This window comes from Lolium perenne, chromosome 7 (genome assembly GCF_019359855.2).
Source record: "Lolium perenne isolate Kyuss_39 chromosome 7, Kyuss_2.0, whole genome shotgun sequence".
NCBI classification, from domain to species: Eukaryota; Viridiplantae; Streptophyta; class Magnoliopsida; order Poales; family Poaceae; genus Lolium; species Lolium perenne.
The window spans coordinates 68,195,036-68,245,845 of NC_067250.2; the positions used below are offsets into that span (position 1 = coordinate 68,195,036).

General features: G+C 45.7%; 1 protein-coding gene, 1 long non-coding RNA gene and 1 pseudogene across 2 annotated transcripts; 1 reads left to right on the forward strand and 2 right to left on the reverse strand.

Annotated features, from left to right (window-relative positions):
* Positions 1 to 12,464: 12,464 nt before the first annotated feature.
* On the reverse strand, positions 12,465 to 15,016 carry LOC127315947 (uncharacterized; annotated as a pseudogene).
* Positions 15,017 to 15,411: 395 nt separating this feature from the next.
* On the forward strand, positions 15,412 to 32,366 carry LOC139834127 (uncharacterized). The gene is made up of 3 exons (XR_011749503.1): positions 15,412 to 15,522; positions 18,660 to 18,733; positions 32,007 to 32,366. It is a non-coding gene; the product is annotated as an uncharacterized lncRNA (long non-coding RNA).
* Positions 24,322 to 28,310, reverse strand: LOC127315946 (uncharacterized). Its single transcript, XM_051346378.1, has 4 exons — positions 28,105 to 28,310; positions 27,252 to 27,408; positions 25,962 to 27,145; positions 24,322 to 25,861 (listed from the first exon to the last, which is right to left on the reverse strand). The coding sequence occupies exons 1-4, from the start codon at positions 28,308 to 28,310 to the stop codon at positions 24,322 to 24,324; spliced, it is 3,087 nt and encodes a 1,028-aa protein (XP_051202338.1).
* Positions 32,367 to 50,810: the final 18,444 nt, after the last annotated feature.

The following is a 50,810-nucleotide window of genomic DNA, read 5'->3' on the forward strand; positions in this document are numbered from 1 at the left end:
ATAGGCTCGCACGAGCTGCCAGGGAATTGGAAAAACAGACAACTGAGTTGAACAGGAGAAAGGAGGCAGCTTCTGCATCCAGCAGGAGAAGGGCAGATTTAAGTCGACAATCTAGAACTACGGGTGATAGCCATCGGGAGGCGCGGAACAGAGCAAGATCAAGGCTGCAACACATACCCGAAGCAGAAAGAGAGCACTTGGTCCAGAACCTCGACATGTCCTTCATGTCGATAGATACAAGAGGAAACATCATCCCTAAGCCACCCGCGGCTGGGTATATGGCGACACATGCTTTTATCCTTGCGTCTAAACCACCTCCAGGTGATCCAAGGGAAACATTGTACAATATGGCGGTAGCAGGAGTTGGAGCTATGGGGACAGCGTTTGTATCAACGCCTCCCGAAGGAGCGGCAAGGCAAAATAGTCCACGACCTGCAGCAACAGCGGCGGCAAGACCCGAAGGGCCAAGTGGAGCAAGAGACACAAGAAGACAAGCAAGAGTCGACAGAGCGCGGCAAAGCAGAAGAGATCATCGGCAATCTCCGGAATTGACCGACGAAGATATGTGTGGCTTGCCGTGCTTTACGAGGAGAGTCCGGAAAACTCGAGTCCCCTCAGGATTCAAGTTACCCGATAATTTCAAGAAGTTCGACGGCCTTCAAGATCCAGAGGATTGGCTAGTCGACTATCTGGAGACGGTGAAGCTCACAGGAGGAACTAGGGCAACAGCCATGCAAAGCATCCAGGTGCATTTGAGTGGAGCCGCACGATCTTGGATAAAGAAACTCACTCCAGGATCCATCGACAGCTGGGAAAGTTTCGAGGATGTGTTCGTCAAGAACTTTAGATCCACGTGCAAAAAACCCGCGTCGTTAGAGGAGTTGAGAGCGTGTCGACAAAAGCCAGATGAGCCAATGAGGAAGTACATCCAGAGGTGGAATATCATTAAAAACTCGGCAGAAAATATATCTGACGAGAGAGCAATAGATGCGTTTGTCGCAGAGTCGCGTGGAGATTTCGTCGAAGACTTGGGAAGGACCAATCCAAAGACAAGATCCGCGTTAATGGAGATAGCAAATAAATGGGCAGATGGAGAAGACGCTGTCCACAACAAACGACACAGGTCGCCAGAGGAGGACCGCGGTCGAAACTATCAACCGAGGCGAAGATTTCCTCGGACGTACCAGAACTACGACGCTCCAGGACAAATTTCGGCAGGTTTTCGGACAAACACAGGGGGAAGCAACAGAGATGATTACCAGAGAAGCAATGAACAGCGAGGTGATAACAGGGATGATTCACGCAACAGGCAAAATAGCGGGCCTAGGTTCCCAAGACCTTTCGTGTCCCCTGAAGAGATGATGAACGGACCATGCCAGATGCATTTTTTCCTCGACAAAGAACGGAAAAAGACAGTCAGTGGCACTTGCAGAAGGATTGTCGAAATTTTCAAGCAATGTTGCGGTATGCAGAGAACGCTAATGCGCGGGCAGCACAGAGAAATCCTCGAGAACCCAGAAGCGAGATTCACTTGCCGCCTCCTCCCGCGATTACAGACGACAATCGGCATCAGCTCAGAATAGCGGCAGCACCCGCACCGCCACCTTATGTTGATCCTAATTCCAATGGAGCAGTGTCGATGATTCAGAAGGGAAGGCCGTCCAATAGAGCTCAGAAAGTAATCTCACGACAGGTGTTTATGGCAGAGAAAATGCCTCCACCAACAGTTGAATACCTTAATTGGTCAGGACAAGATATCGGCTTCACAATAGCAGATCATCCGCAGCAAGTTCCTCGACCAGGGCAGTCAGCACTTATTACGCCGAAGCTATCGCGGGATTTGATGTCTCTCGAGTGTTCATAGACGGCGGCAGCAGCTTAAACCTTATGTATGCAGATACATTGAGGAAGATGAACATATCCTTAGCAAACTTGAAACCAACAGACACAAGGTTCCACGGCATCACACCGGAGAAACCAAGTTATCCATTGGGAAAAATCAATCTCGACGTTCAGTTTGGGACCCGAGAAAATTATAGAATCGAGAGGCTCGAGTTTGAAGTCGTGGATTTTCCGTCGCAATATCACGCTCTGTTGGGACGACCAGCATATGCTAGATTTATGGCAGTGCCACCCACACTATACATACTTATTGTGGAGGTTGCCTGGACCAAAGGGACCAATCACAGTTAAAGGAAGCTTTGCCTTAGCCGATAAGTGCGACAAGGATTTCCACCGGTTGTCAGAAACCTTCGGGATGCAAGCTGAGTACTTGGCGTCAAAAAGCATGACTGATTACGACGTACTGCCAGACGTTGGAAGGCCAAACAAAGAATCAACTTTCAGTACCGAGAAAAATTCAAAAGAGGTGCAAATTCACCCGACAGACCCAAAAAAGACGACATCTATCGCAAACGACATGGATATCGCATAGGAAAGCGCGCTCGTCGAGTTCCTCCGTGAGCACGGGTACATCTTCGCTTGGTGTCCCGCTGACATGCCAGGAGTACCCAGGGAACTTGCCGAGCACCACCTAAACTTGGATCCACTAGCGAGACCAATCAAACAACCTTTGCGGCGTTTTTCGGAACCAAACCGCAAAGCCATGCTGTCAGAAATTAATCGACTACAAGAAGCTGGTTTTATCAAAGAGATATTCACAGAAGCCACATGGGTAGCAAATCCTGTGCTGGTGCCGAAGAAAAACACTAAGGTCCTTCGCATGTGCGTCGACTTTACGTGTGTCAATAAACATTGTCCAAAGGATCACTTTCCCCTCCCGAGGATCGATCAAATTATCGACTCCACGGCTGGATGTGAACGTCTTTCCTTCCTGGATGCATATTCTGGTTATAACCAGATCAGATTGAAAGAAGAAGATGAAGTAAAGACCGCGTTTATTACACCTTACGGCGTGTTTTGCTACAGAACAATGCCCTTTGGTCTAAAAAATGCGGGAGCAACATATCAAAGGATGATGCAGAAGTGTTTGGCGACACAGATTGGGAAGAACGTGCAAGTATACATTGATGATGTCGTCATAACATCAAAAAAGGGGGCAACGCTGATCGAGGATCTCAAGGAAACCTTCGACAACCTTGATAAGTTCTGCCTCAAACTGAACCCGACGAAGTGTTCCTTTGGCGTCCCAGCAGGAGAACTTTTGGGGTTTCTAGTCTCAGCAAGAGGGATTGAAGCAAATCCCGACAAAATACAGGCTATCGTAACAATGAGGAAGCCAACAAAGTTGAAGGAGATACAACAGCTAACGGGGCGAGTCGCAGCTCTGAGCAGATTCGTCGCTAGGCTGGGAGAAAAAGCACTGCCGTTCTACGCTTTGATAAAACAAGGAGATAAATTCCAGTGGAACGAAGAAGCCGACAGAGCTTTCGAGGATTTGAAGCGCACAATTTCGACACCGCCAATTCTGGTGGCACCAAAAGAAAGGGAACCCCTCCTGCTATATATCGCAGCCACACCCCAAGTGGTGAGCACGGTGCTAGTTGTCGAAAGGGAAGAAGAAGGAAAACTCCACGGCGTGCAGAGGCCAGTATACGTGGTCAGCGAAGTGTTAGCGCCATCACAACTAAGGTATCCGCAGTCCCAAAAGTTAGCATGTGGTGTATTCAGGACGGCACGAACATTGCGCCACTCTTGTTCGGCCCATCCGATCATAGTGGTCAATGAAGCTCCCTTGTCAAATATACTGAACAACCCAGAAGCTACGGGTCGTGTCTCCCTTTGGGGAATAGAACTTTCCCCTCGGGACATCACGTATGAAAAAAGAAAAGCAATAAAATCGCAAATACTGCCGGACTTCATCGCAGAGTGGATGGAGTTGCAAAATACAGGACCTCCAGATTTGTCGAGAACTTGGACCATGAACTTCGACGGGTCCAAAAGACTAGAAGGAGCTGGCGCAGGAGTAGTACTCATATCACCTGAAGGCGACAAGTTGAAGTACATCCTTCGGATGACGTTCCCCAACGCATCTAACAATGAAGCAGAATATGAGGCCCTCATACACGGGATGAAGATGGCGAAAGCCTGTGGTGCAACCCGACTGAAAATCTTTGGCGACTCACAGTTGGTGGCTCAACAAGTTATGAACCAATGTGACGCAGTCAATGATAGCATGATGGCATACAAGGAGGTGTACAACGAGCTCGAGAAGTTGTTCGATGGATGCGAAGTAAATCATATTAGTAGATTGAGCAACGACGAAGCCGACGTTCTTGCAAATATCGGGTCTCAATGCCTTGCAGTCCCGCTAGGGGTATTCTGGGAAGAGATAACAGAAAGATCCACTAAGTCGACAAAATCAAAAAAGAAGGAAAAGAAACCCTCGGGGGCTACCAAGGAAGAGCAAGAGGAATAAGAAGAAGATCAGGACCTGGTCATGGTGATACAGGTACCATGGATGCAGCCGTACATATCATACATCCTCAGGAAAGAAATACCCGACGATCCAGTCGAGGCAAGGCGAGTAATTCGACGCTCCAAAGCTTTCACGGTGGTCAAGGGAGAATTGTATAAGCGAAGTATTTCAGGCGTCTTGCAAAGGTGCGTCACACCAGAAGAAGGAAGAATAATTCTGAAGGATGTACACGAGGGAATATGTGGCCACCACGCAAGTAGTCGAGCTATCGCAGCCAAAGTTTTTCGGGCAGGATTCTACTGGTTGACAGCAATCGAGGACGCCAAGGACATAGTAAGAACTTGCGACGCGTGTCAAAGGTTTGCCGCAAAACCTCACTCTCCAGCAGCAGAGCTAGCACCAATACCATTGTCATGGCCCTTTGCTCAATGGGGACTTGATATGGTGGGCAAGTTGCACAAATCCTGGCCAGGAGGAAAGGAGTATATGCTGGTAGCTGTCGATAAGTTTACAAAGTGGATAGAAGCGAAGCCGATAAATTCACCAGACGGAGCATCCGCAGTAAAATTCGTAAAAGGCCTCGTCTTCAGATTTGGAGTGCCCCACAAAGATCGTCACGTACAACGGCAGTAACTTCACATCCCATGAATTCAAAGATTATTGCGAAGAGGTAGGTATTAAGCTGAACTTTGCGTCGCCGCACATCCTCAAACCAATGGGCCAGCCGAGAAAGCCACTGGCATCAGCGGCAAGGGCAGCAAGACACCTTTGTAAGGACCACTGAAAAGCTCGACATACCTGGCCGAAGAACTACCAAGCGTGTTGTGGAGCATCCGAACAACACCAAACACAAAGAACGCAGAAACTCCGTTTTTTCTGGTTCATGGAGCAGAAGCAGTACTACCAATCGAGATAGAGCACAACTCTCCACGTGTCGCTGAATACGATGAAGAAACATCGAGAAGAGCGCTAGAGGACGACGTCGACGCACTTGATGAAGCTCGAGATGAAGTATTATCTCGGGTAACCAAATATCAACAGGACTTGAAGAATTACCACAGTCGACGTTTGCGGCCAAGATCTTTTCAGGTGGGCGACTTAGTTCTTCGGCTCACGCAAAAAAGTCATGAAAAACTCGAGTCACCGTGGCTTGGCCCTTACATCATCACGGAAGTAATCGGAGGAGGAGCATACAGGATAAAGGACAAGAAGACAGGGGTGGAGGAGCCAAACCCCTGGAACGTGGCGCAACTTAGGCGGTTCTACGCCTAGAGTCGAAATATAGTCCTTGTAAAACTTCAATGTACTGAAACGCCCGCGAGTTTTCAGACGCACTCTTTTCCTTTTTCGGGGCACCGAGTGGGGCCGGAGAAGGTTTTTAATGAGGCGGGCTCGCGGTGCTGCAATATAATAAAGATAGTGACAATATAACTTTTCTTCTTTATCGACATGACCAAAGTCTTTGCTCCGACGAATTTCAATATAGTTCATCGACAAAAGAAAAACCTTGCCTTGGTATTCAAATACCTCGTGAGTCAATAAAAATACAAAATAGTACTCAATAAAAAGCTCGGGGGCTCATATTCGCCTTAAATATATAAATGCCTTGGTTCAAAAACCTCGCAAATATACAAATATAGTAAAGAGTCACCGAAACACTCGGGGGCTAGACAAACAGAGAAATATAATGATCGCTTTACAATATAGTCATGGATTACAAAGAAGAAATATCTACAAGAAGAAAATAACTAGTCTTGATTCAGTATGTCATCAAGAGTAATTTTGTTTTCCTCAGGAGCAGCACCAAGAAAATCGGCATAATGGCCATCGGCAAAAAAGTCGGCATCCATCCGAAGCAGGTCCTCAATCATTTCTTCGGCTATGGGCGTAACCTTCGTGTTAATCCTGTCAACACCAACTCTCCGACGTTTTACCTTTTGGTGAACCTTCTCGACAACCTGGGTAAGGTCAAGCTTCGAGTGGCAGATCTGGAGCATGATAAGAGCAAATCTGGCGCCAGCTACTAGTTGAGCTTTGACAAAATCATGGATACTGCGAGCATCCTTGAACCTTTCCATCAATTCAGGAAGAGTTTTTGGTTGGACGTTCCGAGGAAACATGGAGTTGTAAACCATGGACAAGGTCTTGGTACAGAAGTCAAGGAAATCGCGAGTTTGAGAGGTGCGATCTTGAAATCTGACAATTTGGCGGGTCCTCTCCGGGGTAGCCCAAAACAAAGAACCATGGTCCAGGGAAAGATTAACAAGGAGGTTTGTCCTAGCACTTACCCTCTCTTCCTCGGCAGCAGCATCAGTAAAGGCACCTATCAAAACAAAGAAGTGGAAACCTTTAAGAGACAATAGCATGAAGATGAAAGATATCAGAGGATGAAACAGGCATACCCGACATATCTGCACTGGCTTCATTCATTAATTCGAGCATGAAATTTTCTCGAGTAGTCGCCTTTTCAGCCTCGGAAGCAGCAATTTCCTTAGCAGCCACGGCCTCGCGAGCTTGCTGGAGAGCAACTTTTTCGGCTTCAGATGACTTGCGAGATTGTTCCATCATCACAAGTGTTTGCTTCTTCGCATACTGAAGCTGCTGTCGAAGTTCGTCCAGTTCTTGCGACAAGGTATCGTCGACAGGTGCAGTATCAGCAAAAGCTCTCCTCGCGCGAGAAGAAGAAGGCGACACATTGGAAGGAGCGGAAGTTGGAGTATAGTTATCAAATATCAACTGAAATATAAACAGGATAAAATCAAACGACAAGCAAAGATAGAGTTTTTCATTAATCTCTTGGAATAATTACAAGGGCATTACAGTGGAGCTAAGAAAATACGTGTCGCCAAACGACTACTTTGGCGACAAAAGCAAAAGAAACAAAGAAAAACAGAGACATGCAACTAGACCTCCGGCCTTGACGAGCTAGGAGTCGACGCTGGCTTAATCCCGAGATAGGCCAAGATCTTCTTCGTGTTGGGCTTGGCTGCCTTGATCAGCGACTTCCACCTTGATTGTTCTATTTGCTCGGTGTCGCCAACTTTCATCCAGTCGATAGTCTGTCGACTGTCAGCAATCAAGGCAACAGTGTTTTCAACGGCAACCTTCATATTCTCTTGGCGCATCTTCAGTCCAAGGTCTTCCGGTGTATTGAACATCTTGGCAAGGTTGAGGAAAGTCGCAGGCTCCTCCTTCTTCGGGAAGAAGTAGGGGAACAATGCCGACAATACTGCGTTAGCGTTCGATACACCTTCACGAATCTCGGACCCATGAAGCTCCAGATAGGAAAGTGCGTCAAGGACCGGATCATCGACAGGATTCGTCAGATCAAAATCCTGGTTTGTTTGGACTGTCAAGGAAACAAAGTATTAGTGAAAAGACAAGAAACAAAGATTCTCATAAAAATAGAAGGGAGCAGTAAAATTACCGAAAGTGCGGCGACTCTGAGTCTTCAGGCGCTTGAGGATTCCTTCTTCACGAGAAGCTTGCGCAGCTTTGTGCTCATCTAAAGCAGCTGTAGCATCCTTAAGCTTTTTCTGCAGTTCCTCGACACCAGCAGCTTTCGCCTTGGCTTCATCAGCTTCGGCCTTGGCTTTGCTAGCAGCGAGGTCCGCTTTCTTGCGAGCCGCCTCACTTTGCTCAAGTTTTCGAGAAAGTGCGTCGGCGCGTTCGTTAGCCTCTGCAAGTTTCTCTATCGAGATATGAAAAAAAAGAGAAGAAAGATCAAAAATCGCGACAAGCAACAGGAGTAAAAAATCAAGGAAAAACAGCAAGTACAAAAGTCGTTACCTTCGGCTCTATTAGCATATTCACGGTACCCAATAAATTGGGAACCGATGCGGAGAAGATCCTTGATCATAGGCTGTTCAACGTGAACACAGAAAGAAAAACATCGGCATGAAAAAGAGAAAAGGTGTGAAAAAACAAAATAAGGAAAATATAGATGTCGACAAGCTTACATCATCTAGGAGCAGAGTCGACGAACTGCCCAACTGAGGGGCAGGTTCAATAATCTTTTCAACCCTTGCCCTTTTTGGTGAAGGAGCAAGGGGGCTTGATGGCGGAGTAGTGGTGACGACGTTTTGTTGAGGAGGCGAGGTTTCTTCTCCTTCAACTAGCGTGTCTGAGGCAAGTACAGTACGTGACGTGCTTGTCCGAGGAGCCACGTCAGTAGTTGGAACTTCTTCCTCGTCATCGCTATTAATCAAAAAATCGGCAGCATAAAAAGCAAGACAAGATAAATATTTCGAGTACAAAAATAGAGAGAAATAAAGACGACTTACGAGCTGATGAGGGATTCAACATAAGGATCGTAAGCTGCCTTCGGATGAGAAGGAACAACTTCTTCAGCCTTAGAGGTGCCATAATCTTCAACATCAGTCCTTTTCCTTTTGTTCTTTGGAGAAACAGCAGGAGGAAGGGATTGCGTCGATTCACTGGCTTCAGACTCAACTTCTTTTTCATGAGAAGCCGCAGATTTGTGAGAACCCGCGACTTCACTTTCACGAATAGAGGAACCTTGAGTATCTTCGGCAACGATGGCCTGTTCTTCGACTTCTCCACCCTCCGGAAGAGGAGGAAGGGAAGTCATAGTAGGATGGTTCTGTAAAAAATAGTGACCAGAAGGAAAATTAAAAGAGATGACAATATAATGAGATGCAGAGAAAGTGCAAAACAAGGTAAAAACTCGGCAAGACAAAATACCTCGGGGAGTGGATTGGCGGCGCTGTACGGTTCCACGCGACAAGAGGAAGGAATTGGGTCTTTACCCAGGCGAGAAAGTCTTCGAATCAACTTCTCCAAGTCCTTGGTGGAAAGATCACCGGAGATTCTGTTGGCGTCATTTTTACCAGAATACGTCCAAAGGGGATTTTTGCGAGCCTGAAGAGGCTGCACTCTAATCCTAAGGAAATAGGCAGTGATTTGAACACCAGACAGCTCTTTGCCTCGAGTGTTTTGAAGCTGACGAATACGAGACATGAGCGCCTCTGTCGCCTTTTTCTCTTCCTCGGAAGCTTCGGCATCCCAGGAGCGGCGGCGCTGAATTTTGGCACTTCCGTCGAAAGGAACTATGTTGTGCTCAACGGAGTTGGCGCTTTCTTCGTGAATGTAGAGCCACTTTTGCGCCATCCTTGGACAGAATCAGGAAATTTGACGTCGAAATAGTCGACATCGTACGAACACAGATAACAACGCCACCTATGTTATAAGTGACGTTGTGGGAGCCATTGCGGCGGAGGCAGAAAATGCGTTTCCACAGAGCCCAATTGGGAGGGATTCCGAGGAAGCATTCGCAAAGTGTGATGAAAATAGAAATGTGAAGGATGGAATTGGGGGTCAATTGGTGCAATTGAATCCCATAAACAAAAAGAAGACCGCGGAGGAAATCGTGGATTGGGGTCGAGAGGCCGCGGATGAGATGATCAACAAAACTAACCCGATACTCCATTGGAGGCTTGGGGTAGCTTTCTTCGCTAGGAAAGCGGATGGCGTCCTCCTTCTTCATGAGGCCAAGCCTCTTCAGCATGTTGGTGTCTTGGTTGGAGATTTTGGATCTCTCCCACTCAAGATCCTCGGCGGCCATCTTGGATTCCGGAGTGCTGTGGCGAGTCAGACGCACGCGCGGTGGCATCAACGGCAATGACAGAGCAATGTGTGTGAGTGCGGAAGATCAGAGAAAGATTGGGCGCAGGAGAAGTTTTGCGAAGAGGAACAGGTGAGCGGCGCAAGCGAGGGGATGAACGGAGGTTGAAGAAAGGTTTATATAAGAATCGGGTGAAGCCGTGTGCCGTTGGATGAAGAAATCGTGTGGTGAGAATAGATCTTCTAGATACAAGGGTAAAAAGGTATTTTTACTGAGATAGGCGTTACTGTACGTGCGCCAGAAAAAGCGGAGGACGTGTGTCCCCCACTTGCACGACGTGTCAACGTGGTAGAAGCAATGGACCCACAGGGCAGAAAAATCACGACTATTCGAGAAGGATGAAGTAAATTTGATTAAGGGAAGAATGTCGACAAGAAAAATAAAAGAAGAGTGGCGACAGAAAGAATTATTCAATACTTCGGGAGCCTTTGATCAAATACAAGTTTTTGCCCAAATGCTCGGGGGCTACTTCGGAAAAAAGTAAATTTTCGAGTATGACAAATATAGAAATTGCGGGAGCCTACAACCAAGCACAAGTCCTTGGTTGTAGCCTCGGGGTTACTCCCATCGGGAGCGCTGTTCGCGCACCCGAGAGATAAAAAAGAGAGAAGAAGAAAAAGATCATATTGGGAAATAATGACAATATAGCGACAAGGTGGACTAAAATGTTGAGCCTCCAACCAAGCACAAGTTCTTGGTTGTAGCCTCGGGGGCTACTCCCATCGGGAACGCTGTTCGCGTGCCCGATGAAATTAACAAAGGAAAAATAGAAAAGCAAGAGAGTATATTTCGAGTTATAATTAACTCTACATATACTCCCATCGGGAGAGCAATATAAGTCATATTTGACTCGATAAAATGTGCCATTCCAACAGCCGGAAAAGCACTCGACAATATATTCTCAGAACGCCGAAGTTGCGATCAATTTCTGAATGCCGCAAATTTGCGAAGGTAAGACCCCAGATCCGTTCTGCTGGGCGTGGCATCGCCAAAGACTGCGCTCTGCTACTTTTATCCGTATCAACAGATACGAAGAAAAATCCTAACGGACGCGTTTGGTAGCCGTTAAATTCGGCGGGACTCGACAGAATGGTAAGACCTTAAGCGGCACCTGTCGAAGTTTACACCAGTATCCCGAGATCATGTCCAGGGACGTGATTTTGAAGTAGGTTTTTGCGGATTGCCACTAGAGCAGTTAACTAGTACCTGATCCGTCAGATGAACTAGCCCCAACTACCATTATCCCTGTACAATATAGAATTTTATGTGAAGAAGTATAAAAAAGTTAAAGCTTCCGAATAAAAATAAACAGTGGAGATTTTCCCTGATTCTACGATTCAAGCAAAATCTCGGGGGCTACTGACATAGGCATCCCAAATGGGCCTGCCGAAGATGGTACCCGGGGTTTACTGGAGGCCCAATACCCGAAGAATAAGAAGATTCGGGAGCCCAAGATTTACTAAGGAAAGATAGAGTTGTAATAGGAAGTGTTGTTTGTAATCTGGCGGGATGAGTTAGAAACCGTCCCGGACTCTGTAAACTTGTATAGCACGAATCCCTCGGCTCCACCTCCTATATAAAGGGGGAGTCGAGGGACGAAGAATCAATCGAATCATTGTCTGCATACCCTAGTTTTCATATTCGTCGAGTACTTTTCGGCTGAAACCTTCGAGATCTACTTACCCTCTACTTCCAACTAAACCCTAGCCTACAATCCATAGGCATTGACAAGTTGATACCTTGTCACCAAGACCAAAGCTAAAGAACTTGAGCTCAAAGAGAGAGAACTTGAGCTCATAGCAATGGCAAGGGCCAAAGAGGTGGAGCTGAAGGCGAAGGAAGTTGAGCTCAAACGCCAAGCCGAGGACAACCTCATCATGAACGCCGACTTGACCAACATGAGCGAGGCAAAGAGAGCTTGGTTCGAGAAGAGACAGAAGGAGATCCTCGAGCGCCCAAATTGAGTTAGACAATCTCAATTGTAATTTTTATATTTTTCTCAAACTATGGCACATTTTATTTGATTTATCATGCTACATTTGATAATATTTTATGCTATTTGATAATATTTTATGTTTATTATATATTCTTCTATGTTTACGAGATATTATTCTATATTTGTTAGACATTGTTTATAAGGATCTGTGGCCAGAGGACCTATTTTCCAAAGAAATAGGCCAAATGGCCAAATGGGTGGCCGCTGCGTTGGCGCAGCCTGCGACCCAAACGGACGCGCGGACGCGGGGCTCCGTCCGCGCGTCCGCTCGGGTACGCAAACGGCCCAAAACGGACGGCCCAGCGCGTCCGTTTGGGTCGCCCGGTTGGAGATGCCCTAAACGCCGCTTTAGACCGGAACGCCAAGTTTAGGGTGTTGATTTTCTGGATTTGGAGTTCAGGGTTTGATCCCAACACTACCTACGAGTTCTAGGTTTTTTTCAGACTTTACTCTTTCTTTTTCTTCTGATAGAATGAGTAGGCTGCATAGGCTGTAATATAGACCAGCACAGGGATGGCTAGATAGATGACAGTCTTGGACGTCTCCCAATCCCTTGTGCTGCCTGCTGCATGGCCGAGCATGTTTAGCAAAATTGCCGTGTGCATTGGCCAGAGTTGCAACTTGTGGTTGTGCAGCGTCTTTGGAAGGAGCAACATGACAACTACAATAGAAGCTATGAACGAAGTGGAGTTGCTATAGAAGAAAGCATGGTACCGGCTTCTGTTGATGTCGTGGAGGATTGAGTTGCCGGCAGTGTGTCCGTTGCTGTTGTCTTGCCAGAGGCCGCCTGGTGGTTTTAGACCGGTCTGATATGTCACACTTGCGGCCAAGACTCCTAGCAGCATCAGGTACTCCCGCAGGCCCTTCTCTTTTTTTTTTTCTTTAGAAAAATTTACCTCTTCATCTTGGGGAGAGGACCCATTTTCCGGATCAGAGGGCACATTGCTGCTGCTGGCTACTTGTTCAGGGGTCTTGTTTTTAATCCAGAAGATGACTACTTGCAATATTACATAGGCGAACACTGCAGCAACCAATGTTAATACATAGATGGAAGTTCGCACTGAGTAGGAGCTTCCAGCAGCATATGCACCCATGAGCCCGAACATGCCTGCCACCATGCAAACATTAGAGTGCATAGCACCGTATGCCTGGCTTGTATAGATTCGGGTTCACAAGGAGGACAATTAGAGCTACGGATGCCATGAAGCTCATCCCGTTGCAGTAAAAGAATATCCTTAACGCGGAGGGTAGTTATCTAGGAGGACCGGGAATCCTGCATGGTGTCCCAAGTTGTCATCTGCTGACCAGAAGCCACCAGGTGGGGTCAACCCAGCTTGATAAGTGAGTGCAGCAACCAAGATTGCTAAGAGCAGCAACACCTCATGCCTATTATCCAACTTGGCATCTTCTTGGTTGTTGTTGTGGTCTAATGTGAAGAAAACAATATGAATCACCACATAGATAAAGACACCTCCAACCAAGGCAAGGACGTATATGGACTATGGAGGTGCTTACATCCCTGCAACTCCCAGCAGCATATGCACCTATGAGACCGAATAAATCCAATAACATGGCTGCCTCCAGTGTATGGCACTTAAGTAGGGAACTACTCCGAACCATTGTGATGACAATTAATGACGCCACAAAAGCTGCTGATCGAGTTGCTATAGAAAAACACCTTGTACCGTGTAGGGTGCGTTGTGAGCAGTATTGGATCTCCACCCCTTATGCCCATCCTGGTCATCTGGCCAGAGGCCGCCTGGTGGATCTAGCCCAGCTTGGTATGTGATGCTCACAATGAGAGTATCAAGCAATATAACAAGATTGCGTGCTTTTACCAGTGCTTCGCTTGCCGGAGCCTCGTCGGCCCTGTTTAATGCTTTGCCAGTCTTGGCTTTTCCCGGTGCTTCGTTGGCTTCTGCTTTTCCCTGTGTGCTTCTTTGTCCCTGGTAATTTCACAGTACAGAGTTAAACATAGTCAAGTTGCAGGAAACAAAGGGGTAAGAACTAGTGCTTACATAGATGGTGGTGGATATGCTTCTCGCCTGTTATCCAACTTGGCATCTTCTTTGTCTGTGCCACTCCCAGCAGCATGTGCACCTATGGGGCCTTCTGGCTCAACAGATAGTTTCCTTATCTTTTGCAGCCATTTTGGATCTTTTGTTGTAATGGCGTTGGTAATAGCCACTTGAAGGAAGATGTATGCAACAACTGCGCCGATTAGAGAAACAACATAGATGGTGGTGTCAAGCTCCCTGCAGCTCCGAGCAGCAGTAGGCACCAACAAGGCCACAGTGCAATGGTAATGAACCCATATAATGCAATGAACCTTACAGATGGGCCTGACGGGTCAGACAGGTCAGACGGGCAAGACTAGTAAGATGGGCCAGACAGGCCAGATGGACTGTTTCGATGTACAGACGACATGCTTCACACTTGTGGTCGTGAGAATCCTCGCCTTGCTTCTCAGGGTTCTCATCTTGTTTGACAAGACCCTTCTCCTTGTTCTCAGTGTCCTCTTTCTTGTGTTTGTCCCTGTCTTTCTTCTCGGAGTAGACATAGGTGAAGAGAGCAATCACGATCTAGGCGAAGACGACAGACATTATCACTGAGGAGTAGATGGTTGTGAATGCATCACGGCAGCTCCCAGAAGCATAGGCCCCCATGAGGGCAAGTAAATTGAGAACCATGACCACCCGCAGCGCAGCAGCCCAGGGTTTACTCGTGCTGTTCTGGACGAGGGGGAGGAGCATACCACAAGTGACGCGACGAATGCCGTCACATTGCAGTAGTAGAACACGATGTAACGGTTGTAGTGGGTATCATGAAGGATCAGGCCGCCGGCAAGGTGTCCATCCTGTGTGTCCTGCCAGATTCCCCCTGGCAGGTTGAGCCCCACCGCATATGTCACCGTCGCTACCAGAGTGGCTAGCAGAAGAAGGTAGTTCCTCAGCTGGTACTCCGTTGAACCTGAAGTTTTTTTGCTGTCCGGCCCCATTCGATTGTGGGCTGCTAGTTTGTTGCTGCGAGGTACTCCGTATTTGGGTAATTGGTGGTGGAGTGGAACAGGAACAAGGCGCCTTGAGGCGGTATGAAGATGTGCTGAGTTGATCTCTTGACTTTATGGGAGCGCAGGAGCACATAGCATCTCCACACCTTTGCTTGGCATCATGTTACCTGGCATCTGCCTGTCTGGCGTGTACTACTCATGGCATGACTCCATCAATTCGTCTTGTATACATTTTTTATCCATTTGTTTTTCTCGATCTTGTATTGCAACTGAACAAACACTTCTCATTGAGGACTTGAAGTTGTCAGTGTTTACACGCTAAGTTTTAGTTGACCATGGTGCATCACATATCGGTAACTTCTTTGTCCTGAACATACTTTTCAGTCTCGATACTTGGTCCGTGTTCTATGAACTGACTGCACAGGTGCGTCGCGGTGAAATGCCTCTTGCAGGCTATGTTTCATGGAGTTTTGTGCAAGATCAATCATTCTGAGGTAGATCATAACCCCCCATGGCTTGCTGGATCTTACACATCCGTGTTTCAGTATAATACCTACCTCGGGTACATGCTACAACTCCTTGCACTTGTCTGACTTTGCAATTATCTCGTATCATTCCGTGCATCGTTGTTCACGATGCTGCTTCAACATGTTTATTTTGTTTTATGACATTGGAGTTCTCAAATACTTGCCAAGAAAGTTCCACCAAACTAAACTAGTTGAACGTCCCACTATAGGAAAAGGCCTACAGCTGCCGGCGCACCAAGTTTTGACCGCGCCGGTGATGGCCCAATACTGCCGGCGCAGCAAAAATTTAGTGCGCCGGGGATAAAGTTTGAACATGTCTGGGCCAGATCAAAAATTCAAGCTCCCCTTACCCCCGGCGCGCCTCTATGGTGGTGCGCTGGTGGTAAATAATGTACCACCGGCGCACCACCATAGAGGCGCGCCGGGGGTAATGGGAGCACAAATTTTCACTCCCCACCCCCCCCCCCCCCCAACGCCTTTTTCAGTTTTGAAAAGAATAAAGAAAATGATAGAAAGTTTAAAAAAATTAAATCCTTCGAGATGCCCATGTGTTATGCCATCTCGTTTTAATGAAAATTTGAAAACATGAATTTCGATATATTATGCAAAATGGCGTCATGTTTCGGTAAAACGGGATTTCTGGTTGCATACGATCTCCGATGAAAAAAATATTTCTATCAAAATCTATCTACGCGAAATTTCCTATCCGAATTCAACCACCTATGGTTGTTTGGATAAAAATTGGATTCGTCAAATTCAAAACAGAAATAGGACTTTTTTGAGGTTTTAGATTTTGGAGAAAAAAAATAAAAAATTACCCCCGGCGCACCACCATACTAGGTGCGCCGGCGGTAACCTTAGGTATATAAGTTGAAACCGGGGTCCTCCTCTTCCCCTTCCTCATTTCCCCCCTCTTCTCCTCTCCTCCTCTTCCTCTCTTCATGCTTCTCCTCTTCCTCTTCCTACTCTTTTCTCCTCCTCCTCTCCTCTTCCTCTAACGCCGCCTCCTCCTCCTAGGACTCGAGCTACACCGACCAAGAGCCGCCGCCGCATCCCCCTCGGCCTCAAGCTCCGACGGCCACGCCGCCTCGAGGTCCTCCTCGGCCTCGAGCTCCGATGACCACGCCGTCTGGAGCTCCTCCTCAGCCTCCGACGAGGCTGCCAACATGCCGACAACCACACTGCCGACATGCCGCCTCGAGATCCTCCTCGGCCTCAAGATCTAGATCTGTGCAAAAACAACTAGGACTCGATTGCTTGTAAAAGTGCCCCGTAAGACTTATTTTTGTTTCCTGTGCAAAAACAACTAGGACTCGATTGCTTGTAAAAGTGCCCCGTAAGACTTATTTTTGTTTCCTGGAAAACTTACTGCCGGTGCACTAGGCAGGTGCGCCGGGGATAACTCGATTTACCGCCGGCGCACTGGCAGGTGTAGCCTGTTATCACCGGCCCGTTCCCACCGGCGGGCATTAGTGCGCCGGCAGTAACCAAATTTGGTGCGCCGGCAATAGGCGTTTTCCTAGTAGTGTCCTCATCATTTGTCATGGCAAGGGACAAAACTGGAGCTCAACATAATGCAAGTTGCATGTGGTGGAGGTTTTTGATTAGAGTAATGAAGGATGAGCCGGTCTTTGTCCAATTAGTACCTCCAGTTCTGTTGTTTAATGATGCAACTTGGGTTCAGCAGAATATATATATTAACTATTCATTTACATATTTCGTGCGACTTAAATAAGATCTGAAACCTGGTCTATCTTGCTTCCAAAAACAGGTGGATTATAAGGATCTATTTTCCGTAGAGAAGTAAAATTGTGGCAAATTTTAATGTGCTGACCCAGCTTATGTAGAGAAACAAAATTGTGGCGATACTGGCTTTAATCTTTAATTGTCAAGTTCTTGGAAACTTGTTGGTTCGTAAGAAAGTACAGTTTCAAAGTGCTGATGTTCTAGTTTGATGGGACTTAAGACCTTATATAGTAACTAGTGGCAAACGATTCTCCATATTTACGAGGTTGCATGTGATGGCACCAGGACAACCTGGGATGATCATTTGCGGAAAGTGTCTTTGGTACATGATCACCAGTGCTCCCGTTTTTTTTAAAAAAAATCAAAAACATATTTCTGGGACTCAAGGAAATCTGAAATTAAATACACACGTATGTATACCCATTTCTAAGGTTAGGTAGAAATTTCAAGGAAAAATATGTTGTATTTTGTGCTATACGAAAAAGACAAATTTCTGATGAAAATGTGAGTTTTCAAACCAATACAGGCACAAATTTGTTATTTTTCTGTAGCTCAAATTACAACACAATTTCTACCAAACTTTTGCACGAGTATTGGGACATTTATATGTATTCATGTAATAAATGTTTTTTTTTCAAAACACATAAATACAATTTTCAAATATTTTAAAAAGTAGGAGCACTGGTGCTCAGGTGCACCAAATCTGCTGTCGATCATTTGTTGCATAAAGATAAGAATGAACAAAGAGATATTATGAAAACCTAGGTCAACTAGAAACATGCCTGATTTTACATGCCAGCTGTAAGATTGAAAATTGAAGTACTAGATAAAGTTCAAATGTTGAGTTTATAAAGACAACTTTGCAAACTCAAAGAGAAGAACTTCATCAAGTCGTTACAGTTTATTGCCTCGAGGTAGAAATTACGAAAATAAATGTTGGTGGGGACAAAATGGTAATCTTGGAAAGCACTATGAAAGCTGCATTCTGAATTTCTAATACAGCAGCAGGTCAATTGAGTACGGATAGGTGAGATGTTTATATCCTTCTTTGCCAAATAGCATTAGTATATTTATGCAAGCTATCCTTTAATGTGATAACAATGACAAAGAGGGCTCCTAATCTTTGAATTTATCAATCATGTAGCTGTATAACAATGTGTTGCCATATGAACCTATCGAATCCACTGGATTAAGGTTTGCACCTGAGTTGAAATATGCACTACGCTAGAAAATTGTCTTTTTTCCAAATATGCTCCAGTATACTAGAATTAGCGACTTAGAGTAATCCGTCTTGTATACATTTTTTATCCATTTGTCTTTCTCAAGCTTTGTATTGCAACTAAAAAAACATTTTTCAGCTGAGGACTTGAAATGTCAGTGTTCACACGCCAGGTTTCAGTTGATGAATATGCTGCAGTTTATTCACATCTAGGTAACTTCTTTTTCCTGCACATACTTTTCAGTTTCAATACTTGTTTTGCTATGAGAGATTTTATTTGAAAATTTGTAAAAATGCCTTAAAATATTATTTTATATTACCATTAGTCTAATCCCCAGTGCTGATGGGGAATACTCAACACTCATTAGCCTTGTCATGCCAAATGGATGTGGACATGACAATGCTTAGTTTATGTGACCAGACAAGACTTGCCTATTCTGTCCCTTCTCTAATACGAAGCTTCGTTTGAGCTCTAGCCTCTGGGAGTTGTTAATACCATGTAACTTTCTTGCATTAGCTGTATGTCAATACATTCACGTCAACTACACCCAAGTTGGAGTTAGAAATGCAGGCACCTTCATTGTCTTCTCTCTGACTAACGAGCTTCAGTGATTCATATCAACTACCATTTCTTATTCCATAATCACATAAGGAGACTAAGCTAATTCTTTGTATACTGATTTAGCTGCATTGCCAGAGGACAGTGGAACATGTCACGATGCTGACAGATGAATTATATTGTATAGGAGGGAGGCTGTTGGCGTAAGGGTTGTCTTTTTTTTTTTTGAAACGGAACCAAAAGCTTTGCCTCATCCATTAATTAAGAAAAGAGTGTCGGATTTTTAGGAAAAAACCGCCATTAATTAATAAAAGAGTGCCAAATATTTAGGACAAAACCAGGCGAAAACCTACAACAACAGGGCCAAACCTAGACACAAAACACACCCACATCCAATCCTAACAGAGATCTGAAAACCGGACCACACCCACTCAAACAGGACCGCATCCAATCAAGCCAACACAAGATACCACAAAGCGACAAGAACAGACACTCCAAACACCATACTTCAACACCGTGTCGACAAAGACAGCTCGTGAAATTGGGGCCACCCATCAATCAACTGCAGATCCAGGGTAAGCAACAACCAAGGTGACAAGAAAAATGCAAACCTCTCTAGCGACAACAGCACCAAGCACCGTTGCCAACAATCCTGACTTGGCAACCCCATCATCAATAGGAACCATATGCCCACCGAACTCAGGCGAAAGAGACACTTCAGCGTCCACAACGACACTCTTTTCAAAGCCAATTGCCTGACTCGGGGAGAAGCCACAACCCATATCTCGTGTGATTCGGACCTTAGTTCCTCTACGAAAGGAGGCATAACCACACCACCACACAATTCCAAGGCATGATCTGCATGACCGGAGCCTTGACCACCGAGCTTGTCCTAGCACGAGGAGAGAAACAACCATAAAGGCCTTCTCCGCTCAATGTCAACATTAGGCAGAACCACAACCACAAGATCGGCAGGCGTCCGGGAGAGCCTAACCAATGCGGCTTCTGCCCGCTCAAGAAATCCCCCAATCGCTAGCAGCCAGTTGTGCAAGGAGTCAACAACCTCTTGAAGAGGACGAACCTCTTCCTGACGAAACTCAACTTGCTTCTCCAAAGCGGATTGCATATTCGCTCAGGCCAAAGAGCCCACGTGAGCAGAAACAGCTGACGCCCAAGACCGACGACGCGGCACATTGGACGAGAGAGAGACCTCAACCTAGGTTTGGTGAGGAGCATGCGCTTGGCAGGGCGACAACGCGACAGGGCTGCTGACCAGCTGAGGGGACGCCAAGCGTTACAACAATCATGTGCCCGATGACCGTTCTCAAGGGATGGGAACACTGCAAAGAGCAACGCGTTGACTAGGAGCTAGGCACCTCCAACATCTCCCCTTGAGCCAGATGCGAGCAGCTGGCGGGACTGTCAGGGGTGGCGTGGGCCACGCTGCGGCATCACCTCATGCCACTCACCATGCTCGCCCACCACACACTCTACCTGCTTGCCATCAACTTTGACCACAACATCAACAACAACGTTGAAGGTCCTAGTGTTCGGCGGCGTCTGGGGACCAGTTCCTCTTTGTTGTCCTCCTCATCGTTGTCTGCAGCGGACGCCCAAGATGCAGGCCACAGCGCGGCAGCGAGGGCCACATGAGCATCCTCCATAGGCGTACCGCCATCCTGGGCAGGCCTGGCGCCGGCTCTTAGATGGCAGGGCCCGCCACACACTCCACCTGCTTGCCATCAACTTTGATCACAACATCAGCAACAACGTTGAAGGTCCTAGTATCCGGCGGCGTTTGGGGACCAGTTCCTCTTCGCCGTCCTCGTCGTCGTTACCTGCAGCGGCGCCTAAGATGCAGGCCACAGCGTGGCAGCGAGGGCCGCATGAGCATCCTCCACATGCGTGCCGCCATCCTGGGCGGGACTAGGCGCTCAGATGGCAGGGTCGGTATGTCAGGGTGGCGGGCCACCCGTCATGGCCATGGACTCGGAGCAGAGACCATTCCTCCAGCCAAGCTCCGTGGCAAGGCGGGCCTGGCCAGACCGGTGGGTGGAGGCGGCGGACAGAGTCGGCGACAGGGACCGGCGGAGGCGGCACGACCCTCGGGCTGAAGCTTAAGGAGCAGCATCGGGATGGTCAGAGCACGGCCACCGCGGCCCCGTGCAGCAGCACATGACTTTAGAGGGGAAAGAGAGGAGACGTGGAGGAGAAGCCGGATCCGGTTTCGGTGGCGGGAGAGGAGGCCGGAGCGAGGAAATCAGGTTGGCGGCGGCGCCAGACTACCCCTCGCCATGGTCGCCAGAGCACGCGTCTTACCTTTCAATGATAGTGCTGAAGATGATTATCTGGCGTAAAGCTTGTCATAAGCTGGCATTTGAGATGGTTTTGAGATGGAACGTGTCTTGGGAAGTGAATTGGTCTATGTTCGATGAACAACCCTCATTAGTAGAAAAAAGGGGCTTCCGTCCAGACCTTTAGTATCGGTTTGCTTACGAACCGGTACTAAAGGGTGCATTAGTACTGGTTGCACTGTCCAGACCTTTAGTACCAGTTCAAAAAGGACCTTTAGTCCTGCTCCCCACGCACCCCCCCGTGGATCGCCTTTTTCAACATTGTAAAATAGAAAAGAAAATGATATAAAATTCAAAAAATAAAATGTTTTTAGATTCTTGTATGTTATGCAACCTACTATTAGGGAAAATTAACAAATTCGAATTTTAACTTTTTTTGCAAAAAGGTTTGAAAAATGGTAAAACCGCATTAACTTTTGCATACGTCGTCGGAAAAATACGTGTAATATATCAAAATCATCGTGGGAAAAAGTTACATCCGGGGTTTACCCGGTTAGCCAATTTTTAGATTCTCAAAATTCCAAATGAAAATATGAAAGCAGGAAGATTTTAGTTTTTTTCCAGAAATTTAGAATTTTATATATTTTAAATTTTTTTATAATTAATAATTATAAGATTTTTTGAATCCCAGAATATTACTATTACTTTTAGCAAATTATAATATTTTCAAATTTTCAGGTTTTAGCTTTGGCAAAAAAAATATTAATAATTTAAAAAATAATTAAAAATAATACAAATTTAAAAAAGTTAATTTTATTTATTTATTCAACATTATTATTACATCATTACTTTTGTTTATTAAAAAATTATTTGGAATTTAAACAATAAAAAAGTGTGACATCAACCAACATGTTAATATGATTGATATGATACTACTATCAACAACATGCGCGTGAAGCACTTGGAAGTGGAACGGAAAGGAACTCGGAAGTTAAACGTGCTAGTGCTGGAGTAGTGTGAGGATGGGTGACCGACCGGGAAGTTTGACCACCGGTAAGTAATTTGACTAGAGATTAAGTGTAGTTAGAGACTAACGGAAATACTAGAAATTATGAAAAAAAAGTGAAAAATAAAAAATAAAAGAGGGAGTGAAAAATAATTAGAAAAAAATGGATTAAAAAAAATAAACGAAATAGCCTTTAGTACCGGTTCGTGTTACGAGGTTCGTAAGGAACCGGTACTAAAGGTGGGAGGCCTTTAGTACCGAATCTTTAGTACGGAACTAAAGGCCTTTGGAACCGGTACTAAAGGGGGTTTCTCTACTAGTGCCTGGATGGACTACATGGCGGGTTTCAGTTAAATGCTTCTTGTAGGTTATGCTTTTATGGAGTCTTGTGCAAGGTCAGTCATTCTGAAAGTGCAGATAATAATCCCCATGGGCTTGCTGGATCATGCACATTTATAATACCTACCTTAGGTACAGCTACGCACCTTCAACATGTTTCTTTTGTTTAATGACATTTTAATTTCTTAAATACTTGCAAGAAAATTCCACCAAAGTAAGGTAGTTGAAGGTCCTCATCATTTGTTCTTGCATGGGACAAAACTGGATCACAAAATAATGCAAGTTGCATGTGGTGGAAATTCCCATTGCCGTGATGAAGAATGAGCCGGTCTTTGTCCCATTAGTACCTCCAGTTCTGTTATTTAATAGTGCAACTTGGGTTCATCAGGATTTGTGCTACCTATATTGCTTCTCAAAACAACTGGGTTAGAAAGATTCGTCTTCTGTGAGAGACAAGAAAACAAACTTTTGGGGCAACTATTAGTGTGCTGACCAGTTATGTGGAGAAACAAATATCGGAGAGGTTGAGAACCACTTATGTGCAAAGTTGAGCCATAGAACAATTCTGGCTTTAGTCTTTAATTGTCAAGTTCATGCAACGTAAGAAAGTACTGTTTTCACACTATCCATGTTCTCGTTTGACGAGACTTGAGAGTTGAGACCATAAATAGCAACTAGTGGCAAATGATTCTCGATATCTACCAGGTTGCATGCAATGGCACCAGGACATCAGGATGATCGTTTCTTTTTCTTCGATTGACTGAAAGGGATGATCATTTCTTGCATAAAGATTAGGCTGAACATACAGTTAGATCATGAAAAAACTAGGTCAACTAGCCTGATTTTACACGGTGATAAGATTGAAAATTGAAGTACTAGATGAAGTTAAGTGTCACAGTCTTCAATGACAACTTCTGCAAACTGCGAAGATAAGAACTTTGTTAAGTCTTTGTAGTTTATGTCCTCAAGGTAGAAACTACGAAAATAAATGTTTTAGAGGACAAGGTAGGAATCTTGGAAAACACTATGAAAGCTGCCTTCTGAATTTCTAATGCAACAGCCAAGGTCAATTGACTGCGGACCAGGTCAGATGTACATATATCTTCTGCCAAATTGTATTGTTATATTTCTACAACCAATACTTTTATGTGTTAACAATGACAAAGAGTGCTCCTAATCTTTGGAATCGTCAATCATGTAGTTGTAGAACAATGTCTTGCCATGTGAACCTACTGCAGACACTGGATTCAGGTTTACACCTGAGTCGAGATATGCGGTAGGCAAAAAATCCCTTTTATTCAATATGCTCAAACATACTGCATCAGGGATTTGGAGTAATCCAGTTACATCAAGTGAAGTACATATCTAGAAACTGGGAGGAATAGAGCATAGGAACTGTGAACAAGCTGAGCACCAGAAAATCTCGAACAGGGGCCCAAAAAATTAGGAGAAAGAAACCGTAAGAAATAAATATACAAAAAGAGCAACTGCCTTGGATTTTGGCTAGTATATCTGTAGAGGAATTACATCCACTACTTTACATGAACATAGCAGCAGATCACACTGATAATCAAGGTAGCGAGCACATAGCTATGGCCCCGTTTCATACTAACTGAATCCCCCCGTTCGTCTGCTCCTGTGACTGTAGAGCACACTGAGCACACTGAGCACATTGTGTCTGAAATCCCCGGTTCGTCTGCTCCGGTGACTGAGAGGCATCGACATGAACGCTGCTACTCTGTTGCTGATGTGGACATGACAATGCCAGTATTATATGGATTGCAACGTAGGCCAGTACGGCGGCGATCAGTGCGACAACATACATTGACGTCTTCCACCCCCTGCTGGAGCCGGCTGCATATGCCCCTAGGAGAGCAAGCAAATCCAGGAAAATCGCCGTGGTCATGACCTTGAGCGACAGAACCTTCTTGTCCCGCCACTGTTCTGGTAGTAGCAACAGCACGATGACAACAATGGACGCCACAAAGGAGGCGGAGTTGCTGTAGAAGAAAGCAAGGTACCGGGGCCTCCTGTTGTCGTGCAGGACCGGGTTGCCTGCACGGTACCAATCACTGTCGGTCTGCCAAGATCCCCCAGGTGGACTCAGACCAGCCTGGTAGGTGACACTCGCCACAAGGATTCCTAGGAGCATCAGGTATTTGCGCTTGGCATGCTTCTCCTTTGCTTCTTCGCTCTTCTTCTTTTCCTCCTCCGTCTCACCATCTCTCTTCTTCTTTTTCTCCCGCTGACTGCCTGTGTCATCTCTCTTCTCACCCAAGAACAATGGGATCATTGCAACTATAACGAAGATGACCGCAGCCATCAGGACGAAGATGTAGATGGATGTTTTGAGATGCTGAGTGCTTCCGGCAGCATAGGCCCCCATCAGACAAAACATGCCCGCTGCCGTGCAAATAGCGAGCGCATAGCTTCGTATGGCCGGCCTGTATAGATGCCGGTTCACGAGCAGTATGATGAGGGCCATGGACAACATGAAGCTCACCGAGTTGCAGTAGAAAAAGGCTGTGTAACGGCGGGTAGAGTTGTATAAGAGGACCGGGTCACCTGCATAGTGGCCGCTGGATCCACCGTCGTCCTCGAGCCGGAAGCCGCCTGGAGGGGTCAACCCGGCTTGGTAAGTGATAGTCGCAGCCAAGACAGCGAAGAGGAGCAGCCCCTTGCGCCTCTTCTCCACCAAGTCCATTTCCTCTTGAGTTATGGTGTCTGCATGGTTCAACGTGAAGAAGACGACATGGATCACCACATAGACCAGGACAGCACCTGCCAATGCCATGGCGTAAATGGAGCTGCTTACGTCCCGGCAGCTCCCGGCGGCGTAGGCACCGATAAGGCCAAACAAGTCCAGTATCATGGCTGCCTCCAGCACGTGGGTCTTACGAAGCTGTTTGCTCTGGACCAAGATGATGGCGACCAAGGATGCCACGAAGGCGATGGAGTTGCAGTAGAAGAAGGCCTTGAACCGCCTAGCGTTCGTCGTCAGCAGGATCGGGTCGCCAGCCATGTGGCCATCCCTATTATCCGGCCAAACGCCACCTGGCGGGCTTAGCCCCGCCTGGTAAGTGATGGTTGCCGCCAGAGTGGCCAGCAATAGAACAAGTGAGCTAGCCTTGTCCGCTGCCTTCCTAGTAATTGAAGAGGAACAGGTGTCAGTTGCAATTTGCAAACGGGGATCTGGTGCGGAGGAGGAGGAACAAGAGAAGAATAAGAAGTTACTGTAGTTACCTGTCATTATCGCTCCCCTGAGTTTTTGCTTCCAACTTTCCCGACACCCAACCATGGAGTTGTTCGATTTCCTCCCAGAAGCAAATTTTCCGTACGGTTTGGCTCCAACCTTTGGCAACTGCAACTTGGAGGAGTATAATGAATACCAGCACGGCACCAACCAGGCTGGAGACATAGACTGTGGTGTCGGTCTCCCTGCAGCTGCCAGCAGTGTACGCGCCGACGAGGCTGATCAGCGCGGCGGTGATGCAGCCGTATGCCAGATATAAGCGAGGCTTCCTGGTGTCGAGAAGCACCACGATGATGAGCAGCGATGCGACGAACGATGTGGTGTTGCAGTACAGGAACACCGTCAGGCGCGCCCCGTGGCTATCCTTGAGGATAGCATGGCCCGGGCTGTGGCCGCTTCCAGCGTCCCAGAAGCCACCCGGCGTGCTCATCCCGGCAACGTAGGTGATGCTCACCGCAAACGTCGCGAGCAGCATCAGTACTTTCCGGAGCCGTTTCTCGTCGGTTGCGGTAGCAGGGTCCTGTGAGTATCGGCGCGGATCTGACGAGACCAGTGCGGTAGCGCGGTTCTCGTCGGCTGCGGTAGCGGGGTCCTGTGAGTAGCGGTGCAGATCCGACGAGACCGGTGCGGTAGCACGGTTCTTGTTGGCTGCGGTAGCGGGGACCTCTGGATCCGCCGAGAACCATGCCACCCCCATCTGGACAACGAGGCAGGCGACGGCGATACCCACCAGCACCAAGGAGTAGATGGTGGTGACCTTGTCCCGGCAGGTGCCAGCGGCGTAGGCCCCCATTAAGCTCAGCAGGTCCAGCACCATGAAAGCCTGTAGCGGCCTGACGTTGATCAAGTAGTTCTTCTTCTCATGCAGGAGGGCGAGGGAGAGGACGAGGACGATGACCACGAGCGACGACGCGAACGCGGTGGCGTTGCAGTAGTAGAACGACAGGTACCGGCGGGGGTTGGTTGCCCGGATGATGGAGTCGCCGGCGAGGCGGTCCATGGAGGTGTCTGTCTCCTGCCAGACACCGCCTGGCGGGCTGAACGCCGCCGCATACGTCACCGTCGCCACCAGCGTCGCCAACAGCAGGATATACTTGTTCAGGTCCAGCATGAGCTTGTCGCTCTTGATCAGCTCCCCCTTCTCATCGTTTTGGCCGTTGTCGCGTGTTGCTGCCTGCTCGGCCATTTGCACAGCAAAAATAGATATGGTGCTTCAGGAAACTCTCGAAGATCTCTCGACATATAAGCTCACCCGGCAGGTTAGTTCCAGCGTGACAGACTGGCAAAACTTCATGGAGTAAATATGACTTTTCGTTGATATCATCATATGCTTTGGCTTCCATTAGAATACGACCATCGCAAGAGATGACAAGGTCACCACTAATCCCCTTGTCTCCATTAACATATCTAGATGCCTTCCCTATCGGTTCAGATGAACTGGCGCCAACAACAGGACAGGCCATATGTTTAAACTAGTGTATTTGTTTAAAAGACCAGGACTAGTAAAGCGATTTTTGGAACATGGGTACTGCGAAACCCGATTAAACTTAGTCCAAGAGTTACGTAGTTACTAGTAAAGACCAGGCTGTTGTGCATCTTTCACCCAACAGGAAACCCTAGCTCCTAGCGTCGTCCCCGCGGGCGACCTGGGGGCTCCCTGGCGGCGCCCCTCCCGAGCCCTCCCCCTCCCTTCCCCCTCCTCCTCGCCGCCGCCAGAAGGCGTCGCCGGGCAAAGCCCGCGTGGCGTCGGCGGCGGCGGGGCTCCTCTGCTCCCTCGCACGGTGGCGGCGGCGCGGGTCTTCGTGGCCGGTGAGGGCGTCGTGCGGGTAGGGCGCGGCGGCGAGGTTGCCCCGCAACAGCCGCGGCTACTACGTGGCTCCGGCGTGCTCGCGGCGGCGACGGTTCTCCGGCGCGGCCTTCTGCGGGCGACGCGAGCTTGGTGGTGCGGCGGGCCGGTGGAGTCTGTGAGCGTCGCGGTTGAGGCCTGGTGCGGCAGGGCGCGGCCGGCGGCGGCGTCCGCCCTCCCCGTCACGGAGGTCCATGGCGAGGTGCTGGGTAGTGCGGCCAGATCTCATGCTGGTCGTCTCGAGTCGGGCCGAGGCAGGGGCCTGCGCCCCATTCGAGCCCACCTACCTCCGCCCCAGATCTGAGGGCTCCCGCAGCCTTGGGGGCTGCTGGTTGCCGATCTGGATGGTGGTGATCTCCTGGTGCAGCGGCGGTGCGGCGGCGATGCGGCTATGGTTTTGGTTGGGCTCTCTGGCCGCCGCGCTTGCGGGCCAGGGCAGGGGCCCTGGGCTTTGACCCATTCCATCTCCAGTTTCGGCGTGCTCGGCAGCCATGGGGGCTGTCGGTTTGCAGCTCTGGTTTCTTGCGTGGCGGCGTTTCCCGTCTCCTCTCTCGTTCGTCGGTACTCTGAGCTGGGACGCCGGGGCGGCGGCCCTGGAAGGTGGGAGTCATGTTGGTTGGCGGGCGAGCCAATGACTCTGGTGCTGGCTGGTGACCACGGCCGTGAGGGCGGCGTGGTGGTTGGCGAGTTGAGTGTTGTGGGGTAGAGGGGGGTGATCTTGCCAAAGGGAAACCTTTGCCCCTTGGGGCCACGATGGCAGCATCCGCGGACGGCGTTCCCTTGCTGAAGGCGCCGTGAGGCAAATCTTCGTCCTCCTACTTCCTCCGGGTGAAAATCCAAGATCCTCGGATCGGGCGGTGGCGGCACTCCGGTGTCGTACTCTTCTTGAAGACACTGTCTTGGAGCCCACAGCACAAGGCTCACCGAAGGTTACGACGGAGGTGATTCTTCGGCGATCTTCGGCAAGGCTTCCTTCGTGCCCTTCCCTTGTCGAGCTTCCTTGGCGCTGCTGTTCGGTTTGTGAGCATCGTGGGTCGGTCCCTGGTGGTGGTCGGCCTCTGGTGGCGTTTCTGCGACGGAGGAGTGTTGTTGAGGCGCGCGTGAAAAATGGCTCGCTCTCGAGTGAGCTCCGGCCCGACACTGTAGACTCCGGCTCTTCTCCGAGTCCTCGTAGGCGCGTTGGCTGAGCATGTTGGTCACGCTTCCGGTTGTAGCTTCTTCGGTAGTTCGTGTGGGTGTGTGGTGTCGTTCTGTAAGCTGGGTTCAGCACTTTGTACCGTTCTCGCCGTTGTTGGCTTTGTTAATTCAAAGTCGGGCACTTCAGTGCCTATTATCTAAAAAAACGTAGTTGTCCGACCTTCTGAGTTACAGGAAAATAGTGCGCGGTTGAGTTTCCTTTGTACTATTCATTTGAAACTTGTCATTTTTCCCCAAGCTACATATTTTCAAATTTGAGTATGAAAAATGGCACGCACATACATAAGTGTATCCTCTACGCGCAAAAATTTTTGTTCGGAATTTTTTAAGCTCTATTTTTGAAAAAAAAAAGGTTCCAGTGGACCAGGTTCACTGGAACAATAGGTTCCAGTGGACCAGGTTCATTTGTGTATTTTCGGGGGACTAGACTAACTCTGTGATTAATCTGTGATGATGGAGGACCGCGGTGGGCGAGAATTGTTAAACCATGGTTGTTGTTGTTGTTTTAGCAGCAACATCTGTTCCTACCTAATGCCATGTCATAGTTTTTGGATCCAGTGTAGATTTTCTATCTTTCAACTTAAGTACTTAACCAGATTCGAACTCCATTGTGTCTTGGTAGATAAAAAAAAGAACACGCCGGGCTGCCGCTGGAAGGCATATGACTGCGTCGTGGAGCTGCTGTCTCTGGCATGCTCGTCTTGCTATAGATAAGTAGATGATGATATAAAATGGTTAAGTCTTTTGGGGTCACGTAAACTATGCAATTCTCTAGTCCAAACACGGCTGGACCCAGCATGTGACGGGACAACATTCGAAATGGAGCATTGACTAATCCATCTTTGTCCTTCTACACTCTGGATGATGCTAATCTTAAGATTGTTTCACCGTATAGGTTGCCGTTGGAAACAGCCTCAACAAACATACATGACACCTATATCTCTCTCGGATGCTCCTATAAAATGCTCGTCTCTTGGTGTGTCGTAAACTAATATTTTCCGAAGTTCACACACGGACGCACCTGGCATGTGACCTGGGTACAACGGCATGGATTGTTGACAATTCCCTGCGACATCCTGGATGGTGCCAATGTTAATTAACATCCTTCAACCAACGTTGCTGTTGGAATAGCCTAACAGAAGTATATAACTTGCTGGCACTTGATGGCAGAAGGCTGATGTCAATATAAAAAATACATCACATCATTCATATATGACCCTGACCGCCCTAGCTTTGGAAACTGCCTCCGGGTCGCACGCGCGGGCGGCTCCGGGGCGATCGCATCTCCAGCCAAAGAAGACTCCAGATCGGGCCTTCTTGGCCGTCGCGGCCGCCGGCGCCGGCGACCGTGGCGGCGCCCTGGCCGGCGAAGACGGCGAGGGGTGGGCGGCGCTCTCCTGGCTTCTTCTCTTCGCGCGGGGAGGCGGAGCAAGGGGAGAGCGCATGGATTGGTGCTCGGGCCGGTGTGGGGGCAGTTTGCAGCGATGGAGGGGCGATCTTAGGCGGCGACGCGCGGCGGCGCGAGCGGCGGATGGAGGAGGTCTAGGCCCTTGGGCCGATGGACTCCGGCTGATGCCCTCTGGCCAAGGCCGACTCTGCCTGCTCTGGTCGTCTTCTCCGCCGCAGCACCACTCGTCCTCGTGCGGGCTTGGCGGCCAGGGTCGCCTTCGCTACCGTTTCGGTGTGAAGGGCGGCCGGGATGGCCGTTGCGTGGGGGCTCGGCCTGAATAAAGGCGGCGGTCCTAGGGCCTCTCTTGCGTGAAGATGAGGACCTACCGGAGGCCTGGCCTCGTGATCTGGCCGGAGGGTTGAGTTCCGGAAGGCTCCACCGGCGAATGTAACAGTGCTTTGCCTGGAGTTTGCTGGATCGGAGGTATTCGGTCGTGCGCACCCATGCGTTTATTCCGACCGTTTGGTTCTGGAGGGAGCGGCGCGAAGCTCTTTTTCTGTGTTGACATCAAGTGACTATGGATCCATGATGAAAGTCGGAAGAAGAGAATTTCATGAAGGCCGGAGGGGAGGACTAGCTAAGGGAGGTTCAAGTCTCCGCGTTGTTGAGGGGCTTGCTTGGTGTCCGAACTTCACATCAGCGGTATGAAAGTGGGGGCGACAACACATGTGAAGCGCAGAGTCCTACCTTTCAGGGTGAAAACCCAAGGTCTGGCCTTAACTGGTTGTGCCTGGCAGTGACCTTGGTGGAGGCATTGTTTTGAGAGTGGGGACTATCTTCAGGGTGAAAACCTAAGATCTTTGATCAGGCGACGACAGTGTTGGAGCTATGTTCCCTTCTTGGAGGCGTCGTTTTTTGGAGAGTCTGCAATTCAGGTGTTGTCATGGTGGTGGGTGTATTGCTGTTGTTAGGTCCGTGATACTGTAGCGGGACTTTTGTTTCTTAGTTTTCTTTTTCTTTTTTTGGCTGTGTGCATCCGTAGTGCCATTAGGGTGGTGCGTTGTTGCAGAGGCTGGGTGTAATTGGTATCTCTCGATATTAATATATTCCCTTTTATCGAAAAATATGACGATATTGATTTGATATTATAGATGTCAATAGTTATTTTCATAAAAATACATTGCATCATTTTTATATAGCCGTTGCATCTGGCATATGACCTGCGGACACCTCCATCCCTGCGACACCCTGGATGATGGGAACGTTAAGTTCTTTCACAAAGGTTGCCATCAAAACAGCCCCCCTCAACAGAAGTACTATCTTGCTGGCACTTGATAATTGTTTGGCACAAGGCTGAAGAAGTACAACATCCATTTTTTAGAAGGCGTACAGTTTTTAAGTCAAGCAATGTAAAATGTGACCAAGCTTGTAGAAACAATTATTGACAGATATAACAATATATTGATACAATATGAAAATCCATCGCCTGATATATATAATGATACTATTGATTTTTCATTGTAGGTGTCAATATTTTTTAGAAATTGGTTGAACTTTATATTATTGACTTTGACTAATATTTATACGTCTCCGAGCTCATAGGTGGAGGGGCCGCATGCTGAGTGATCTCGTGAGCGTGGAGAAGTGAAGTCCTGGTCTCGGCGGGAGAAATGGCTGTCTATGGCCACTACCGAGCCGTCCTTGCGAGCGTTGTGGACATGGAAGTGAATAGGAGACCACAAGGGACTTCTCCATTTCTTTTTCTTGTACGATTGATCTTCAGCAGTGCGGTGCATATCGATATGAGTGGATGGATGATCCCCTCTTAGTCGTCATGCCAACTGCTGGCAAGGCATGAAAGAATTGAAAGAACATGCTTGTGTCGGAGTTCGTGCAACTCCAGGTTAGTCCCCTTTAAGAACACTACGAGAGAGCTGATTTTTTGGGGCACTTTAAAGTGCCCCTATAAATTGAAAAAATGCCTCTAATTATTTTTAGAGACACTAAAAAAAGTGCCCAATTAAAACATGTTGCTAAAAATTATAGCCGCACTTCAAAAAAAAGTGCCTCTAAAAATATTTTAGAGGCACTTCTATGAATGCCCCAAAATATTTTTAGAGGCACTTCTATGAATGCCTCTATATATTTTTAGAGGCACTTTAGCAATAGTGTGCCTTTATATATCTTTAGACGCACTTTGGCATAGTGTCCTTATATATCTTTAGATGCACTTTGGCATAGTGCCTCTAAATATATTTAGACGCACTTTGCCATAGTGCCTCTAAAGATATTTAGATAGGAAGCCGCGCGCTTGCCCACCTAATGGCGGGCAAGCAAATATAATAAACATTTTAGAAACAGTTAAATTATGGTAGCACAATTAAATAATATAATAGGCAGTAAATGGTTTACAGATAATTGCATAATCATGACACCATGAGCTAAATATTCATACCATAAAGTGCCTTATATATATTGATATACTAAAGAAAACAATTATATTACAAATAAGAACCAGCATGAGAGGCATGTTCCCTCTCAGAGCAATGACCCTCTTTGCGATGTCAGATGCGTTGGTGGCCTTGCGAACAAGTTTCACTTTAGAAACACCGACAAGCTGACATGAGATGGCTTCCTCATTCTCCTCAAGGATAAAGAAAAGGCACCATAAACCTACTGCATTTTCATTTAGACAATGGGTTAGCTTCGCTATGCAAACCAATTGTGAAGTTCGCCTGTGCGGTGTAAATCGAAGTAATCGGTCTCCATCAACTCTCACTTCGAGGTAAAGTTGCAGAAACAATGTCATTACATCCAAAACAAATGATACCGGCAAAAAGTTCAGCCTAACCTCTTATGAGACAAACAATTTATGTTTAATAGTCTGTTGGTACGTTTTCCGTTCCTTGAAAAATGAATATCCAATGTATTTACAGCTAGGGGTGTAAAATCATGATATGAATGGGATGCAGAATTAACCTACTACTCACTCACACATGATTTAGTCTATATTTGTATCCGGGCCAGCTTCAGGAAACAACTTTACATTTACAATCCTATGTTTTTATTTTGCAATATTCCTTTTGCTGTGAGGTGCGTGCTCTGTCCCTGCTTAGTTACTCTGTGACGAGACAACAAGCATACTAAGGAGACATGTATGCTAACCACTAACCAGGATAACGATTTTGTGATGTTGGATTTTGGGATCTGTTCGGTAAACCATAAAAGTAGTGGTTCTGTTAAAACACTACAGTTTGCCATGTCGGTCCGCAGGTAGCTGACAGAAAAATCATGGCCCAATAAAACTGGCACTTCCCAACTACAGTTGCATGCAAGATTTGCTCTTTAATTTGTAGAGCGACCAAGTAAAGGGACAACGGGCACACCACGAAGCAAAAGAAGATCAGCAATGCTTAGGCCCTAGGAATCTGAACAATTAGTACGTGTTGATTCTCTTTAGGCCAGTTATGCAGCAAAAAAATTCTGGTACTCTAGGTCTAAGTAGAACAGTGTGCCTGCCACACCGGTCTTCTTGAACTTTTGGTTGCTATTATCACAGGATGCAGGGACGTAGCATAACATATTCTTGAGGGTAAGCAACTTTCAAACACAGCTAGATAATCGTTAATTTTTGAGAAAACACAAACTGTTTTGTTTATTAATGCACTATAGAAGAAAAAAAATATTAACAAGCCTATCGATAGGCCAGGCACACACCATAATTATGAAACAAAGATTTCAAGAATAAGTTTGAACTCCAATCTTGCAACACTTGTACATCATAATCCAACACGTGTCCTGACATTCATCATAGTTTTCCCAGAATGAAATATACAACATGTATATGTAAACAATGTTTCAAACACTAATTGCTCACACTGAAGCATTGTGAATTGTTTACATAACTACATATTATGCATGTTTTAATCAATCAATATACATATGAGTTTGAGAGCTTGGCGCAAGTGATCTTAGGTCTATTGTTTACACAAATGCCAAGCCAAGAGAAAAGAGGTACTCTGAAAACATTAAGACGGTTTGGATTGTGGAATCACCTCATCAATCACGAGATGATCCTGCAAAATTGGTGGGTGACCCAATCCCTCACTTTATACTAGGCTACACTTACGAAGTCCTAGGTTATGATGGACCAACCCATTACACTCCTCAAACTAAACAAGGAAGCTAGGTTGCATGGTCAATTCACAACGGTGAAACGAAATAATTCTTTTGCATAGGCCCAACTTTGTATATCGTAGTAAACAAAATGCAGAGTGCGGGGAGTGGTGTTTTGGAACATGGGAGCATATGCTCCCTTTATTGTAAAATTCATCTTACACTTATTTTGAATTTCAAAAAAATTGAAACAAAAAATTCGCACGTACATTTTCACGTGCTACGCGCTCACAAAGTTGTTTCATAAAAAATGGACTTGTCATGTGACGTGTGTAAAAAAGACAAAACTCAGTGCTAAAAATAATATTTTTTACAAGGTAAATTTTCTCTTTTTTACATAGACCATAAAAAATATTGATTTTTCCTGAAACTTAAGGAATGCACATATATAATGGAGATGTACATGTAGAATTTTTTGTCAAAATTTTTCGACAACTCGAAATATAATTTTTCGGTATAGGGAGCATACGCACCCGGGAGCCGAATTGAATTTCCGCAGAGTGCGTTAACTAAAAAAAGAAAGACTGCAATCCGTTTTTGTATCATCAGAGTGTGAAACAGAGTACAACTAAAGCCCAATATTTTAAGTACATATCTGGAAATAAGAATAGCTATATGACACCACAAAGCAAAATACAAATTACACAATACTTTTCTGAAGGACATCAATGGAAGTAAACAGGATATATAATACCTTGAATAGGTTTCCTGCATAAGAAGCTGCATTATGACATCTTTCGGCTCAATATCTGAGATAAGTGCTAGGGATGCCCCGGTATAGCCTTCACTCTAGTAACAAGGAAAAAATATGACACCATGGAAAGTCCTTAGATAACTGAGGAGTTACTCCCAAGCTCAGTGAGAAATGGTTGTTAGGAATAATTAGAAAGTAACTGGTAAAGATATCAATTATCCAATTACAAAGGTTGTGGGCTGCCTGGTTTAACTGATTATTTTTCGATGCAAAGCGCATGGAATCATAAGACCTGTGAAATAAAAGAAATCACCAGGTAGGCACATCACACAATTTATTCACATGTGAGTTGCTAAATACAATGCCAACGAAGTTAGAAAACACTTCATTTACAGGAGAAAAAAAACTAGCACGGACCAAACACAGTGGTACTTACAAATTTGCCTGAAAAAATAAACACAAAAAATTGCAATTAGCATCCACCAGAGGAAAAGGAGGGTGTATCTTCAGAAAATAGTAAACAATGGGGAAACAACTGGGTGCTAATTCAGTTTAGGTAATCCTATTTTTATTCAATTTTTTTAAGATTCAAAACTGTGAGCAACAGGCAAATATGGGGACATTGAGAGGCTTCAAAACCATGCGATGGATGAGAACATCTGAAAAACTATGAAGGCTGGTATGACCTTTCAGGACCAAGTTATTGGTTAACGCTGAAATCCGTGAAATAAAATGCATCCCAAACAGACGCTTAGCACAGGAATTTAAGGGTAATCTATAAATTGGTCTTTTCCCCAGTCAATTATTGATCGATGCACTAAACTCCACGACCCCATGTCATTTTTTATTTTTTGATGAAGGGAATATATTAATATCAAAAGATACCAATTACGCCCAGCCTCTGCAACAACGCACCACCTAATGGCACTACGGATGCACACAGCTAAAAAATAGAAAAGAAAACTAAGAAACAAAAGTCCCGCTACAGTATCTCGGGCCTAACAATAACAATGCATCCACCACCAAGACAACACCTGAAATACAGACTCTCCAAAAACAACGCCTTCAAGAAGGGAACAATGCTCTAACACCGTCGTCGCGCGATCAGAGATCTTAGGTTTTCACCCTGAAGATAGTCCCCGCTCTCAAAATAATGCCTCCAACAAGGTCATTGTCACGCACGACCATTTAAGGCCAGACCTTGGGTTTTCACCCTAAAAGGTAGGACTCTGAACTTCACATGTGTTGTCGCCTCCACTTTCATACCGCTGTTGTGAAGCCCGGAACACCAAGCAAATCCCTCAACAGCGCGGAGACTTGAACCTCCCTTAGCTTGTTCTCCCATCCGGCATTCATGAAATTCTCTTCTTCCGACTTTCATCATGAATCTATAGTCACTTGATGTCAACACAGAAAAAGAGCTTTGTGCCGCTCCCTACAGAACCAAACGGTCGGAATAAAAACATGGGTGCGCGCGACCGAATACCACCCGATCCAGCAAATTACAGGCGAAAGATGCGATGATGCATTCGCCGGCGAAGTCTTCTGGAACTCAACACTCCAGCTAGATGAAAAGGATCAGCATCCGGTAGGTCTTTATCTTCGTAGAAGAAGAACCCTAGAACCACCACCTTCAAACCCGAAGCATCCATGTGTCATTTTTTATAGTACTAGCGAACATGGATTGACTTTGGCCAGGGAGCATCCCACGACGACGTTCGAATGGGGTTTGGGAAACGCACGTCCTGATACTACCATGACCGAAACAGCTGACGAATGGAGCATCTGCTTCTACGCAGACATGAAGTACGGGAGTCCGAAGCATCCAATTCCCCGTTCTGCAATTTCTAGAGAGGACGGCTCCACGAACTTACCGTGCGAGAGATTCTTGACCGGAAATGCGAAATTGTTTGATTCGTGGCAACGCCTACGAGATCACGGCGAAAACCTAGCCCAAACGTGGAGGTACGCGGATAATCTGGACGGAAATCAAGGCGGCACGGCATCCGCGGCATGGAAGGCGCAAACTCCGACGCGTAATTTGAGGAGGAGGGGATTCGCGTACCGGTACCGCCGTAGTGACCCTCGCCGCGCGTGGGGGGGTGGCGGAGGGAGCTCGGGGAGGAGGAGGCGGACCCGCCTGACGCGGTGGAGCCGGAGCACGTCGGGGAGGAGGCGGCCCGCGGCGAAGACGAGGACCGCGAGCCACCCGCTCGGCGGGGGAGGAGGGGGCAGGTGCGGGGAGGCACCTCCGGACGGCGACGGGTACGGGTTGCCGCCATGGGCGGACCGACGTTCTGCTGACACTAGAGAAGTCCAGTACTCCCTCCGTCCATAAATAGATGCTAAAAATTTATTCAAATTCGGATGTATCTATACACTAAATCGTGACTAGATACATTCAAATTTAGACAAATTTTTGGCATCTATTTATGGACAGAGGTAGTATTATTTTGGCCTTCTTGCAAAGAATTCGTAGCAGGCCAAGTCCTAGCAGGGCAAGCCACACAGGAATCACTCGATTCCTCTCATCTGGCAGCAGTCTCGTCCGCACAAGGCAGACACATGGTGCACACATCTCTAGTCTCTAGAAAAACGTAGGCACAACCTTTTTGTTTGCACCTCAAATCCTCGTAATTTTCAATATAAAATCGAAACACTAACTATTTTATGAAACCGACTTATGAACTTATTCATTACTACCCACTGTTTCCAAAAGTAATTAACGTTTAGGTTTGTCCTAAGCTATTCTCCTAAAAAAAAATATTGACATCAACGTGAAATATATATTGTATGATAAATCTAAGGGATTTCTATTTTCGTGCCCCTGATTCGTTAGTTGTACTCAGTTTTTCCCAGCCTCTTAACTTTTTCTCAGTTTTCCCCTCCCTCTAGTTTGAAACCCCTCGCAGAGGCTCGGACGGGAGGGTTGCCGTCTGGTCAGAGGTCTTCCGTTACCGGTGACGGCTAGGGAGCCGCGGTGGTTTTGACTTAACCGTTGCTTTCGAAATGTGTTGACTATTGACTGGAAGAGCTGACCCAAAGCTTTCCCCTCCGCCCGAGACTGGAGGAGCTCACACACCGCCCCTCCGCCGCCACGCCATCCTGCCCACCTACCTTATGGCGTCGTCCGCCGCCGAGCCGGCCCCGCCCCCACCACCACCCCCGGGCTCCGCCTCCACCAGATCTGGATCTACCCCTGTCCTCTTTGTAATTCCGTCTGGTGCGCAGACGATTCCCGCCAACCGTGGAGAAGATTGGGAATCGGAGGGATCTAACGCATGGATTCCATCTGGGTAAGCATCGTCTGCCTATGTGAATTAACAGTAGGCAGTTTTTGAGCGCCAATCGTTGTTGCTCAACTAACTGCGTTGCTTTTCGAATATGATGGATCCAGCGCTGGCTTTTCGGCTGGTGGTTAGGCTGGATTCTAGCTTTACGCGTGATTCTAAACGCTGTAAGACTGGGTTTGACTTCCCTGCGGTGGTTGCAACCACCATCTCGTTAAGGGATTTCAAAGCTAACATCTACGATAAGTACACCTGGAGCTCTTTCGATGCAGTTCATTTCGAATATTTCAACAGCCCGGAGGGAAGATTTGTTCCACTAATTTCCGAAGACGATCTGGGAATTCTTTTTTGCTTTGAATGCTTCTTGCCGGTTCGGTAAAATTCGTATCCATGTGGACAGGGGCCAGGCATCATCTGGTGATGGGGCATCATCAGGTGGTCGGGCATCATGTCTCTCTACTGCTGCTGCCTCTGCTAATAGTGTGCGCCGTGGCGCTCCTTGTAGGTCCACATCAGCACCATCTGTCCCCAGTGCTAGTGGTAGCCAGATCGTTCGTACAGTCGATGTGGAGGACGATGCAGACATTGAGGATCAGTCTCCTCAAGATGATGAGGATGAGTTGATGTTTCCTGAATTGGTAGATCGATGCAGTAAGCAGGCAATGGAGGATCAATACATGGAAGATATTGCTTTTGGTGCCAGATTTGATGACACTGATGATGAAGAGAAGAATGAGAATGATGACAGCCTCGTTTTAGCCGATTACGAAGGTGAAGACTTGCCAACAATTGAGTGGAACAGGGAGAATCCCCAGCTTGTAGAAGGCACCGTGTTTCAAACGATGATGGACTGCCGTAATGCAATTACTACATATCACATTCTCACTAAGAATAAGTTTGAGGTTCTTAAAAGTGAGCCAGGTAGGTTCACAATTAAATGCCCATACCCAAGGTGTAAGTTTAGGCTGCATGCATCCACAATGCGCAGAAGCAGCTTGGTTCAGGTACTACGCCAACCAGTTGTGTATTTAGATCACGGTGTAAAATTTGTTATCTATTACTGACATCCCTTATCATTATGTTTCAGATAAAGAAGAATAAGGTGATCCATAGGTGTCCACCTCTAGGGGGAGAGCCAGAGCTGAAAACAAAGCTAGCGAAGACTAGGTGGTTGGCAGATGTAATCCTAGATTGGCTGAGAGAAAATCCTTCACTTGGTCCAACAGCACTCATAAAAAAGTTGGTTGAGAAGTATAAAATGAAAGTACCTTACATGAGGATGTTCTATGCAAAGGAAATGGCTCTTGACAAGATCAATGGTCCATGGAATGAAAGCTTTCAGTTGCTTTACACTTTCAAAGCTGAAGTGGATATGGCTAGTCCAGGCAGTGTTGTAGCGATAGACAAGCATACAGTTCCCTACAAATTGAAAAGCGGGAAGGTAATGCACAAGGAATGTTTTAGAAGGGCTTTTGTTTGTTTCAAAGCTTGCTGGAAAGGCTTTTTGGACGGTTGCAGGCCTTATTTGGCCGTGGATGCATCAGCTCTTCATGGCAGGTTTAAAGGACAGCTAGTTGCTGCCATCAGTTGATGGACATAATTGGATGTTCCCTGTTGCTTATGGGGTTTTGGAGGTTGAGTCACAGGAAAGTTGGACTTGGTTTCTGCAGAATTTGCGCGACCTTATAGGTCATCCACCAGGACTTGTTATCCACATAGACGCTTGCAAAGGTTTGGAGACTGCGGTAGAAGCAGTATTCCCTGGAGTGGAGCATAGGGAATGTATGCGACACTTGGTACAGAATTTTACAAAGAAATTCAAGGGTAAAGTTTTTACTGACAACCTATGGCCAGCTTCATACACATGCAGCTCTAGGAAGCATCGGTTTCATTTGGATGTGTTGTATAAACAAAAACCTGGGGTGAAGGAGTACTTGGATGAACATCATGGTAGGGTGTGCTCAAGAAGCCAATTCAATGAAATTTGCAAGGTAGACTATGTAACAAGTAACCTTGCAGAGAGTTTCAATTCAAAGGTCAAGTCATTGAAAGGGCTTATGCTGTGGCAAATATTTGATAAGATTAGGCAGATGATCATGATAAAGATCGATCTGCGTCAAAGAATTGCATCCACAAATTATGTTGGCCATCTCATGCTCCCATCTTTGATTAAGTCTTTGCATGCCAGGGCAAAACAATTGAGGATGCAATGCGTCAGAAAAGGAATGGAGGCTGAGGTAACCTACACTGACAAACAAAACAAGCAGTGGAGGTATCCAGTGAGTTTGGTTGATAGGACATGCTATTGTAGGGGATGGCAGATCCGTGGGATACCCTGCATACACGCATTGTTTTTCATGAGTGTTATAGGGGGTGAAGATGGTGAAGTTGATCAGTATGTGTCAGAGTATTTCTCTGTTGCCAAATTTAGGGCTGCATATGCTATGAATGTTCCTACCTTGTTGGGAAAAGACCAATGGATGAAAGTCGATCCAGGCTTCAAACTGTACTCTCCAGTATTGACTAGACCGGCAGGTAGGCCGAGGAAGAATAGGATCAGAGCTAGTGCAGAGGGTGGTGCACCGATTCGAAAACGTAAGTGCAAACATTGTGGAATCCCTGGACACATTGCTAGGCTTTGTAAAAATGCAGTTAACCTAGCTTTTGGAATGGAAGATCAGGCGGGAGCAGCAAATGCAAAGGAGAATGAAGCAGCAATTCAACTTGAGATTGAAGCAGCAGTTCAACATGAGGAGATTGAAGCAGCAAATGCAGAGGAGATTGATGCAGCAGTTCAACATGAGGAGATTGAAGCAGCAAATGTAGAGGAGATTGAAGCAGCAATTGAACATGAGGAGATTGAACCGATGGATCGAGAGCGGAGGGAACAGATGGATGTAGAGCTGCTTGAACTGATGGATCGAGAGCAGAGGGAACAGATGGATGTAGAATTGCTTCAACCGATGAGTCTAGAGGAGATGGAACAGTATAGTCGAGAATGCCTCGAAGGTAGTAAGGCCATGATAGAAGCTAACTTCGAAGAGTACATGACAGAAGAAAAAAGCACAAGCTTTGCAGAAGAAGAAGAACAAGAAAGAGGGCAAAAGGAAGGTAGACACCGGTAATATCCCTGGTAGGGTTACCCGGAGTAAGGTGGTGGCCCCGGCGAGTCACACCAGGAGCAAGAGAAAGATTTTATTCTGAACAACTAATTTGAATTTGTATGAACAATTTGTATTGGGGTTCCCTTTGTATTGGCGATCCCTTTGTGTTGAACAATTTGTATTGGGGTTCCCTTTGTATTGAGGATGCCTTTGTGTTGAACAATTTGAATTTGTATGAACAATTTGAATTTGTATGAACAATTTGTATTGGGGATGCCTTTGTGTTCAACAATTTGAATTTGTATGAACAATTTGTATGCCACATTTAAGCCACATTTATCATTTTCTCTAGGGTTTAGGGTTTTAGGGTTTTAGGGTTCAATTCAAAATAATTCAAAACATGGTGGAACCTTCCCATGGAGCCTTGTTATGTTACCTACAACCTAGAGAAATAATAATGGAAAAGGAAATATAGAGATATGAAGTTTTTATGCCAAAAGCTTCAAAACCACTTCCTAGTCCATGAGCTACTAGATATGAAGATGCAGGGCTTTCTGCTCAATACACCTCCCAAATACCCACTATGCTTACAAACTTTGTCCAAATGAGCCCAAATTCGTCACACTTGTGTATCTTTGAGTTGCAAACATTATCTAGTCGGCCAAAATGTAATATATTGTTCAAATAACACAATTTTACAATTTTGATGCCAAAAGCTTCAATTTCCCTTAGTCCCTTTATTATTTGGGTGCCCCTGTTTTACTTAGTGTTACTCAGTTTTCCCCCTCCGGGCCCACTTGCTTTACTGGTCCTACTCGCTTTTGCCCTTCCGATAAACATTTCCTCACTTTTCCCCCTCTTAGTTCTACTCAGTTTTCCTAACATGTACTCACTGGCTGATCTTTGATTGGTCGAGATGTATGTCACACGGATCTTGGTTGGTTGAAAGCTCAACGAACGCTTGCACCGTTCGATCATTTATGATCGGACGGCCTGTATCTCTCTCTCTACCACGATGGACGCATACGGAGACAAGAGCAGAGCACATACCTACCAACCCTGGCAGTCGCATATTCCAGTCGCATCTTCCTCTCTCGTATTTCCTCTCTTACTCCGGCGTGATCGCGCGGCGCGGATCTAACCGCATGGCGGCGTGCGGCGGCGCGGATCTAACCGTGCGTGCGGCGGCGTGCGGCGGCGCGGATCTAACCGTGCGTGCGGCGGCGTGCGGCGGTGCGGATCTAACCGTGCGTGCGCCGTGGATCTAAGAGTGCCGGTGAGGATCTAACCGTCAGAAATAGTTGAAATGTCTCTCTCTGTCTCACTTTCGATTCTATTCTCAGATCTGTTGAATGATGAAGAACACCAAGACGGCGGCCGTGCCGACAGTGGTCATCGATGCCACGAACATTGAAGCCATCGCCTACAACATCGCTTCGACGGTGCAGACCCAGCCTTCAATGTCGGAGCCTATTGATGTCTCACTTCCGGTGCCGAGAGTGCGAATCGATGCCAAGACGATTGAAGCCATCGTCTACAGCCGCGCTGCAAAGCCGCCGATCCAGCCCTCCGCAGATCCGTCACTGATGAAGTACACCAAGACAGCGGCGGTTCCAACAATTGTCATCGATGCCACGAACATTGAAGCCATCGCCGATAGCATCGCTTCAACGGCGGATGGCGCAGATGACCACCCCTCAGCCGCCCGTCGTCCCGGCCTTTCTTGCCCATCGCTGCGCGGCCGTGTTCGACGCCGCAAATTGGGATAAATTATGATAAATTTGTATTTTTCAATTTCCAATTGGGATAAAATTGTTCGAACTACTACCTCCGTCTCAAAAAAAGCTTCTCCACGTTCTTGATGTGTCCATGTACATCCGTATGTATGATTTGAATTCTATCCCAACTTGATTGGGAAGATATTGATATGTATTTGATCCGGAAGCTGGTACATGCTTTCACTTTTGGGATCCCTTCACTTTTATAAAATGTTCATGCATGCTAAAATTATCGTGCGCATTACTTACCACAAGTAGGAAATTGTACACGAAAATACAGTGCTTAGAGCCACAACAAAATACAGTGGTTAGAGCCATCTACTGAATAACAATTTATACTAAATCGTCTACCAGAACCACATAACTCCTAGGACAGGGATGATGCTTGCGCACAGTTGACGTGGGCGTAGTAGCTTCTTGTGACGGTAAAGCACTCGTCTGTTGGGAACCCCAAGAGGAAGGTATGATGTGTACAGCAGCAAGTTTTCCCTCAGTAAGAAACCAAGGTTTATCGAACCAGTAGGAGTCAAGAAGCACGTTGAAGGTTGATGGCGGCGAGATGTAGTGCGGCGCAACACCAGGGATTCCGGCGCCAACGTGGAACCTGCACAACACAACCAAAGTACTTTGTCCCAACGAAACAGTGAGGTTGTCAATCTCACCGGCTTGATGTAACAAAGGATTAGATGTATAGTGTGGATGATGATTGTTTGCAGAAAACAGTAGAACAAGTATTGCAGTAGATTATATTCGATGTAAAAGAATGGACCGGGGTCCACAGTTCACCAGAGGTGTCTCTCCCATAAGATAAATAGCATGTTGGGTGAACAAATTACAGTTGGGCAATTGACAAATAGGGAGGGCATGACAATGCACATACATGACATGATGAGTATTGTGAGATTCAATTGGGCATTACGACAAAGTACATAGACCGCTATCCAGCATGCATCTATGCCTAAAAAGTCCACTTTCAGGTTATCATCCGAACCCCTTCCGATATTAAGTTGCAAGCAACAGACAATTGCATTAAGTATGGTGCGTAATGTAATCAATAACTATATCCTCGGACATAGCATCAATGTTTTATCCCTAGTGGCAACAGCACATCCACAACCTTAGAACTTTCTGTCACTGTCCCAGATTTAGTGGAGGCATGAACCCACTATCGAGCATAAATACTCCCTCTTGGAGTTAGTAGCAAAAACTTGGCCAGAGCCTCTACTAACAACGGAGAGCATGCAAGATCATAAACAACACATAGGTAATAGATTGATAATCAACATAACATAGTATTCTCTATCCATCGGATCCCAACAAACACAACATATAGCATTACAGATAGATGATCTTGATCATGTTAGGCAGCTCACAAGATCCGACAATGAAGCACATGAGGAGAAGACAACCATCTAGCTACTGCTATGGACCCATAGTCCAGGGGTGAACTACTCACTCATCAATCCGGAGGCGACCATGGCGGTGTAGAGTCCTCCGGGAGATGAATCCCCTCTCCGGCAGGGTGCCGGAGGCGATCTCCTGAATCCCCCGAGATGGGATTAGCGGCGGCGGCGTCTCAGTAAGGTTTTCCGTATCGTGGCTCTCGGTACTGGGGGTTTCGCGACGGAGGCTTTAAGTAGTCGGAGGAGTCACGGGGGCCCCACACGCTAGGGCCGTGCGGGCCCCCTGGGCCGCGCCGCCCTAGTGTGGCGGCGCCCCGTGGCCCCACACGCCAGGGCCGCGCGGCCCCCTCGGGCCGCGCCGCCCAGTGTGGCGGCGCCCGTGGCCCCACTTCGTCTCCCCTAGGTCTTCCGGAAGCTTCGTGTGAAAATAGGCCCCTGGGCGTTGATTTCGTCCAATTCCGAGAATATTTCCTTACTAGGATTTCGAAACCAAAAACAGCAGAAACAAAGAATTGGCTCTTCGGCATCTCGTTAATAGGTTAGTGCCGGAAAATGCATAATAATGACATATAATGTGTATAAAACATGTGAGTATCATCATAAAAGTAGCATGGAACATAAGAAATTATAGATACGTTTGAGACGTATCAAGCATCCCCAAGCTTAGTTCCTACTCGTCCCGAGTAGGTAAACGATAACAAAGATAATTTCTTAAGTGACAATGCTACCAACATAATATTGATCAATACTATTGTAAGCACATGTAATGAATGCAGCGATTTGAAACAATGGTAAATGACATGAGTAAACAATTGAATCATAAAGCAAAGACTTTTCATGAATAGTACTTAAAGACAAGCATCAATAAGTCTTGCATAAGAGTTAACTCATAAAGCAATAATTCAAAGTAAAGGTATTGAAGCAACACAAAGGAAGATAAAGTTTCAGCGGTTGCTTTCAACTTGAACATGTATATCTCATGGATATTGTCAATGTAAAGTAATATAACAAGTGCAATATGCAAGTATGTAGGAATCAATGCACAGTTCACACAAGTGTTTGCTTCTTGAGGTGGAGAGAGATAGGTGAACTGACTCAACAATAAAAGTAAAAGAATGGCCCTTCGCAGAGGGAAGCATTGATTGCTATATTTGTGCTAGAGCTTTGGTTTTGAAAACAAGAAACAATTTTGTCAACGGTAGTAATAAAGCATATGAGTTATGTAAATTATATCTTACAAGTTGCAAGCCTCATGCATAGTATACTAATAGTGCCCGCACCTTGTCCTAATTAGCTTGGATTACCGGGATTATCATCGCAATACACATGTTTTAACCAAGTGTCACAAAGGGGTACCTCTATGCCGCTTGTACAAAGGTCTAAGGAGAAAGCTCGCATTGGATTTCTCGCTTTTGGTTATTCTCAACTTAGACATCCATACCGGGACAACATAGATAACAGATAATGGACTCCTCTTTTATGCATAAGCATGTAGCAACAATTAATGTTCTCATATGAGATTGAGGATATATGTCCAAAACTGAAACTTCCACCATGATTCATGATTTTAGTTAGCGGCCCAATGTTCTTCTCTAACAATATGCATGCTCTAACCATTAAATGAGTGGTAAATCTCCCTTACTTCAGACAAGACGAACTTGCATAGCAACTCACATGATATTCAACAAAGAAATAGTTGATGGCGTCCCCAGGAACATGGTTATCGCACAACCAGCAACTTAATAAGAGATAAAGTGCATAAGTACATATTAAATACCACAATAGTTTTTAAGCTATTTGTCCCATGAGCTATATATTGCAAAGATAAAGAATGGAAATTTTAAAGGTAGCACTCAAGCAATTTACTTTGGAATAGCGGAGAAATACCATGTGGTAGGTAGGTATGGTGGACACAAATGGCATAGTGGTTGGCTCAAGGATTTTGGATGCATGAGAAGTATTCCCTCTCGATACAAGGTTTAGGCTAGCAAGGTTGTTTGAAGCAAACACAAGGATGAAGCGGTGCAGCAAAACTCACATAAAGACATATTGTAAACATTATAAGACTCTATACCGTCTTCCTTGTTGTTCAAACTCAATACTAGAAATTATCTAGACCTTAGAGAAACCAAACATGCAAATCAGATTTTAGCATGCTCTATGTATTTCTTCATTAATAAGTGCAAAGTATATGATGCAAGAGCTTAAACATGAGCACAACAATTGCCAAGTGTCACATTATTCAAGATATTATACCAATTACCACATATATCATTTTCCAATTCCAACCATATAACAATTTAACGAAGAAGAAACTTTCGCCATGAATACTATGAGTAAAGCCTAAGGACATATTTGTCCATATGCAACAGCGGAGCGTGTCTCTCTCTCCCACACAGTGAATGCTAGGATCCATTTTATTCAAACAAAACAAAAACAAAAACAAACCGACGCTCCAAGTAAAGTACATAAGATGTGACGGAATAAAAATATAGTTTCAGGGGAGAAACCTGATAATGTTGTCGATGAAGAAGGGGATGCCTTGGGCATCCCTAAGCTTAGACGCTTGAGTCTTATTGATGTATGCAGGGGTGAACCACCGGGGCATCCCAAGCTTAGAGCTTTCACTCTCCTTGATCATAGTGTATATCATCCTCCTCTCTTGATCCTTGAAAACTTCCTCCACACCAAACTCGAAACAAACTCATTAGAGGATTAGTGCATAATCAAAATTCACATATTCAGAGGTGACACAATCATTCTTTATACTTCTGGACATTGCACAAAGCTACTGAAAGTCAATGGAACAAAGAAATCCATCTAACATAGCAAAACAGGCAATGCAAAATAAAAGGCAGAATCTGTCAAAACAGAATAGTTCGTAAAGACGAATTTTTAACAGGCACCAGACTTGCTCAGATGAGAAAACTTAAAACTAATGAAAGTTGCGTACATATCTGAGGATCACTCACGTAAATTGGCATAATTTTGTGAGTTTCCTACAGAGAATTTTACCCAGATTCGTGACAGCAAAGAAAACTGTTTCTGCGCAGTAATCCAAATCTAGTATCTTACTTCTATTAGAGACTTTACTTGGCACAACAATGCAATAAAACTAAGATAAGGAGAGGTTGCTACAGTAGTAAAAAACTTCCAAGACTCAAATATAAAACAAAAGTACTGTAGTAAAAACATGGGTTGTCTCCCATAAGCGCTTTTCTTTAACGCCTTTCAGCTAGGCGCAGAAAGTGTGTATCAAGTATTATCAAGAGATGAAGCATCAACATCATAACTTGTTCTAATGATAGAATCAAAAGGTAACTTCATTCTCTTTCTAGGGAAGTGTTCCATACCTTTCTTGAGAGGAAATTGATATTTAATATTACCTTCCTTCATATCAATGGTAGCACCAACAGTTCGAAGAAAAGGTCTTCCCAATATAATGGGACAAGATGCATTGCATTCAATATCCAAGACAACAAAATCAACGGGGACAAGGTTATTGTTAACCATAATACGAACATTATCAACTCTCCCCAAGGGTTTCTTTATAGAGTTATCAGCAAGATTAACATCCAAATAACAATTTTTCAATGGTGGCAAGTCAAGCATATTATAGATTCTCTTCGGCATAACGGAAATACTTGCACCAAGATCACATAAAGCATTACAATCAAAGTCTTTGACCTTCATCTTAATGATGGGCTCCCAACCATCCTCTAGCTTCCTAGGAATAGAAGTTTCGCGATTTAGTTTCTCTTCTCTAGCTTTTATGAGAGCATTTGTAATATGTTTCGTGAAAGCCAAATTTATAGCACTAGCATTAGGACTCTTAGCAAGTTTTTGTAAGAACTTTATAACTTCAGAGATGTGGCAATCATCAAAATCTAAACCATTATAATCTAAAGCAATGGGATCATTGTCCCCAATGTTGGAAAAAATTTCAGCAGTTTTATCACAGGCAGTTTCAGCAGTTTTAGCAGTTTCAGGTAGCTTTTCGCGCTTTGCATTAGAAGTGGAAACATTGCTAACACCAATTCTTTTACCATTGATAGTAGGAGGTGCAGCAACATGTGTAGCATTAGCATTGCTAGTGGTAGTAATAGTCCAAACTTTAGCTACATTATTCTCTTTAGCCAGTTTTTCATTTTCTTCTCTTTCCCACCTAGCATGCAGTTCAGCCATTAATCTTATATTCTCATTAATTCTAACTTGGATAGCATTTGCTGTAGTAACAATTTTATTTTCATTATCCCTATTAGGCATAACTTTCAATTTCAAAAGATCAACATCAGCAGCAAGACTATCAACTTTAAAAGCAAGTATATCAATTTTTCCAAGCTTTTCTTCAACAGATTTGTTAAAAGCAGTTTGTGTACTAATAAATTCTTTAAGCATGGCTTCAAGTCCAGGGGGTGTATTCCTATTATTGTTGTAAGAATTCTCATAAGAATTACCATAGCCGTTGCCATTATTATAAGGATATGGCCTATAGTTGTTACTAGAATTGTTCCGGTAGGCATTGTTGTTGAAATTATTATTTTTAATGTAGTTTACATCAACATGTTCTTCCTGAGCAACCAATGAAGCTAATGGAACATTATTAGGATCAACATTTGTCCTATCATTCACAAGCATAGACATAATAGCATCAATCTTATCACTCAAGGAAGAGGTTTCTTCGACAGAATTTACCTTCTTACCTTGTGGAGCTCTTTCCGTGTGCCATTCAGAGTAATTAATCATCATATTATCAAGAAGCTTTGTTGCTTCACCAAGAGTGATGGACATAAAGGTACCTCCAGCAGCTGAATCCAATAGGTTTCGCGAAGAAAAATTCAGTCCTGCATAAAAGGTTTGGATGATCATCCAAGTAGTCAGTCCATGGGTTGGGCAATTTTTAACCAAAGATTTCATTCTTTCCCATGCTTGTGCAACATGCTCAGTATCTAATTGTTTAAAATTCATTATGCTACTCCTCAAATATATAATTTTAGCAGGGGGATAATATCTACCAATAAAAGCATCCTTGCATTTAGTCCATGAATCAATACTATTCTTAGGCAGAGATAGCAACCAATCTTTAGCTCTTTCTCTTAGTGAGAAAGGGAACAATTTTAATTTTATTATGTCACCATCTACATCTTTATACTTTTGCATTTCACAAAGTTCAACAAAATTATTGAGATGGGCAGCAGCATCATTAGAACTAACACCAGAAAATTGCTCTCACATAACAAGATTCAGTAAAGCAGGTTTAATTTCAAAGACTCCGCTGTAGTAGCGGGTGGAGCAATAGGTGTGCATAAGAAATCATTGTTATTTGTAGTTGTGAAGTCACACAACTTAGTATTCTCAGCAGTATTCATTTTAGCAACAGTAAATAAAGTAAACTAGATAAAGTAAATGCAAGTAACTATTTTTTTTTGTGTTTTTGATATAGCAAACAAGATAGTAAATAAAGTAAACTAGCAACTAAATTTTTTTGTGTTTTGTTTTAGTGTAGCAAACAAAGTAGTAAATAAAATAAAGCAAGACAAAAACAAAGTAAAGAGATTGGATTGTGGAGACTCCCCTTGCAGCGTGTCTTGATCTCCCCGGCAACGGCGCCAGAAAAAGAGCTGTTGACGTGGGAGTTGAAAATCTTTGTGGTGTAACTTTTCTTCGTTCCCCGGCAACGGCGCCAGAAAAAGAGCTGCTTGCGCACAGTTGACGTGGGCGTAGTAGCTTCCTTGTGACGGTAAAGCACTCGTCTGTTGGGAACCCCAAGAGGAAGGTATGATGTGTACAGCAGCAAGTTTTCCCTCAGTAAGAAATCAAGGTTTATCGAACCAGTAGGAGTCAAGAAGCACGTTGAAGGTTGATGGCGGCGAGATGTAGTGCGGCGCAACACCAGGGATTCCGGCACTAACGTGGAACCTGCACAACACAACCAAAGTACTTTGTCCCAACGAAACAGTG

Bases quoted from the DNA above. Each gene is read 5' to 3' on its own strand.
- LOC127315946 (XM_051346378.1), bottom strand. From the start codon at position 28,310: ATGGCTGCCGAGCACGCCGAAACTGGAGATGGAATGGGTCAAAGCCCA. The intron at 27,409-28,104 runs GTAGGTGGGCTC...TGTTGGCGCCAG, and splicing joins CCCTCAGATCTGGGGCGGAG to TTCATCTGAACCGATAGGGA. The intron at 27,146-27,251 runs GTCTGTCACGCT...ATGGCCGAGCAG, and splicing joins TACTCCATGAAGTTTTGCCA to GCAGCAACACGCGACAACGG.